The sequence below is a fragment of the Cynocephalus volans genome, chromosome X (assembly GCF_027409185.1).
Source record: "Cynocephalus volans isolate mCynVol1 chromosome X, mCynVol1.pri, whole genome shotgun sequence".
Classification (NCBI taxonomy): domain Eukaryota; kingdom Metazoa; phylum Chordata; class Mammalia; order Dermoptera; family Cynocephalidae; genus Cynocephalus; species Cynocephalus volans.
In genome coordinates this window covers 52,030,516-52,102,604 of record NC_084478.1, presented here as the reverse complement: position 1 = coordinate 52,102,604, position 72,089 = coordinate 52,030,516, and the positions used below count along the sequence as shown (strand labels likewise).

Here is a 72,089-nt window from a genome sequence, read left to right as displayed (position 1 = left end):
TCACTAACACCTGTCTAGGCCAGCCTAGGGTATTCTGTAGATCTACAAATAAAAGGAAGTCCGTGTTGAAACCAACTTTACCTTTTGTTTTCCATTTAGGTTGGCTTCAGTGTTGATGAAGTCCACAATATTGTCAAAGAGGTGAGTTATATGTTTTGTTCATCTTGAAGCTTGCTGCATTTGGTGGGAATTTTAAAAAGCTATGTTTTGACTTCTAATACAAGGTGAGAAATGTTAGTGTTAAAGCAACAGGATTTTAAATATCTATTCCCTGACTCTTTATAGGAGTGCTTCTGTGTTTTATTGTCAGGTATCAGGCATTCCGGGGCTTACTCTGAAAGAGATACTTAAGGACTTTCTTAGTCTAGAAAATTAGTTTGCTGTTTTTTAAAATTGATGCCCCATCTTTTGAGTAAAACAACTTTTATTCCAGTAAGCCAAACATTATATTAAATGTTAATGCTATGTATATATGTTTGTGTGTATTTATATGTGTATATATACTTTTTTTATAACGTACGATATATGTGTACTACAGCGTACTTCAAAAAGTTCATGGAAAGATTTGTATTAACTTTTATTCTATTTTTTCCACGTACCCTTGTATATATGTATGTTATAGCAAATAGGTAAAAAAGACCCTAGAAATGTCTGACTTTGGACACTGTATGCTTTTTGTAGCCCAATATAATTGTACGAATAATCACTTAACATCTTTTAGACATGGATACGATAATAAATCAAAATATTAAGAAAAATATTTGAAATGTGAAATCTGGTCATCCTGTTAGGCAAATAGAAAAATTGTTCTCTTTGTGAATCAATTCTGGCAAAAGAACTTTAGTTATTCTAGTGGTATCACATACAGACTACACTGTGGGCAAGGTGTTTATGAACACTTTAATAGTCCTGAATCATCTTTAACTCTGCCAAATCCTAGAAAAAAACCTGAGCTGGCTCAGAAGGCAGGCTTGCGTGGCTGTCGGGGGCCTTTGTCCTAGCAGGCCCTGACTGCATTATGCCTGGGCTGGATTGGCTCTGCCCTCTGGGCACTGTTTATTTCATCAGTTCATCTGGAGACAGTGCCTCACCTGCCTGAATGCTCTGAGCACCAGCTCACCCAGAGCTCACCCAGTGCTCATCCAGGTCCAGCATTGTATGACTAAGATTGACTCAAGGTTTGAGAAGTCTATACAGGCACCTGAAAATCCTGCCATATTTTATAGTTCAGAATCATGTATTAGAACTTTGTAGCCCAGGAATATTTAATTATTAAAAGCAGAATGCAAATGTTTTCAATACCTCGACAATGTAAAAGAACAAATGAGGGAAATTGGGAGATTGCGGAGGTAACGAGAAGGGCAGGAGTGGTAACAATCTCATTTTTCAAAACAGAAAGTCAAGGAAGACTGTCGTTGGTTGATAAAAACATGAAAGGATGTTGGGGTCTTTGGGGATCCATTTTAATAGTGCCTTTTTCCTTACCCGAGTTCTAAACCAAATGAGAACACAAAAGAGTCACTAGAAAGAGAACAAAATACCACCTTTATTACTGGTAAAAACTCGGTTGACTAGTATAGCTTATTTTGCTAATTCCTGCTTAGTTCAGATCTTGGAAGAGGCATCCAAGGGAAGGTTTAAGTCAGCAGAGAGAAACACTTACCCAGGCTGGTGACTTTCATTGGTGTGGGTGGAGAGGGAAGGAGAAACCAAGACATCTGGCAGATTGGCTTTGCCAAGTGAGAATGGTAGAACAATGGTTTGTCACCCACCAACCAGGTAGCTCACTCCACCTCCATGGGGAGGAATAACTGGGGGAACAAGAGGCCAGGAATGTTAAAGGAAAATCCTCTGTGTGGAAGGATATATCAGAAGTGGAAAAGAAACACATTCCTTACAGTGTAAATACGTTGAAGTAAAAATTGTGAATTTACCATCTTGAGAGAAGGGGGTGGGAGGGACATAGCAGGTGGTCTGAGGGAACTAAATTTTCATCTGTTATAGCAGGTGTTCTATGGATGTTGTTTGTAATTCATAAATCAAGAAATAGTGATAGAACCATTAATTGGAGATGTGTAAATAACCCTTAGAAGAAATAAAGACAAACAATTGTATACTGAAGGTGTTCTCTCTGGGGAATGGGACTGGGGATAGGAAAGAAAGGATGGAGAGGGGACTCTTGCTTTTCATTGTAAGCTCTTTTATTCCACTGGATTTAAAAAAACCATGTCTACTTGTATGTGATACTTTATGTTTTATTAAATTAAGAGCCATGCTTCTTAAACTGGAATATAAATACTTGGCAGTGGCTAGGTGGTGCTAGAAGCCACTGGATGCATTTTAGAGCATCGGTTTTACTTAAATATTTGCAAGAGGGGATTAAACAATACAAGTAATTTAACTGAAAACTTTTTAAAAATAAAAATTTTGATACATTCTAGAGTCATAAGCAAGCTTCACTTGAATTTTTTATATGAAATATGAGACTTCAAAGAAGTCTCAGGTTTGCTACAGATTACTTTTCAGCTACATGTCTGTCATCTTCCCTTCTCTCCTCCCATGAGACAACTCTCTTCTGCTATTGGAACATTTCCTTTGAGGCATTGGAAAGGCTGGAAAGTGAGCACTGTTTTAAAACATTCCAGCACTTCTAGATGATTACATAATTTCAGCAGTTATTTCTGTTCCCCTTATCTCTTTGCTGATCTTATTTTCTTTCCTTTGATTCCTAGCTCTGAGCCCCTATGCTAATATATTTTTCCTGCTGAACTCTTAGAGCCACTCTTTTATCAGTAATATGCATACATTTTATTTATTGTTAGTAATGGAATTTGTCCCCCCAAAAAATCCTCATACAAAAAAGTTACTTACAAATGAGATTAACTTGAAGCTTACTGTAAAGTATATTTGCTTTAGGATTCCCAGAGAGTATTTCAAAGCCAATATTGTTTCAACAACAAATATTTACTGAGTACCTGCTATGTGCTCAGGTCCTGAGTTAGGCCCTGGGAATATAGAGCTGTTTAAGGATCTCATTCTCTAGTGGGCCTCCTGGTTAATGGTAATTAATTAGGCTACATGTTAATTAACAGTAATTAGTAGGGCTATTTACAGTGGCACCCACACCCCATGGTGTTTTCTGTCGTTTAGAGCAGAACTTGGAGTGGTGCTATTAGCTAACCTGGAAGAAAAATGAGTGCTCTTTCTTTCCTATTAAGAAAAAGCAATCTCAAGGGAGGAAGAGGTTTGCCCGAAGGTCATCAGCTTGGTAATTTTATCAGCACCACACTCTCCCGAGTGAGCCATGGGCTGGCCCTTGGTAATTTTAAAGCCAGAATTAAAACACTGCTCCCCTGACCCTCAGGCCACTGCCCCTCCTACTCCATCATGTTATTGAACTTTCATAATTATTTGAGCAAAATTACTTTTTTCAACCCTTCTAAACTATTTAATTTTTCTTTTTACATTTTATCATTAGTGAAGATTTTATACTATCCAGCTGATAATTTCATATTCGTGTCTTTATAACTCTTTACTATAGTCTAATTGTAGTAAATGAAAGCTGCATGTGTGTGTTTGTGTGTGTGTTATTAAGGTAAGTTCTAAACATCAGTTGAATAAGTGTTTTATTATCCAGGCTCTATCACTTGAATATGAAAAACAGTAGCAATAACGATAATGATAATAATCATTAACATTATTTTTGTGCTTACTCTGCTAGTCACTGTTTGAGTGTTTAGCATTCATTATCTCACTTCATCCTCACAACAACCTGATAAGGCGATGCTGTTATCCCTACTTTAAGGATTGAGAAAATAGGGGTTTGAAGAAGTTAAAAGTTACCCAGCGAGTAGGTGGCAGAGCTGGCCTTAAAACCTAGGATTGTGATACTAAAGCCAGTTCTCTCAATCAGGTATAAGGAGTGGATGCAAGTAAGCACTATGGGAAATTATTTAACTTTCTCTTTCTAGAGTATCTTTATTTACTTTTAGTGGCAGGTGTGCTAATTGTTTTATAGCTAAGCCGTTACAAACTATGAATGAGAATATAATTATTATACAAGAGAATTCTGTTTTTAAATTAGTCCCATCCTATGTTTCTAGCATATGAGCCCTAGTTCAAATCCCAGCTGTTTCAAAGCCACTCTAACCAATTGATATCACTTTCTTTTATTCCCCCCACCCAGCATAATCTTTTTATGACATAACTTATCACCTAGAGTTAGTCTTCCTTGTGTTGTAGATATTGGAGTTCTTTTATTAGCTTCTCTGCCAAACTGTTCTTTACAACAGAAGCCATGGCATATTTATCTTTATATGTCCCATAGTATCTCATAGAGTGAGATAATGCATGCAGAACCTCTTTGGAAACTCTTAGGCAATTAACGACAGTACATAATAAATATTTACCAAATGTATATTTTCTAAGATGCCATATTGAGTTTTAAATGTGTTTTATGTTTTGAATAAATTTTTGCTGCAATTTATGTAAAATCTGTTCCTTTTTAGCTAATTTAACTGTCTTCTGTCTTTTTAGTGTGTGGATGGGGTCTTAGGTGGTGAAGATTATAATCATAACAAAATCAACCAATGGACTGCAAGCATCGTGGAGCAATCCTTAACACATTTGGTTAAGTTGGGGAAAGCTTACAAATACATTGGTAAGTATCAGTGTCCTTTCACCCTAGTTCACTCACCTTTGTCCTTGTGATTTTCTCTGAATTTTGAGAATGTATATATATGAATGGTAGACATTTAAGTTGGAAACTAATAGGGTATGAAGGACCTCTGACTTATTCATCCAAAGATAATAAATAACACCTAAAAGATGGAGATCTTTCACTACTCTAAAGCAGGTTGAGCTACTTGTCATTGGTAGGTAGTATCACTTTTTGCATTTGCCTCAGTTCTCTTTTTCCACTGAGACCCCCTCAGCCTGATTTGTCTTCCTTTCAGGACTCCCATGCCTCTATATAGGGCTGTGAAGTTCCTCACAGTCACTGTTTGTAAAGTGGAATATCTCCTGCATTTCTGTGTCTGAATTCTGTCCATAGCACAAAGCACACAATTTGATCCAGAACTTTCCTGCCATACAGTCACCAATGCTTATGGCCGTGGTCAATAAATCAACTGCGTCCAGTGGGGTCAAAATTGTGATGGTAGATATCAAGATAAGAGACTTTTATTTTTTTTCAATCCATTTGCTGAATATTTTGTTTTCCGTTATTTTTGCAGCTTTTAGAGCTCTAAACACTTTGATCTTGGCTCTCTTTCCCTTTATCTGTAAGGGTCCTCACTCTGTGACTTTATTTGTAGTGACCTGTGCGGTGGTCCAGAGGAGTGCATATGGCTTTCACACAGCCAGCTCATGTTTTTGGGACACCACATCTGATGGTAAGAGACTTTACGCTGATTCACACAAAATCCAGCTTCTAGCAAAGTCGGACAGTACACTTTCATCAAACGCTTATTGGGCTCTAATTAAATTCTGAAAAGACTTTATCAGCAGAATTGCTTTGTACCTAGTAACAAGTATACCTTCAGACCAATATGAAATGTGAAGATTTAACAGGTTGAAGGAAGTAAGATATTAAAACCAATGAAAAGTGTGTGTGTGTGTGTGTGTGTGTGTGTGTGTGTGTGTGTGTGTGTGTGTGTGTGTGTGTGTGTGTGTGGGTGTATGTATTTTTTTCCTGGTAATTTTGATTTTTTGCTAGTATTTCAAACTCTTTTTTTGTGTGTGTTTTCAGGAACCTGTACTGTAAGATGGGAGAACCGAACCATGAACTGTATTGTCAACGTTTTTGCAGTTGCCATTGTCTTATAACTGACTAAAATGTTGTGCTAAAGCCATTAACTTAAGAATTTGTCAGTGTATCCTTCCCCAAAAGAGTAATAGTTACTTATTAATGTGCTAGCTGATAAGTGTGCAATATGCTTCAATGTTATCAACAAAAACTGAATATTATAAGCAAGCAATCTTGTAGTAAGTTGGCAGATTATCTCATATTCTATACAGCATCACTTAAATGGAAAAAAATGAATGTTAGCAAAAACATAAATGCAGAAATATGGCATAAAATGAAAAAGCAATCTTATATTTACACCAGCTTTTCATGAGCATTATGTGCCTAAGGAGATGGGGAAATCCATTCAGATAATAAAACTCTTTCAGCTAGAGAATCTAGCAGGGATAAATATATGAACAAAATAGCTGCAAGGATAAATATGGAGAAAATGATAAGAATTAGCTAATACCTTTTAGTTCTTTTTAATCTCTTCCCCTCACTTAGCTGCCATAATATTTTAGTGGAAAGTAATTCTGTTCTTTTTTTTTTTCTATTAACTAATATTACAGTAGCAACTATGATGAACTTGTTTACTTTTTCTGATAATTAGTAAATCAATTTTTTAAAAATTATTTCAAATACTTGGATTTACACTTGAGAGTGAATTAAATTTGGTAACCTGAATTTCCTACTTAAGGAAAATTAGTCACAGTGTATGATGAACAGTATATGACTCAAACAACTGCCTTACAATTCACTCTTTCCATGTGGAACAAACATTTATTGAATGCCTATTATGAGTGTATTTCTCTGCTGAGCATTACAGTTATCAATGTGCTATTCAAATGCTAAGTTCTTGGTAACTGTTCAGTTGGGAAACTAACATTTATGTTTGGAGAAGGAAAAAAAGAGTTAGAGAAAGTGAATCTGGTTATCCATGTAGAAGTAAGCAAAATGAAAAGCACTTATTGCTGACAGAATTATAGATGTAATTTTAAGAGTTGCTCCTAGCAAGTTAAAAATGCATAAAATATGCAACTCAGTTAAAGGCCTTATTACCAGTCTTAACTATACAAGTAGTAAATTTTACCATTGCTTTAGTTAAAACCATCTGTAAATAGTTTAAATACTTATTATGTGGGGTTCAAATTGAGTGGAGGAAAGTATTAACTAAAAGTACACAATCATTAGCAAGTTATCTAATATCTCAGGGCTTATGAAATGTAATTAAATTTATTAAGAAAACAAAAGATGAAAAATTAGGGTACACAGCTGACCACCAAATGCAAAATCAATCTGCTATTTAACCTTGAAAACAAAATCAATTTTGCATATTACCATTAACACTAATACACATAGGGAATGGAATTGTGATTCATTGAATTTTGGGGGAAAAAAAGCTTGGTATTTGTACTGACAATATTAAGGTAGTATTCTTGTAGGAATACTATGTGCATGTTTGATATTTTGCTGAGTAATGGTAATCGTTCCATGTTTAAGAAGATATTAAGAAAATAAAGGATAAAGTTTAATGCAATGATCTATGTTTTTGGCACATCACAAATTCTCAGTCATTACCTTTATGTTACTTTATGCTGCTGGCTTTTGTGCACTTGAAGATTATAACAGTGACCAAAATATCTGTGCAGTAAAGGCTTGTTTTTGATTATTGTTGTTGAAGCCTGATTTTTAAAAATGGTAATCAAATTATACCTCGTGAACTTGCTATCTGCTCTGTTTTCAGTTAAAATACAATAAAGATCATCTTCCTGTGCTGCACTTTTGCTTCTGGATGATCATTCAGTAGTTAAAGAAATTATATTCTGCTTACTCTTAAACATTCTAAATAGGAAGAATGAGGAAGAGAAAAAATATGGGACCACATAGATATATTTTGCAGAATAAAAGCCATAAAAATAGCAACCCAAATCCACTGTTCACTTTTACATCATAATTAATAGCTTCTATTTTATGCCTTTTGTTTTGTGATTTTAACATGAAATTTTATCTTAAGTTAGTGTAAAAATATATTCTGTAACTATTTATTAGCTTTTAATGATTATTTTTGGAAAGAATTTTGTCTTGTCAACTTGCAATTAAGTTGTTGCTGGGTTTTTTTAAGTATATACAATTACAGTATTCACATGTAAGTAATAACTTGGATTTTTGTAAAGCTGTCATTTGATATTTGCAAAATGCCAGTATACTGCCTAAATGATGGCAACATCTCATTGCGATTTCTGTAGTAAAAAGTACTTTTCTGCTCTTCTTTCCATGTTGGGTGTTACCTTATTATGAGTCACTGAATGTATTTTCACCACCTACATTCATCATCACATTTTTAAAGCAATCTTAGGATGTTTAGGATTATATTTTCAAAGTTTAAGTAAAAATAGCCTATTCTTGATAACAGTTTTTAAAAAGTGGAAGAAAAATCTGTGACTTTTTATGGTGAAGGAATTAGGTCTTTCTTATGGCAGATACCAAAGCAAAGTTTGAGAGATGAATCGAAAATTTCACCCCATGTACTGGAATCTACACAGGGGAATTTGTTTCATAATCCAGAAGGTGGAGCTATGTTAGTGACTGAAGAAGATTATAAGCTCAATGTCAAGTAATTCTGTAAAGTTGGCCTTTGCACGTTTATTAAATTCTTTATAAAAGGATCTTAAACATAATTATCCCTTACAATATTTAGATGGCCATCATTTTCAGGAGATTCTAGCCTACCTTGCGCAGTTGCAAGCCCTGTAATTCTCACTGTGGTCCTACTTAATGTCACTCCATGTCATCTTTGGATATATATGATGTATTGACAATTCAGGTTTAGCTGGAAATAGCCCCAACTACTTCATGAAGAATATATCTTCCCAAAATTGTTTCTAAGGATCTCAGGATAATGCTGGGTCTTTATACAAACATTTGGCAGGGCCACTGGTATGGTATGTCTCTTCCCTATAGGAGACAAAAGGTGAGCAACCTCCCCCATTCCAGAATCCTTAAAAGATGAAGAGCATATGAGAAAGTTCCTTTGCAGCTTCCCTTAACCAGGTCAGAGAATTTAATGCCTGGGTTTATCCAGTAATAGATATTCAACGTTCTTCATGTTAAAATGTATATCTTTTTTATTTTATTGAACACTTCATCTTTTTAGATACATTTTTATGTATGCCATTGTCTTAGTCCGTTTGGGCTACTGGAACAAAATAACATAAACTGGATGGCTTATAAACAATAGAAATTTATTTCTCCCAGTTCTGGAGGCTAGGAAGTCCAAGATCAAGGCACTGGCAGATTTGGTGTCTGGTGAGGGCCTGCTTCCTGGTTAATAGATGGTGTCTTCTAGTCGTGTCCTCACATGGTGGAAGGGGCAAACAAGCTCTCTTGGGTCCCTTTTAAATGAACACTAATCCCATTTATGAGGTCTCTATCCTCATGATCTAATCATCTCCCAAAGGCCCCACTTCCCAGTACCATCACATTGAAGATTAGGTTTCCACACAAACATTCTTACCACAGCAGTCAGCTTCTAACCTGAGATATTTCAATTTAGGTTTCTCAGGGCAGAGTTTTACATGATACATTATTATTACTTAAAGAAAGTTCTGTCAATTCATTTTCATCCCTTAGGATGCCTTAGGGAGAAAATCTCCATGAAAATGGTTAGATTGTGGTGTGTACTGACCTTTCTATAATCTTTAATTTTGTAGGCTAGGAATTTGGTATGAGTTAAGTTTCATGAGCTAACATGTTTTCACAGTTAATGCTCTTACAGAGTACCAGTAAAAATTGTCAGGATTGGAGTAACAGGCTTTTCATAATTAAAGCAAACTTTTTTCATAAAGGGCCAGGTAGTAAATATTTGAAGCTTTGCAGGCCTTTGCAACTATTCAAGTATGCCGCTCTGGTGTGAAATTAGCCATTGACAAGTTAGTGGATGGACATGACTGTGTTCCAATAAAACTTTATTTACAAAACCAGATGGCAGGCTGGGCAGTTTACCAACCCCTACATTAGAGTAAAAAAATGTTTCCTAGCCATTTAAAAAATTAAACCTTGGGGCTGGCTGGTTAGCTCAGTTGGTTAGAGTGCAGTTTTGTAATACCAAGGTCAAGGGTTTGGATCCCCATATTGGCTGGTTGCTGAAAAACAAACAAATAAAAATTATACATTAATGGTCTGAGACCTTTTCTTACTCATATAAACAATTGAACATTGTATTAGTCAGTTTTGTGTTGCTATAACAGAATTACCTAAGACTGGGTAATTTATAAAGAAGAGAGGTTTATTTGGCTTAAGATTCTGGGACAGCTGCATCTGGCACAGGCCTCAGGAAGCTTCTACTCATGGTGGAAAAGTGGCAAGCGGCTGGCAGGTACAAGCAGATCATATGGCGAGAGAGGAAGCAAGAGAGAGAGAGAGGAGGTGCCCGGGTCCTTTAAACAATCAGCTCTCGTGGAAACTAGTAGAGGGAGAACTCACTCATTACTCCCCCCCCACCTCAGGGAGAGCATTAATCCATTCATAAGTGATCCACCCCCATGACTCAATCAGTTTCCAATACTGCCACATTGGGGATCAAATTTCCACATCCAAACTCCATCATTCCACCCCTGGCTCCCCAAAACTCATGTTCCTCTCACATACAAAATACAATCATTCATTCTATCCCAACAGTCCCAAAAGTCTTAGCTTGTTCCAGCACCAACTTAAAAGTCCAAAGTCCAAAGTCTCCTCTGAGACTAAAAGCAAAAGTCCTTCCAGGTGTGAACCTGTAAAAGTCAAAACCAAATTTACCTACTGCCAAGATACAATGGTGGAACAGGCATTGGGTATACATTCCCATTCCAAAAGGGAGGAATAGGCCAGAAGAAAGGAAAAACAGGCCCCAAACAAGTCCAAAACCCAGCAGGACACACATTATGTCTTAAAGCTCCAAAATAATGTTCTTTGACTCCAAGTCCTGCATCCTGGGCACAACTGGGCATCTGGGCCCCCAAAGCCTTGGGCAACCTCACTTCCACAGTTCTGCCAGGCACAGCCCAGTGGGCAGCATTGGTGCCTACAGCTTTTGCAGGCTGGTGTTGCATGTTACCTGTGGCCCTGCAGCTCTGGGGTCCTGGAAGAAGCCCTGCTGTCTTGGATCTACTAGACATTTCCCTGGTGGGGGCTCTCTGTGGGGGATCCGACCCCACATTCCTGCTCGGCATTGCTCTAGTAGATGGCCTCTGTGGTGGCTCCACCCATGTGGCAGGTCTCTGCCTTGGTCCCCAAGCTTTTCCACACATCCCCTGGAAACTGGGTGGAGGCTACCACACCTCCACTGCTATCACGTCCTGCCAGCCTGCAGACTTAACACAACGTGGACACCACCGAGGTTTCGGGCCTCTACTCTCCAGGGCTGCTGCCGAACCACACTTGGGGCTGCTCCAGCTGGAGCAGCTGGGATGCAGGCAGCAGGATCCCAAGAGCAGCTGTGCCCCAGGTCTGTCCACCAGCATAACCCAGTCCTTCTAGGCCTCAGGGCTTGTGATGGGTGGGGCAGCCTTCCAGACTTCTCAAATGCCTTTAGGGCATTTTTTCCATTGTCCTGGTTTTTTGCATCTGGCTGCCTCACCACCAAGACTATGTCTTTAAGCAACCAGTTTATCTGCTTCACCCTTGTGTTTTTCTCCTGCTCTCTGCTTCTCTACCTCATGGCCAGGCTGCAAATTTTCCAAATCTTTATACTCTGCTTCCATTTTAATTTCTGGCTTTACATCATGATTTTGTTGCCATAACTCAGAGTAGGCTCTTAAAAGCAATCATGCACCTTCCTCAATGCTTTGCTGCTTAGTAATTTCTTTGGCCAAATGCTCTGGTTCACAACTCTTAAGTTCAAACTTCCACAAAGTCCAAGGGCATGGACACAATGCAGTCAAGTTCCTTGCTATGGTGTAGCAAGTGTGATCTTTTGTCCAATTCCCAATAAGTTCCTCATTTCTGTCAGCATTCTGCTCGCTACCACATAAGTCTCTAAGACATTCCAAACTTTCCCTCGTCTTTTTCTCTTCTTCTAAGTCCTCCAAACTCCTCCATCCTTTGCCCATTACCCAGTACCAAAGCTGCATCCACATTTTCAGGTATCTGTTTAGCAACACCCGACTCCTCAGTACCAATTTTCTGTTTTAGTCCATTTGTGTTGCTAGAACAGAAATACCTGAGACTGGGTAATTTATAAAGAACAGAGGTTTATTTGGCTTATGATTCTGGGAAAGCTGCATCTGGAATGGGCCTCAGGCTGCTTTTACTCATGGTGGAAAGTGGCAGCCAGCCAGCGGGTACAAGAAGATCACATGGCGAAAGGAAGCAAGAGAAGAGAGAGAGGTGGTGCCAGGTTCCTTTAAACAATCAGCTCTCACGGGAACTAGTAGAGTGAGAACTCACTCATTACTCCCCCCCCCCAGGGAGAGCATTAATCCATTCATGAGGTATCCACCCCCATGAATCAATCAGTTTCCAATACTGCCACATTGGGGATCAAATTTCCACATGAGTTTTGAAAGGGACAACACATCCAAACTCCATCAACACAAAGCACATTTATATATTATGATTTTATCATCCTGGACTTGAAGGGACCTTATCAGTAAACCAAACCTGTGCTCTCTTTATTTTAAAAAAGAAAGGTTACAAATCAGCTATTCCAACTAGATTATTCTTTTCTGATATGCATCACCTAATTTTTCATTTGTTGACAGATAATTTTATATCTTCTTGATTTTTAGTTCATTTTATGACCATAGTTTTTTAACATTCTTTTAATAAGTTCAATGTTTTGTGTTTTATTGAATTTTCCTTACTTTTGTGGCTAAGATTGACATCTAGTTTACCTACAGAATTTTCCATGCATACTGGGCATGGCACTCATGGCCCACTCTTGGCTTCCTTTTGGCAGAAATTGCAGAGCCCACAGGTAAAATAACCCTGCTCCACAATTTGGGGAAGTAGATGCTGTTTACTCAGGAATGTCTACATATTGCACCTGACCCAATGATGGCTTGTCCATAGACTGATTTTAAACCCATAAGGTGGCTGGTACATTAACTAAGTCAAGTGAACTAGTTCTGAATTTGGATCAGAAAACAAAGAGAGCATTAGTCAGTTAGCAAGATTCTAGAGAAAGGAGAAGATGAAGAGAAAAGCAGAAACACCTGAATCTGGATAGAGATTGGCCCAAATTTTCCTAATGTTAGAACTGTCACCACAGCTGCCCTCTCATGTCTTTATCACCCTCTAATCCAGGGAGGACTATCCAAACTCCAATACCAGTAACGCCAGCAGCAGTGTTGATAATGGTGTCAGCAGCAATTGTGGCAGAGAGCGTGGTGTACTAGGTGGAGAGCAGGTTGTTGGGAATGGTCTACTCTGGTAGATCGCTTAGAATTGCCATGGTGATAATGAAAAACAGGCCAGCAACCTGTACACAAATGTTCACAGCAGCATTGTTAGTAATAGCAAAAAAACTAGAAACCACTCAGATGTTCTTCAGTGGGTGAATAGCTTAATAAACTGTAGTACCTACAGACAATACTACTCAAAAGAAAAAAAAAAAAAAAAGGAAGCTATTGGTACATGCAACAACTTGCATGGCTCTCCAAAGAATTATGCTGAATAAAAAAGCCAATCCCAAATGAATACATAGCACATGATTCCAACTTTCTAACATTTTTTAATGACATTAAACTTTTTTAATAACATTTTTTAAATGGAGAACAGATTAGTGGGTGCCAGAGGTTAGATATGGTGGGGGGGGGAGGGAGAGGGGGCAGGGCAAAATTAGGTGTGGTTATAAAAGGGCAACAGGAGAAATATTTATGGTGTTGGAACTGTTCAGTTTCTTGGCTGTGGTGGTGTATGCACAAAGCTTACCTGCAATAAAATTGCGTAGAACTACACACAAATGAGTACAAGTAAAATTGGAAAAATCTGAATAAGATTGGTGCATTTTATTACTGTCAATATTCCGGTTGTGATATTGTACTCTAATTTTTCAAAATGTTACCATTGGGGGAACTGGGAAGAGGTATAGAGGATCTCTCTATTATTTCCTACAACTGCATGAATCTACAATTATATCCACAAAAATTTCAATTAAAAATGAAGATGAAATAGACAATTTCATACCCAAAAAACACTTTAAAAATCAAATCAAAGTTGTTTGGTTTTGTTATTGTCTTTAAATTTTCTACAGACAATGCACCTCCTTATTACTTGCACCCAGAGAGGACCACTTCCACTACTCCCCTTGATACAACACTGGGTAGAGACATAATAAAAGAGAAAAAGTGAGATGCCAGAGCAATCAAGCTATATTGCAGGGGTAAAAAATGTGCCCAAAGGGAACATGCAGGTAATGTATGTGGTGTCAGAAAAATCAGCTATCAGAAATAGAATTAAACTTTATTTTTTCTAAGCTCTGATGTCAGCATGTAATAATCTACTATATATATATAATATTGGAAATTATGCTTTCAATTTGAAGTTTAAAAACCAATAGAAAATGTAAATATTTAAAATTTTGCCTTTTGTAATATTTTACTCCTTTCATGTGAGCTAAACATTTCTCTTCAGCCGCAAGATGTCAATGTCAACGTCTTTTATTTGTGATGTGTAGTAAAAAATTTAGACTAGATTTCTTTAATTGGGAGCATTATATAGTTCAATTCAGTTTTCAATTTTGTCTCAAAGAAACAGCCATTGATAAATGTAAGTACTTCCATACATGCGTAAAAATTTTGCAAAATGGCTCAGGGTAACTCCTCCAGATGTATTTGTAGCATTCTGGTTGTTCAATGTCATATTTAATTGTCAGCACTGTATTTCATAAATCTCATTTGTTGCTCCTCATTCATTCTGTCATTGGTGATAGAGTATGATGGATCTAAAATAGTTGGAAAATATGTTTCATAATTCAATTTTCAACTACCCATCATTTGGGGAATGTATATCAATTCATCACTCTCAATCCTAGAAGCAATTTCGGTGTAAGAAGGTAAGCCATATTACTCATGATATGTTTCGTTTTCTTTTTTTTTTACTCTCCAGTCAGTTTTATGAAATCTTAACATTTTGCTGTATTTATTTCTGATTATTTTTTCTTTCTTAAAAATAGTAAAACAGAAGAGATACAGATGAAGACCTCTGAATGCCCCAATTTCCATTTCTAGCTGCTATTTTCCAGAGGTGATTACTGCCATGAATTTGGTGTTTAACATTCCTTTGTATATTTTTATGTTGTTACAATATTGTATGCAATAGAAAAATGTATTGTTTTGCATGTTGTCATACTAGATAATAATCCTTTGTCTGTAAATGTATGTTATAATTATCTTTTGCCATTTAAATTTTTTTTGTCCTTCATTGTAGAGATGTTTTAATTTTTGACATAATAGCTTTTTAGTCAGCTGTGCTCTTAGGTCATAAAGATTCTCCTATGTTCTCTTGTATAATTTTTAAGCTTTTGATTTTTATATTGAGATCTTTAATTCATTTTTAGTTTGTTTTGATATGTAGTTTGAGGTATATGGATCTATTATTTTTCCAGTTGAAAAGCCCAATGAGTGGCTTATGCTTTCCCTCACTTTTTTTTTCTGTTTTTTTTTTTTTCTTTTCTTTTCTTTGGTCTATATAGAAAACAAACAAACAAAAAAACCCAGTAACCAAAAACATAAAGTGATAATAATAAAATTCTCTTCTGGGACCTCCCTCTGTCCCCCCACACTCATGTGCAGGAGGTGGTGGTGAGAGTCTGAAACAGGAAGGGAAAGAGAAAGCCCCTCACCACACACCAGAGACGTCATCCAAGAGCACTTCTGGGGGCCAGCTAGAGCAGTTATGTGGATGGGACAGGGGTACAAGGGACCTGTCCCTTGACCTCCCCAAGGAGAGGCCAAACCAATTTAGCACCCTGGAGAGAGAAGCAGCAGTATCCTGGAGCGGGAGACTCACTTTCCGTGTCTCTGCCCCATCTTTTCTGGGCAATCCCTGAACTTTAAGAGAAGCTTTGGATTTGGGGGATCTGGGCCTTGAATCCAGGTGGAGTTCAGTGAGAAAATCAGACGCAAGGAAGAAACCAAAGAGTCGGATTCCTGACCAGGCCAATGGTTGCCTTGACCAGTGGCCACTGGTTGGGCTGATTGAGAAACTTGACAATGGCCGGGAGGCCATAGTTGAGGTGCACAGAGCTCTAGGTCATCTCGGCCTCAGGGTGGCAGTTAATGAGGTGGCACAGGGTGTAGATGGTGGGCTCCGTGATGTCATCCTTCTTTCCAGCATGCAAGATGACATGTATAAGAGCCTCCACACTGCTGTTCTGCACCACCAGTGTCTTGTTCTTGCTATTGTTGCACCTCAGGTTGGAAAGAGTGCCTGTGGTATAGGTGAGGACATTGACATTATCTACACTTAACTGGTTCACCAGAATCTTCTCCAGGCCCTCCTGCTTGGTGGCCACATCCAAGAGGTTCTGTGAGGTCCACAGGCAGTTCTGCATGAAGCAGGGGCTATTGCTCATCAGGTACTTGCCCAGGGACTGCATCCCACCTGCCTCCACAATGGTAGGCTTATAGCTGGGACACACAGACAGCACCTTGAACATGTGGCTGGCAGTCCAGAGCAGCTTCTCATAACCATAGTTACACATGTTCTACACGAGGGACTGGGGGGGCCTCCATTGGCCATGATGATCAGCTTGCTCTCCTGGTTGCCATAGGCCAGGGGCTGCAGGCAGTCAGTGGTGATGGCTAGGAACTTGAGGTTGTTCTTGTTGAGCAGGGGCACTGTCTGACATGTGAATGCCATCTTGGCACCCTCCTGCTTGAGCAGCAGTTTGTGCAGTGTGGTGATGGCATAGAACAGGACCGACTCCACTGGGGAGCTGAGCGTATGGACCAGGGCAGTTTTGCCACCTGACTTTCAGATGGTGAGCAGCCCCTTGTGGTGGTGGGAGAGGTTGTGCTAGGTAATGGTGGTGTAGCAGGCTGTGTCCAAGTCACTAGCATTTTGCGTGGTGTGTGCCACGGTTGCCACCAGCTGGGGCAAGCCCATCAGGGTGTGCCACAGCGTCTCCTTCTTTGACAGCTGGTTCACAATCATGGCCGCCTTGGTCACCACCACTGGGTCCTCGTCGTGAGCTTGGGCAGGGCCCAGGTGGCCAGCTCAGTGGCATCCTGGTAATTGATGAGATGCACAACGGTTGACTTGAGCAGCTGGGATGGCTCAGCCAGTTGCTACAGGTTGATGGCCTGCCCCTCCACCTGGGTGAACAGCAGCAGCAAACTGTCCTCGCCAGACATGCCAATGCACATGACCTCCTGCATGCACTTCGCTCTGGCTGTCATGGACATCTGGTACCCCAGATCACCTTGGCTCTGGAGCACCCCTTGGGTATAGGTGGTGATCTTCCTGAGTGTGTGCTGGTGCCTACAGGCCTCATCCATGATGCCCTTGCTGCTGACTGAAGGCACGCAGATGTTGGCTCCTGAGTGGATGTCCAAGCTGTAGGTGTACATCTGCTTACCACTCATTCACCTTAATGGCCTATTCAGTCAGCTTCGCCAACTCCATCGCGGCTGTGCAGGCACACATCTGTGCAGACCAGCTCAGGCACATCCATCCCTTACTTATTCTGGATGTCATTTATGTCACATGTCAACTTCACATATATGCCTGAGTCTGGGTATGTTTTTGAGCTCTCTATTCTATTCCATTTTTCTACACATCAGTGCCACACTGTCTTAATTATTATAGTTTTATAATAAGTTGTGATGCTTGCAAAGCATGGTCTGCCTCCTTTTTCTGTTTTTTCCTTTTTTTTCAGAATTTTCTAGGCTGTTCTTCAATGTTTATTATGCTTTATGAATTTTAGAATGAGTTTGTCTAGCTCTATAATTCTATAGATTTTTAAAAGTCTAATAGATTCTGATTCCATTAAATTTATTTATTAATTTGGAGAGAATGAACAACTTTGATATTGACTGTTCCTATAAATAAACATAGTATTATTCTTCATTTATTTAAGTCTTTTGAAATATTCTGTATTATCTTGTAAGTTTCTTTGTAAAGATATCACATCTTTGTCCCTAGATGTCTTACAGCTTTTGTTACTATTTTGAATGGAATTCTTGCTGTTATATTTTCCAATTGGTTATTGCTGGTGTATTGATTATGGTATATTGTTTAATCTAGAAACCCTTCTAAATTTATGCATTATTCTAATAAGTTTTCTTCTGATTCTCTTTGATTTTCTATGTAATCAACTGTATTGTCTGCAAATAATTTGCCTTCTTTTTTAGTTATTGTTCCATGTATTTCTTGCAGCACTGGATAGGACTTCCCATACTATGTTAAATAGTAGTGGTAATAGTGAGCATATTTATTTTTGAAAATGCTTTTCAGTGGTCACCTTTGTGTGATATTTGCAGTAAGATTTTGCTAGATAATCTTTAACAACTTTCCTTCTACTACTCATCTAAGTTTTTTAAATAATTTTTTTTCATAAATGCATTAAACTTTTCAAGATCTTCTCAACATATAAAAATAAGTTATTTTCCTAACGTTTTGCTCGCCGTTTGCACTATATCCAAACATGCTTAGGTCATATTAAAATTCTTATCAGTGTCTCTAACTGGATAATTTTGTTTTAATTGTGTGAGTGTGTGTGTGTGCACTTGCATCAGCTACAATAAAAAATGTCATAAGTTACTTGATTCTATCATGCTGCTTATGTGTCAGTTTCAAGCCAAATCTTCAACATGCTAAACAACAGTATGAGATTGCCAGATAGACTTACATTTTGCAAATACTTATATTTGGGGCACCTAATTTCTTCCGGATCCAAAACAGGCTTTTTTATATGCTGTCTTTAGAAGGTTTTGCTGCCCAAACTTTTTTGTTGTTGTTTTTACTTTATTCATAATTGCACCTCCTAATAGCATCACTAATTTGCTTTCCAAAGCAAAGGCTGTTGAGATTTCAGCTCTTTTTCAGTTTATTATACTTATTAGTAGATATAATAGTTCTGATTATGGTTTGTTTCAAAATGGCATTTTAAGCTATATTCTGTCAACAGACATATTTTGCATGTTAAATAGGCAGTAATGGAATTCGCTTGCTGTATAATTAGGATGGGTTTAATTAACTTATTTAGAAGTTCAGGGTTTACTTAATCTTGTGGTCTAGTTCTGTTTCTCTGTGATTGCTTCATCTGTGTGTAGCTGACTTTATCATTAGCCCAGCTTTCATCATTGTGCAAAAATAGCTAAAGCAGTTTTTGGCTTCACATTTGTATACTATGTTCAATACGAAAAGAAAGAGAATCTCTTTGATTTAAGAGTGAGAAAACTTCTTTCCCATAAGCCTCCTAGTATTCATGCCCTCCTGTAGTCACTATCTTCATTGACACTAAGCTTGGACATGGGACTTACTTGTAATACATGGGACTAAGCTTGGCCATGGGACTTGCTTGTAAATAAAATTTAGTTTGCATCATGCTTGCTAATGGCCAACAGGATACATATTGCAGCTTGTCTCTTGGAATGCTTCTTCTTGGAAGCCATCCACAATACTGCAAAGAACCTCAGTTAGAAAACTGAATGAAGAGAAGTCATGCGAAGATAGATCCTGAAAGATAAGAGGCCATTTTCGGAGGTTCCACCTCCTGCCAAACTCCTAGTTGAATGTAGCCACATGAGTAATTCTGTTATGCCATGTAGAACAAAAGAAACTTCCAACTGAGTCTTTTCAATCCATTAAGTTTTGGGGTAGTTTGTAATACAGAAATAGAAAACAATTTTCTAGACTTTTACTGGTCTCAATTAGATTACATGCCCAGTGATGAGCCAGTCTCTTAATCTGGAAAGTTATATGCATTGACTCTTAAATTTCGGCTTCTGAATGACTTATTAGAGCAAGGATAGAATTGTACTTAGACCAGGGAAGGGTTTGCTATCCCCACAGTAGGAAATGGGAAAGAGTTGAATATTTTAACAAAAACCAGGATACTTTTTTTAAAAGGTGAGGTGAGTATTAGATGCTGGATAAACAATTAACAATATCCACTATCCTTCCACAAAGAAATGCTTTCTCCCTTTATTATTTAAATATATAGCCATCTTGATCTAGTTTTTATTTTGCCTTTTGTAATAGAAAAAGATAGTGGTATAAGAAATGTTTGACTTTCTCTTTAACTTTTTTAAGCCACTTAAATTTGGTGGTTTAAAACACCACAAGTTTATTCACTTACAGTTTTGGAGGACAGAGGTCCAAAATAGTCTTACTGGGCTAAAATCAAGGTGTAGGCAAGGCTGCATTTCTTTTGGAGGATTGAAGAGAGAATCTGGTTTTTTTCCTTTTCTGGTTTCTAGAGGGTACTTGCATTCCTTGGCTAGTGATTCCTTACTGCATCTTCAAAGCCAGCAGCATAGCATCTTCAAATCTCTCTCCTCTCTGACCTCTGCTTCCATCATCTCCTTCTCTGACCCTGAGCCTCCTGCCTCCATCTTTCCCTTATTAGGAAACTTTTGATTACATTTGGCCCACCCAGAATATTATCCATATCCCAAGATCTTTGACTTAATCACATCTGCAGAATCAATTCTGCCATGAAGTTTTCCACAAGTTCTGAGAATTAGGATATGCACATCTTTGGACTGGAGCATCATTCTTTCTACTACAACTCTATCATCGCACAATGTTGAATGTTGAGAGACTCCTAATCTAAGTATCAGAAAAGCAATAGGGAATAGTGAGAACGGTGATGAGGTGGCTAGCACATGCCTCTTCTAAGAGGGGAGCTATATCTCAGCTTCAGCCGTTGTCACCGTTTAGAAACAAGGTCTAAGGGTTGCCTAAACTTCCAGTTTTTCAACAAATTCAGAAATATCTATTATGATTTGAGATCTCTCAATTTCAAAATCTCGGTGTTTTGAAAAATTAGTGTTTGGGCTTAAGGAGGTCCAATAAATAATATACCTCTTTACTACTTCAGTTCTGAATCAATTAGGAGACAAGGAGAAAGAGAGATTAAAATCAAAATATTACTTTTTTGTTTCAAAATGGGACTTAAGTGAGGGTATCTGGTCTTCCTAATATTAAATTCCAGAATTAAAATGGTAATTCCAGTTAAAGCAGAAATATGGAAGAAGAAGCCACTCCACCTCCTAGGGAAGGAGAGAGTGAAAGAGTAAAGAAATATCAAGAATGTTTTACAAATTGATGATTCTGTACGCAGAGAGCTACGTTAAAGAAAACATCACAAGTGGAGATTAAGCACTGCTCCCTTAACATTTGGTACTGATTCAGATTTATTTATTTAGTTTTTAGAAATATATTTATTATTACTTTTTTTTTTTTTTACATTCTAAGATGTTGTTGTGGAACAGTTGGGAGGGAGGGGGAGAATGGAAGTGGAGAAGGTGGGAGGAGGAGGAGGGAGGGAGGGGGCATGGTTAAGGCCCGTGGCACACCCCTCATTCCAGCAGACGTTGTGGGGTGTGGCTGACGACCTCCGCCTACCCCCTGCCCCAGCTGGAGGGCCCGGGCACTTACAGTAGCAGCCTGGTGGTCATTGCTGGGCTGGATGCTGATGTCTGGGGGTCGTGGCTGAGCCCTCCCCCAACTCCGGCTTGGGAGCCTGGGGGGCTTCCGGCTCTTCTAGGTTCTATAGGTATTCTTTGGTGGTGTTAGACCTTTATAGTTAATATCCGAATTTTGTCTCTGGTCTGTGGGTATTTTGTTTTTTCTTTCAGTTCTGTGTTGGATTATTCACTATTCCCACCACTTAAACTCCGCACTGGAACTACTTTGTTGTCCTTTGCTTACTTCTAAAATGGGAGAACTTCCCATGGGGACCAGCACGTGAGCCCTGTGGTTGAGCTAAATTGCTGCTTTGCTGCTGATTCCCTGGAGAAGGCATTCTGTGCAGCTTAGGGTTTAATTGTTGACCTTGTGAGCATTTCCAGGTCTGGTGAGATCTGGCACACCTGGATTATGTGGAAACTCTGGTCTGGGCCTGAGTCTTTTCAACAGACTGCATCCCCTGCAGTTCTGTGTTCCTGACCAGTCTCTACTGAGTGGGCCTGTGCTGACTGGAGGGCAGATCAGCTGTCCATGCTGTACCCCAGTGTCCCCCCAGTGGGCCCATCCTGATTATTTTAAACAGTGTGTAGCCCAACATTATACGTGCCAAAGAAAACATGTCCGAAAGTCACATATAGCCCATGGGTGATTTGTTTGTCTTTGTGTCATAGTTTCTGCAGATCTAGGCTTCTACCAGCCCCTCCCACCCCATCCCAGACCCCTCCATTGACTGGGTACTCTGGTCAGACATTGCACTTATTCCACTAATGGTCAAGAGGCAAAGGGAAGGAAATAAATCAGCTATCATATGTGAGAGCTAAGAGAGAAAGGAAGGCAGGAGAGAAAGACCACAGTAGTGCTGTGATTTAACAGAGGGAGGAAAAATTTCTAGGGCTACAAATTGGAGTTGAGGGAAGAGGGGGAAGGGGAAGGAGTTTGCGGGATAATTGGGAGGGGACAAAGGGTACAAAAGTAATTTCTGGTAATGGGTATGTCCCCAGTATGAATCTGGCCCTCACATCATGGGCAGAAGTGGGGACAATTAGCTTTGTACCTCATGAATATTCGAAATAAATAAATAAATAAACAGATAAATAAATAAATAAAGTCAGCTATCATCTGGACTTGAGGCGAAGTCAATATGTGTGGGTGCAGCTGCTATTGTTGCAACCTTGATAATATAAATTAGGGACTTACCACAGGACTAATGTTCTATGAATCATTAGAATGCTCCTTTTGGAGGGCAATTTGGCAGCATCTGTCAATTTTTAAAGTGCATATATCCCATGACCACAGTTCTTGGGATCTATGCTACAGAAATAATAATATGAGTGAAAAAGCAAACAAGAATTTTCTTTTCAGTATTGCTTATAACAACAAATAAAATAAATGAAAACTGAAATGTCTCCCAAAACGGGAAGGGATAAATAAATTATGAAGAAGAAAAGGGAAGTATCACTTTTTACTTTATGTATTATGTGGTTTGAAATAGTTAATTATATGTTAATTCCTAAAACTTAATTTAAATTACATAATACGAGTACACTTGTTCATGTAAAGCATTATGATATAGCATAAGCCTAACAAGCCCTCCATCTTGTCTCTTCACATTCCCCTACCTCCCCATCTATTCCCAAGAGGTAAAAAATTGCTGTCATTTTGTCATTTTGATGTATATTATTCCAAGCTTCTATTCACATTTATATAAATATATAAATGTATTATTTTCTTAAATTATATATAATGCATATGATTCTGCAGATTGTCCTTTTATGCAACAGTATGCCTTGGGGATCTTTTTCATGTCAGTATATAATGTGTCACCTTGTTGAGTTCACCTGCTATATCCTGTGATATGGATAGGCCACAGTTTATTCATTTTTCTGTTGATGAACAAATAGGTAGTCTCCCATGTCCCTCTCTTGCAAACAATTCTGTCATGAGTACCTTTGCCGAAAGCTCCTTGTCTTCATGTACAAATACTTCTCTATAACACTTCAGAAGTAGGCTTATTGGTTTATAGCATGTGCACATTTTACATCTTAATTGATTGTATTTATTCTGTACTTTAAAAATAGTAATTCGTTTTGATGAGAGAGAAAATAATTAAAACTCTTAAAAATAGCAAGCTGCCATCCCAGAGTACAAAAATATAATATAGACATACAGCTGAAGAAATCCAGTGCCAGTCCTTAGGATTATTCTAAAATGGAATTCACTATGAATCTCAACATACTACCCAAAAAGCATAAAAATCATACATACTACTGGGCCTGGTTTTCTTGCACTCTCACAATATCATATCTGCCCTGTTCTTCATATTCTGTATAATTATGTGTGCTTGTGTGTGCATGTCGCCACGCGGCTGCTGCATAGAACTTGCAGCAGGGTTTCTTCTGGATGACTGTCCTGAACCACAGCCAATGCTGTGGCAGTAGAAAGGAAATATATCAATGTAAGATCTATCATGGAGTTGGAATCCCCTGGAGCTCATGACTAGTAGATCTAGATAGCCAGGGAGAGAACAAAACTAAAGATGTCACAGGGTTTGGCTTCTCATTTGCTGAGGTGAATAAGATTTAGGGAAGTATCTAAAACTCACAGGGAGCATTGTTCACTGGGATCAGCTTCGCTGATGCTCATAGCTGTGCCTCTCTGCTACCAGCAGTAGCACTTGGTGGGGTATGAGGCAGTGTGCATTCTAGTCCTGGCCCTACCACCAATTGGCTATGTGATCTTGAAGTAATCATTTCACCTTTCTAAGTTGTACTTAATTCATCTATAAAATGAAGGGGACAGATTTTTAACTTTAATATTACGGAGTAAAACATCCAAACCAGGAGCTTACCAGATATTTAGATATCTGTTACACATATCTAAATCTGTACTTCTTACATCTAACACATATTCAGTATTAAATTAACCCTTTGCATCTGTCTAAGAACTTTTCTGGTACTTTCTCCCTCATTATATATATTATAGGGCTTTACAGAACTAAAATGGGACAAATAGAAAACCCAGTGCTTAAGACTGGTGCCAGGCAAGGAAGCAGGATCAAGCACGAAGCTTGGCTGAAGCTGGCCATGGTCTTGAAGCAAGAGAGACAGAACAAGAGTCAGCAGCAGCTTAGGCCAGAAGCCTTTGCAACGTTGGGTCATATTCTTCTCTACATCAGCATATAGAACTTAAGTTATGAGCAAGCCAAATTCGACATATGACATTGGCAAATTTTATGACTCTTTGCTTTTGAGGGTTTAGGGCAGTGTCAGAAGAGGAACTTCAGAATCCTCTTCTGTTGTGCTACCACTTTGGTCAGTGAGTCCCAAGTGTAGTCTGAATAACACTTATAGTGGGAAGTCCTGAAGTATGAGTTAATATAAAAATGCCTAGGCTCCATTCCTGATGTGCTAAATCAGATTCAGAGGGTGAGTGGGCAAGAATGGAAATTCTCTATTTCTGACATTCTCCTCTGGTGATCTGTATGCATATTAGATTTAGAAAACCATTTACTTAAGGAGTCAACTGTGATCAGGACATATCCGAGGGGTAAGGTTCCCAGTCACACAAACTCAGGAATAAAATATGTGTTGTTAGGCAGAAGTAAGAAGCACACAGTGAAGAATCTAAGGAGGATGTGGTGCCTCCAGCAAGTGAAAGTCTGAAGTGGGAAAGTTAGGGATGCCCAGGCTCATAGACTGGAAGGAAGTGGAACGAGAAAGGTTATCATAAAGAACTAGATCCTAGAGTTGTAGGGGACTTTGAGGTTGCCTATGCCAACTTCCCAGCCACAACAGAAATCCTTTCTACAAACACACTTGGCAGCTGGTAATGAGGGGAGGTTGTCTGGGGCCTGGAATAGGGGGTGTGTTTTACAGCTAAACATACTTGTCAGGGTGGTGTCTTCCATTCCACTGGTCCCCTTTGATGCTGAACTCAGACGAGGAAGAAAGCATGGTCAGTTTCCACGGAGGAAAAGCTTTGAGAGATCTTTATCCCAAGGAAAGACACACGTACAGTTTACACACACTAATGTTTGGTACAGGCTTTGAAAGATAATACCTTAAATTTTTTTTGTCTTCTCACCTTCAAAAAATTTATCTTCTCATGCAATTTCTCTATGACACCACCAGGGGACAGAAGGATGCCATTGATTGTGTACTGGAGTATTAACTTTGAAGTTTCTGCTCTCACTGAGATTCAAAACAATGACTCTCTGCTCACTTTGACCCCTATCCAAGATGTATAATTATAGATCTTCAGCTTTCCCTATAAAACATATTTCTTTATTAACATGGTTAAAATATGTCAAACTTTAAACTCATTGCACTGGAACCACATTTCCCAGGCTCCTGAGTTTAGGTAGGAAAAACAGCAGCAGTCTCTGGTTTGTAGCAACTCTTCCTCAGAGAAATCACCAGAATTCCAATTCCTCCTGTTTCTTTCCAGGTCTCTCAGCTGTGTCTCATTTGTGTTCCTTAGTGGCCCCCTCCAAGGCCTCTTCTGCCCAACTTCCCAAGACCTACTCTCCTTTCCTGACTTCTTTCCACACACAACACAGGGTTACGCCAGTAATTCATGCTGTAAATATTTACTTCATGCTCACTATGTACCAGCCACTATTCCTGGATCTGGGGAAACAAATGAACAAAACTTTTCCCCTATAGAGCTTGCATTCTAGTGGACAGGCAGACAACAAACAAATATGTTCAGATGGTAATAAGTGCTATAGAGAAGCAATAAGAAATAAGAAATAATGCAGAGAAGGAGGATAGGGAGTGATTCAAGGAGAGGATGGTGGCAGGGCCACTACTTTAGATAGGTTTGTCAGAGCAGACCTCTCTGATAAAGGTGATATTTCGGCTACAACCTCAAGGAAGTGAGGGAGGAAGTCATACAGATATGTGGGAGAAGGGCATTCCAGGCTGGGAAACCATAATGCAAAGATCTTAAGGTGGGACCAATCTCAACATGTTGGAGAGAAAGCAAGTTGGCCAGTGTGGCTGGAGCTCAGTGATAAAGGAAGAGAGTGATGGGAAATAAGACTGAATAGGTAACAAGGGGCCCGATCATATAGGATCATCTCTGTGTGAGATGATGCAGCACTGATGGTTTTGAGCAGGAGAGTGACATGGTGGATGTGGCTGCTGTGAGCAGTGGTCAGATTCTGGAAATGGTTTGAAGGTAGGGTTGACAGAATTTGGTAATGAATTGCATATGGTATGTGAGAGAAAGAACTCAGGGATAGGCTAAGGTTTTGGCCTAAGCAAATGGAGTTTCCACTTACTGGAATGGGAAAGACTGCAGGACAGGCAGTGAAATAAGAAAACTAGAAGAGTGGGGGGGGGGGGGGATGGGTGTGTCTGGGTGTAGGTGTCCTGAAAGCCAGGTGATGAAAGTTTTGCAAGGAGGAAGGAATGATTAACTGTGTCATACACTAATGAGGTGGATGACATCCCCTCTGGATGTAGCTGTAGCTACAGGTGCTACCTGCCTCACAGTCTCACTGACATTGGTGGGCTTTTCTGCTGTGTCAGACACTTGCTGGGCTGGGAAAGGGTCCTCCTCTCCCAAGTGTTAGAGACAGTTCTACATGACATTAAAACACAATGGTCTTCTATGTGCTGTTCTCAGTTTTCAGTTTCTTGGAGCTCCACTAGATGACAGATAACTGAAGTCTCATCCTGCATCAGGAGACAAAGGGACACACAACTCAGTGCTACATTGAAAAGCTCCACTCCATCACACCCTGTTTAGTTCCTGGAGTCAGCCTGTGAGAAGAATTTGGCTTTCTCCATTTAGAGTGGTCCTTTTGCACCTAGAATGCTGCTTGGGTTTGAGCATCTACCTCAGCTCTCTCACATAGCTCCTAGGGCTTTGATGGGGTTTGGATGTGTTGTCCCCTCCAAAACTCATGTGGAAATATGATCTTAAATGTGGTAGTGTTGGAAACTGATTGAGTCATGGCGGTGGATCCCTCATGAATGGATTAGTGCTCTCCTGAGGTAGGGGGATTAATGAGTGAGATTTTGCTCTATTAGTTCCCATGAGAGCTGGTTGTTAAAAAGACCCTGGAACCTCCCTCCTCTCTCTCTTGTTTCTTCTCGCCATGTGATCTGCTTGTACCTGCCAGCTGTCTGCCGCTTTCCACCATGAGCAGAAGCAGCCTGAGGCCCGTGCCAGATGCAGCTGTCCCAGAATCGTGAGCCAAATAAACCTCTGTTCTTTATAAATTACCCAGTCTCAGGTATTTCTGTTATAGCAACACAAACACACTAATACAGGCTTCAAGCAACACTGCCACCCTTCATAGCCATTAAACCCTTGCATCCAATTTATGCAGATTATCCCAGGAACTCCAATTTGCATAGTGGCCCTAGATCTGGAAGCCACATTGCACTGTATCTAAGTATTATGCTTTAAGCATTTTATTGAGGAAATGGAATTACTAAAATAGACAAATGTTATTCTCACCCAATTTTGTACTGTTTACTTAATGCCATAACCTAATTTTGCTTTTACATGTTGTCACTAATTAAAATTCTAGGTTTGAAATTAGCATTCTCTTCCAAGGTCAGCTTTTGAGATAAACTCCTACATCCCCTCTATCCTAGTGAATTTTAGCATCCCCATTCACTTATCTTCATCCTTCATCATTATTCTGTGAAGGTATAGGGTAAGTTTGGGGAGAAACGCACCATCCAGATTCAATCCTTACTGCTTTGTTTCCTAGATGCATGACACTGGGAAAATTGCTTAACATATCTATGCCTCAATTTCCTCCTCTGAAAAGCAGAGATATTAATTGTGAAGATTAAATGAGATGAAGCATGAAGTTCTTAGCACATTGTACTTATAGAAGCAAGGAGATGAAGCCCACCTTAGTCTGGGTCTATAAGATAGGAAAATGTTGAGCAGAGCCTTCTGCCCCCAGCCAACATGTAATGATCATTTAATATAGCAGTAAGTAAACCCTCATTGCTTCAAATCATTGAGATTTGGGTGTTGTTTGTTACAGCAGCATAACCTGATCTTGACTGACTAAAACAGAAATTGATAATGGAAGTAGGGTGTACTTTAAAAAAAAAAAAACTGAAATGAGTGACTTTGACATAGTGGTTGATTGGTGGGGGTAAAGAAACAGGAATTAGGAAAGAAAGACTGGAAAGATGAATATTCCTGTTATGCAGAGGCAATGCATTTGTTATAAATGCTACCTGTAATCACTTGGGGAAAAAAATCTGTGCCTATTAAATGTGTAGATCCAGGAGAGAAAATATGGAAAACATTACGCTAGTACTGTGTTGTTTGCTGTTAACTGAGAATGGACTGGCTTGCAAATAGAAACAATAGGGACTCCTGGGTATCAACTTATGTTCCTGGACTTTGAGCTTACTGCTTTGACAGAATGGGAGAACTGTGGCATTGTCAGCCTTCAGCAAGGACTGAGAGTATTTTCCTTACAAAAAAGAATCATGAACTAGTGTTGTTCCCCCAAAATGTGCAGGTATCCTTCTAGGCACATGTTAGGATGACTCTTTCCAACTCTCTTGATATTAGGTATAACATCAAGAAGTGAAAAGTAAAGCCAGATAAGTAAACACAGGTGAAATCGTGAAGTCCCTCCTAAGTCATGATAAGAAGTTAAGGCTCTGTCTTGAAGCAGCAGGAATCCTTGGAAGATTTTTTGACAGAGGGATGAAATAAGATGGGCTGACCAGAAATGCATTCCCCACCAAAACTTAGAAGAGGTTAATATTTTGTAAACAATATGCACAAATCAGACCATGTGTAATCCGATTAGAATATTCAGAAACAATGTAAAATATCATAATACAGAGTAAAAGTGAGAATTGCCTTTCACCTAACCCCAAATTCCTCTTCTTTCCCCAGATTATCACATCAATTAATTGGTGTGTATCTTTCCAGACCTTTGCTATACACCGAAATGCACACACAGACCCACACTCACACACACACACTGTTTTAAAAATGTGGATAGAGTCACATGTATAGATCTAACTACATGACTGTATTATACATATCCCAGTGTGTGGAGGCATAGTTTCTAATTGATGAACAATTAAGATGTGTCCAATGTTGTAATAAATATCCTTGCATACATCTAATGTAGTTGTAAAGTCTGTCTCCAAACTGAGGTGTGCATGAGATATGATTTTATTTTTGTTTAGCAAAATCTCATTTCTCTTTTACGTGCTTTCTATCATGAATAGGGAAAACTAATCACAGTCTTTAGGATTATGGCCATACTGCCACCCATGGAAATTGGGTCACAGTTCTAGAATCTTATACAAGCCAAGAGGGATGAGGCATTTGGACAGTGTCATCTGTCCCTTTTCCCCATTAAGATCTGTTGTCTTTCAGCAACTTTTGTGACACATTCAGGCATGTGAAATTATTTCTATGAAACTTCCCAGTGTCATGTCTACCTATACAAATGGCATATTCTTTTTCTCCTTCAGGTCTTGTCAATACTCTACCTCTTCTATTGTGCTTTTAATTTTATATTGTGAAGGTTAATAATTTTACATTTTCTATTTTAAACTTAGCTAAGTGTTCTGTGGTTTGTCTATTAATTAATTCTAAAATTAAAACCAATAATCATTTACATTATAATGACATAAATATTTTCATTTCAAGCTGAGTCGTGTGCTAGGATTATTTTTCCATCTCTATAGCTCTAATGTCATGACTATGCCACTTAAAGGGAATATTCCTAGAGTGGTTTGAATGAATTCTTTAACTCCCACCAAGTGCTTTTACTATATACTCAAGTTTTTCCAAATTCTCTGTCACTTTACTTATTCCATCAAGTTTCATTATTTCCTGGAGATCTTTTTGGAGTTCTTCCTTTCTGCTTCTATCTGCAGTAGCTGCTCTCAAAGCTGACTGCACAACCTAATCCTGGGACTTTCTTTCTCTGCCCTCCCGGGTTATAGCCATTGCTTTCTGGATCTTATTTCCTCAATTGTTTTATTTTCTCATTTTTCACAAATGTAGCCTCAAGTGACTTCTCAAGAAGGAGTTATGGGTGGTTAATTTTAGTGTACCTGAAAGTCTGAAAATGTCTGAGAATTCTAATTGTTTCATGTTCTCACCAATACCAAAACTTTTATTTTTAAATTTATTTTAATTTATCAGTATACAATGTAGTTGATTTTCGTGTCCCTTTACCAGTTTCTCTTTCTCCTCTCCCTCTCTCCCTTTCCCCCATCAACATCATATCTGTTCACTTGTCTTAACAAGTTCAAGGAATTGTGATTGTTGTGTCTTCTCCCTGCCACCCCCACCGCCACTGTTTATTTGTTTATGTATTTACCTACGTTGGTAGATGTGAGATGGTATTGCCTTGTGATCTTAATTTGTATTTTGCTGATGGCTGATGATTTTGAGCATTTTTCATATTTATTAGCTATTTTAATGTATTTTATTGTAGAGTTACTGTCAAAGTGTTTTGTCTATTTATAAATTTTGGGGGGGTTCTCATTGATTTGTTAAAATTCTTTATATATTCTGAATGTGGGACCTTTATGGATATATGTATTGTAAATACTTGTATCTTCTCCCAGCCTGTGATTAGTCTTTTCACTTTCTTAATAATACCTTTTGATGAATAAGAAGTTTTTAATTTTATAAAGTCTAATTTAAGTTATTTTTCTCTTATGATTTGTGCTCTTTGTATACTGTTTAAGAAATCTTTGCCTATCCCAAGATCATAAATATAGCCTCCTATATTTCCTTTTAGAAGTTTTCTTTTTTACCTTTTCCATTTAGATCTATGCTTATCTCTAATTTGGGGGTGTGGTGTTAGGTAAGGATTGAGGTTTATAGTATTCCATATGGGTATACAATTGCTCCAGCACCATTTGTAGAAAATACCATCCTTTCCCCCCACTTAATTATAGTAGCACATTTGATGTAAATCAAGTTAATATATATTAATTAATTAATATGTATTTATTTAATTATGTACATACTAACTTAAATACATATCTACATATAGATATATATGTATTTATGCTTCTTTTTCTAAGCTTGCCTTGATACCACACTATCTCAGTTACTATACCTTCATAGTATTGCTAGGGAGATTATAAATTAAGACAATTTTGGAAAAGTTTGGCAATGTCTATTAAAGCTAAACATACACTTACCCTATGACCTAGGAATCTGGCTTTTACATATATGCCCAATTGAAATGGCTGTATATGTAGCCACAAGACGTACAAGACTGTTTGTAGCAGTATTATTCATAACAACCAAAAACTGGAAGTAGTCTAAATATTTATTAATGGAAGAATAGATAAATAAATTTCAGTGGAGTCATACAATTAAAAATTATACCAAATAAATAAAGAACAAACTCCTGCTGCACACAACATGGATGAATCTCAAGATTTTTGAGCAAAAGACACAAAAGTTCATTTATTACAGGATTCTATTTATATGAAATTCAAGAGCTGGCAAAACAAATCTATGATATTAGAAGTCAGGATAGTGGTTACCTTTGGGGAATAGGGATATTGGCTGTGAAGGGTCATGAGGGAAATTGGGTTCTGGAAATGTTCTATATCTTGATCTGGGTGGTAGTTACATGGGTGCATACACATGTAAAAATATATCAAGCTGTACATTTAAGATTAGTGTTCATTATAAACTTTGTTTTACACGTGGTATACATAAATAAGTAGGTTAAAGAAAAAAAGAAGAATGGAAGTTTGGAAACATCTTTATTTTGCTTCATGATTGAGTGTTTAGCTAGGTTATAAGCACAAACTGTGCGGTTCCTGCCAGATTCTCTCAAATGTCTCCTATCTTTCCTTTTTGGGCAGAGCCCTATTCGTGTGTGGTTGCACCTCTTCTTCCAGACTCAGATGAAATATCCCAATGCAGAGTGTGGGGTCTAGTTCCAGACCTATCACTGAGGCTAGATGATGTAACCCAGAAATGTGTGTGTATGAAGGTGGTGTTAATATTCCTAATGGAGGGAATCACAACCAACGCAAAACAGACAAGAGAAGTACACTGAGAAAATACATTCCCACCCCTTTCTCTTTCTCTGGACTACTTGGAGGTGCAGTTCCTTTTGAAGTCTTTCCAGAAAAGACCTGTGCACTGAGCACACGCACTGCCAAGTGCGGCTCCTTGGGGCTCTTTGTGAACTGGTGTCCAGTGCAGTGATGCTTCACGTTTCATGCTTCGTATCTTCCCTTGCCTCTCTTTCCCACTTTCTCATACTCACCACTCTGGGCTTACACCTCCCAAGCAAAGTATCAGCACTTTAATCCTTGCCTCAAACTCTGCTTTCTAGAGGACCTAGGTGAAGCTAGCCAACTATGGAATTCTAGGGTGAATATAATCTCCAGCAAAAATTTGAGGACCTTGGTCCATGGTCTTCAAGTTTCCAGTATTGCTGGAACCAGTATGATTCTTGCTACTTTATGGGTTAACTGTGTTTTATTTTATTTTGCTTTAATTTTTCCTTTCTGGAGGCTATTGCAAATTTGCTTTAACGTTGATGTTCTGAAATTTTATAATAATATATCTGACATGGGAATTTATTTTCAACGTGCTGGTTACTCAGTGGACCCTCTCAGTATGACAGTTTGTATTATTTAGCTCAGATAATTTCTGATACTTTTCTTCCACCTGGTATATATTCTATTTCTGGAACTCCCATTGAATGGATGATGGACTTTACCCTTTTCAGTCTCATGTATAGCTATTCCCCTCCTTTGTGTCTGGTATATTTCCATGGCCCTAATCTCTCTGGAATTCTTCAGAGTAGGTAGACATCTTCCCGAGCTTGATTCTCCTCCTCACATACTTCTGGTTTTGATTTCCTTCATTACAGTTCATGAATTACTACCACTCTATCAATTGTACAGCTTCTAAGAATATGTTAAAATTTTTATGCTTTGATGGTCCTCTTCTATTCTCTTCACATGGGTAATACCATTATTATTTTTAAAATACCCTTTAAGGGCCTTTGGAGAGAGAGAGAAAGAAAATTGCTTAGGATCAATTCACCATCTTGAACCAGAATTGTCTGAATTTTTATTATGCAGTTGAATCTGTCTTTTCCATGTGACTTGTGGTTTTCATAACTGCTTAACTGGGTACATTTTTTTTCTAAATATTGATCATGTTTTGGATTCATCCAGACAGTTTATCTTTACTTAGAAAAGAGTTTATCTCTGCTGTCTCAAAGCAATAAACACTACCTGCAGCAGACCTTCATCTAGCAGTTCAAAACGTCCTCATTTCTGAAAATAGCTAATTGGGTTTTTTAATAACATTAAGAAAGCAGAAAGTAAACAGCTGTTTGTGAGTATATTCTGTATTTTTTTATTTTCAACAGAATATTTAAGGAATTATTTTTAGAAGAATAAAACTTCATTTTTCTATTTTTAGAGCCTCAAATGTGATGTAATTTTAATTTCTTTTCCACCCTTCTCTTAAAGCAACCTGTTTTTTATTCTTATCTTTGAATTAATTTGTAAACAAATTTTACTTTTTCAGGCACAGTCTACCCAAGTTCTTTTTTCCTCTCCCCCAAGATGTAGAGGTTCCTGCCACCTGAGAATACTATGGAATGAGTCATTTTCAATGGCTGAATTTTCCAGACACCTGAAGATTTACCCTTCAAACTTAGGCAAAAATGTTAACCATTTTTCAGGAATATTTTAGCAGACTTAACACGATTTAACCCTGTTGTGAAGGTACTGTAAAGAACATTATTGCCATTACATATGTTATTGTGCCAGATTGTAAGCTCTAATCAATATGCACCCTCTTGGTGTTCTAGCCAGTACACCAACCAGAGAAAAAGCTCAGTATATACAGCATTTGCTGAGTAAACGTGCGAATGTATGAATGAAGAAATGCAGTACAATGATGGTTTTAGGTTCTATTGTGGCATATGGAGTTCTTTTTCCCTTACACTAAATGGTCCCAGACGGCTATGCTTTTAAATTTTCAAGTCTGCCTTGCAGTGTTTTTTTCTTTGCCCTTTCTTTGGTTCTCAGATGTTGCTGCTACTGTTGTGTATGTATCTAGCTCTAGCAGTCCTTCTCTCTTCACTTGCCATTTGGGACCAAGATGACTCAGCTGGCTATGGCAAATATACAAAAGCCCCGAGTGAATTTCTGACCAGCTTTGTCACATTTTAGGGAACTGTTTGTGAATGTGAATTCTATTTTAGTTTCTCAGACACTTTCTCCCACCCTTACTTGCATCTACTACTTCTGTTTCAGATAGTGAGATTGCCAGATAGCTTATTTCTTCATAGAGGGAACAACATGCTACTTATTGGAATAGAATTTGAATAAATTACCTGTACTTCTAGATGGAAACACCTTTGATCTGAGGCCAGGGACTTTTATACATTCATAACACTTATGACTCCATGTAAGTCATGACAATTCAGAGGGTATAGTGTTTTCTTCATAGTGAAGCTAATATGTTCTTTATGGCAATCCCCAGAAAAGTGTGCCATGCAGTGCAAGCATGAATATAATCACCTACAGCTCTCACCCTGGAACCCTCCATTACTTTCATCAATTTTTGATATCATTTATATCAGTAGCTTTGTTGTGTAACAAACAACCCTAAAGTTAGTGGCTTAAAACAGCAACCATTTAATATTTCTCATGCATCTACAGGTCATCTGGGTGGCTCTTTTGATGTGAGCTGGGCTCACTCATGCATCTGCAGTTAGCTAAGGGTGGGCTAGGCAGTTTTGTTAATCTTGGGCTCTCTCTCATATGTCTGGGGTCTTGGCTGGGACTACTAGGCTGCCTCTGCTCTACCTCACATGTCTCTCCCTCAAGCAGGATAGACTGAGAATACTGTCATGTAGAAGGTAGAGGAGCAAAATAGAGAACAGAAGCATGCCAGATTTCTTGAGGCCTAGGCTCTGAAATACACATGTCACTTCTGCTGCATTCTGCTGGTCAGCGCAAGTTACAAGAATAGTCCTGATTCAAGGGGTGAACAAATACACTTCTCCTGATGATGAAAGGAACCACAAAGTCACATTACAGAGAACGTGGATACAGACAGAAGGAAAATTTGGGCCAATTTGTGATCAATTTAAACATTATTTACATCTTTAAAAAGCAAGGAAAAATAATCACTGTATTCATTTTAATATTCCCTACCTTGTTTTTTTCCCCTGTATTAATTTTGATATCATCTATTTGTTTCACGTTTTTCCCCTGTTCCCATCTCCTCCACCCTTGGATATACCATATCTTAAAGAGGAAACAGATTTTTCAAAATACATTTTTACATATACTAAATGCAAACTGAAGTTTGCTGATTGTTTTCTACAAAGGAAAAAAAGTACAAAAACTCATATTCTTAAAGGTTGTTTTAGAACCTACTTTCTTTGTGAGTTGGACATGATCAAGCTTGCTGTTGTCTTTGATCCCAGTAAAGCCACAGGCACATTTGCCCCAGCTGAATGAAACACCTGGTAATGAATGCAGAAGGAAGCAGAAAACACAGAGGTCTGAGTATAATGTTTCAGCCATGAATGATACAGAGCTCAGCTCGCAACTGGAAAAAGGATGATCAGGTAGCTCTGCTGACCTTCAGTAGCTGGGTCTGGAATAACTACCATGTAAATAGTGCACCCTGGTGGTTTTCAGCACATTAGCTCTTCCTAGGAGATGTTTAGGTAGCATGTTTTTGTTTGTTTGTTTGTTTGTTTCTTATCAACCAACACAAGTATCTCTGAGATTGGCTCTGAAATCTCTTGGAAACAACAAAGGTGATTCATTTCAAATGCCCTGACTTGCCCCCATCTGATCTGAAAAAAATGTTATGTAGCCTTTTCCGCGAATATGGGTGGGTTAGTGATTTTATTTTTGCCTAACTGAGAGTCGCATGACTGAAAAGAGGAAGTAATGTTTAGCAATAGCAATCATGTTATCCAACATAATGGCAAACAGTGGTTACTTAATATTCTAATGTAAATTTAAGATTTATGAAGACCTTTTGATCTTATTTTTTTATATAAATCAAGTTTGCAGTCTTTGTGGCAGTCTTCTCTGAAGGATGAATATAACACAGGCTGTTTCCAAAAGTCAGACAGGCACAGTCTCCATATTGTTATTTCTCAGAATAAGATCCAGAAAATAAACTCATAGTGGCCTGTGCTCATGTACAACCTTTCTTAGTACTCCCTTTTTTCTACAAAACAGTGTATTTCAGGATACAGTTTCTTCTTATAGTTTACAGTATTCCAATTCCTCAAAAATTGCTAATCTAATAGCAATAATTATTAACTGGAATGTCAAATTCCTTAGACTACCTCATTCCCTGATCACTACAACAAGATTATAAAGACTACAGTTTTAAAAGAAACTCGGGCCATCTGGTTGATTGTTTTTCCACATTTTAGAAATCTCTAATGGTCAGATTTCCTAGCCTTTGTCAGCAATTTGGTTTTTGCCCAACAGCATTTATGATTGAGAAATTCTGTCTTCTTATAATTTAGCTTCTTCCTCATACAATTTTATTTCACACACAAACATACAGACACATGATAAGGGCAATAATGAGCCATTCCCTTATAGACAGAAATAGTTTACAAATAAAATAAATATAAATAAAAAAGTAGATTTAATAAATATTATTGAGTCACCCTAGAGCCTTCTTTTCTCTGAGCAAAATAATTCTGTTTCTTGATAGGTTCTATTTTACTTAATTTAAAAGTGAAAAGTAGCACGAATCAGGTAAACCAGTGTTTCTAAACCAAGATACCAAGATACTTAGATGGCGTAAACTAGAGATTTATGTCACCACTTTACCCATTTATTCTTAGTGTATAATATGTATCTAGCACAACAGCTTTGAAGATATTCTTGATTACTTATACCTTGTCTAATCTGCTAGTGTAGTATAAAGAACACAAACTTTGTTACCAGAAAAATGTGGAGTTAATGTTAACATAATCACCCACTAGTTGTGGAACCTTTGCTTATTATTAATTTTTTCTCAGACTAAGTTTTCTCATCAACAAAATTGGGATTAAATGGCTACCTTATGGTGCTGCTGAGGGATTAAGTGAAGTGTATGTAAAATGTTTGGCATAGCGGGAGGTGTTTACTAAATATTAGCTATTTCTATTATTGCCATTTGTTTAGATAATGTCCTTTCCTTCTATGGGAGCACCTGCTGACTCCCACAGGAACATATCACATCCACACCCCTACGCATATCCTAGATAGTGGGGATTATAACTGGTTGATTCATTTAGAAAAATGGCCAAAATAGAACCATGAGCGTGTATGTCCACAATCTGACCTGATGACACCCAATTGTGAAGTTAAAACATGAAAGACCAGTGGAAATGGAAAAAGAGGTTATATGGGGGCTTCTGTGTCTTTGAAATTCTGTCTACAACATGAAGTGACACTCCCTTGTCCTTTATATTGGTATTGATCACCAGGACATTAGCACAGAACTTAGTCCTCAGTTTTCTCTTCCCAACCACAAACTTTGTAGTGTTTGGCATGCATATACAGAAATACAGGGAATCTCAACCCTACCGGGCAGGGCAAATCTTTGTTAGCTGAATTTACCCTTTAATACCAACATCAATAACACAGACACAGAGAGAACTCATTAATTTTAATAGTTGAGCACAGTTATAATAGGTGTTTTTTTAGGAATTATCTCCCAGGTTCCCCCCAAAGCTTTTCATATGCAATGTTCACAAGTATTCAAATTTCATAAACACAATATTGCAAAAGCAGAACTAAGAAAAACCTTTATAGCCTTGAGATTTAAAAAAAATGCTTCATCATTCTCTCAGTACCTATTCCTAAATGCTAAATATAAAAGCTGTGCTGGCAGCTGGCAGCTGTTGGCTAGTAATTTGCAGCTGGCAGTTGTGGGCTTGGGAAAAGAATAAAGAAGGAAATTCCCATAATAAGCCCTTTCATACTCATTTTTAAACTCATAACCAAAATAATACAGAGCAGAACTCTCTAGTTTGGCAACTATGTTGGTGACAGTGGTAGAAAACCCTGGAGAAACATCCTCAGAGCAACAAAATGGAGCTGGTTTTACTCACGCCACATAGGTTAGAAAGGACCAGCATTCTCAAATTTTTATAATTCAGGTTCCCCCTCCTGCTCACACTTTGGTGTAAAGAAACTATGAACACAAAGCCTGAGTCATAGTAATAGCACAATACATAAATATTTGTTGAATGAATGAACTAATACCCGGGTGCAGTGTGAACAGGCTGGACCTGAGTTTCTCTGAGCAGATACCTTCCTGGTACATTTCAGGGAGGTGACATTCACACAGCAGCCTTATTTGTCAGAACCAACCCGTCCCTGCCCTGAGGATCCTGGGAGACTTAAAGAACAATAGTACTGTAAAGAATAACTGAGTTCTTATTTAGTTTATTCCAGATTACCAAATATACTCACCGCGCATCAAAATTTGTGAATAGAATTTAAAAAATTCAATATGATATGTAATCAAAATAAGATGAATATGTGTATGCCTCCTTCAATTACATTCACAACATGCAAAACGTTAAGAAATCTGTAGTAGAAAGTGAGCAGTGTGAGACGCCCATCCTGCACCTTTCCCTTTTGTCTTTTTTGCTTTCTCTTACTCTCCTTCTGTTCTCTTTCCCCCTCTTCCTTCCCTTTCCTCCTAACCCAGGCTTTGGCCCTTCTCCGTGCTCTCTTCACTTTCTTCCTCATTACCAAACTGGACGATTTCTAAAAATCTGTGGTCACAGGGGGTGGGGCAAATAAAGCCATGTTTAGTTCCTAGAAATGAGAACAAAGTTATAAGAAAACAAAAACAAAAAGCAAACTGTTTCTGGCCATACTAACAGTGATTTAGAGACTCTCTCTTGAACTCATGGATATCCAGAACATTTTAGTAGATGTGAATTTAATACAGTAAAGTGAGGATTTTATTTTCCAGAATGTTAATTTCATGATTATGATGGTGATAGTGATGACAGAATAAAAATAAATGATTAGCCACACACACCTAAAATCTATTTTGTATGTGTATCTAAGTAAAGCAAGGGGTAGATGCTATTTACAGCTGATGAGCATATCAGATACATATTTGTCACCATTTTTAAGTTCAATATTGACAAGGGCTGGCTGGAGGAGACTGTTTCATGCTGTGAGTCTGCATTGCTTTCATAGCACAGGGAGCAGGACTAGAGGAGATATCCAGGGTCATGGCCAGAGGTCAGTAATTCTCTGCCTCTACACCCTTCTCTCCATGCTTCAAATAAGAATGTGAGGGACCCTCTGGGCCATCCTATTGGTGACTATCCTTAGCCTGTTCTCTACCCTCAGGAGAATCACGTTCCTTTGGTCTATAAGAGTAACAGAATCTATTTCCTTAGATAATTCTTTTTAAGGCTTTAATTCTACCATGGCATTGTATGGTTCTTGATGCTTTTTAAAATTTTTGATTGACAAGTCATAATTGTGCACATTTATGGGTACAATATAATGTTTTGATGTATGTATACAATATGGCATAATCATGTCTTTTCATTCATTCATTCAACAAACTTTCCTTAAGTATCCACTTTCTGCCAAGCACCATGGTAAATGCTGCGTATTACACTAACTCCAATCAGTTTAATATTCTTTTGTAGGAAGAATCTCTGACCCAGTTAAGCTTCTATAATGATAAACTGGAGTACGCTCAGATGTAAATACTGTCACTAGTTAAGTGTTGAATCACTCTCAGCATATATTATCTTATAACTATTTCAAAAATTTCCTTTAATATAACAACAACAATAACAAAAATGATACAAAATGGAAAATGAATTGCTATTCGTTGGGGTTGCTTCTTCTTTTGAGGTGTATAAAAACCTATTTCAAGGCAGACTGGTATTGTAAAAAGACTACCAAACTTGGAGTCAGATTGCCTAGATATGATCGTAGCTTCATAATTTTAGGGAAGTCACTCAACCTTTTTGAGTTCCCAATTTTTATCCTAAAAATGAGTCCAGGAGTCCTTGCCCTACCTTCCTCTGGTATTACTGAGAGTAAAAAATGAAATAATATTTGTAAAAGTGCTCTGAAAACCATAGAACATCATACTTATCACTATCAAACATAACTTATCACTATCAAACAATCTCTGATATTCCTTTCAGGGAAAACTATTACATTATAGTTTCTTTTTCTCCCTTTTTTTTAGACAGGGAAACATATTATCAACCATCATTATTTGGGCATTTGCCAGCATACGCCAAACTTATTTTCTCATGGAAAAAACAAGTTAGAAGTTTTCCTTGTTGAAAATGAAATGTACTCCTCGAGGGCCAGACTCGGAGTTGGAGATACTCTGTTTACTGAGGGTTTCAGCCAGGGCTTCAGGTCCACAGAGGAAAACTCCTATTCTGGTACTATTTTTGGGGGGAAAAATAAAAGGCAGTTTCAGTCTTTGGGATGAGATAGACTACAAAGCAGGTGGGGGGATTTCCTAATGAGTTCAGGCTCCAAGGCAGAGTCCCCTTTACTCACTGGTCTTTTCCACAAATTAATTAATCAGATTAATCAGCAGGAGGGTGTCTCATCCCGTTTTGTGGGGATAGCTGAATAATTCAAAAAGCAATTGACTTTCCTGGAAAATGTAATCTAGGCAGGGTTTTTGGAAACTTCTACCACAGAGAAAATGGTGGTGAATTTGTTGAATCTGTGGGCTACTTCCCTACAGGGCTCTGTACCCACAAACCCTCTCTGGCATCTTGAAATCAGGAATGAGCTCACTTTATGTACACCAACTCTGCTAACACTTTGGTGTGTCTTCATCTCTCTAAATTTTAATCTGAAGCCTTGATCTTTAAGGTGTGTTTCAGACCAGTAGCCTTGGCATCAGCTTTTTAAGACTGCAGATTCCTGGGCCCCACCCTAGACCTACTAAATCAGTATCTGCATTACAAAAAGATCCCCAGGTGCTTTGTATGCTCATTAAAATACATGAAGTAATGGTCTAAAGGGTGTATTTATGGTATCTCTTGAGTTTCTCATGTGTTCTAGCAAGACAGGGAATCCCCTCAAAGTTTCATGATGGCTAAAGATGTACTGAGAACAAAAAAACTTTGGGACATCTACCCACTTATGATTTTAGACCCAAAAGTTATAACTGAAAGTGGGGACAGTGTTTTTATAATAATAAGTATAAATTATACTGAATATTTTAAAAAGTAGACATACTAGTAAGATTTAGGAGATTAAAGAAAAGAAGTAAGCTGTGGCTCAAATTGGGATGAGCATGTTGAGAAAGTCTGTGATGGGAAAATTGGAATCTTTGCTTTAAATGACTCACCAGGTGATTTTGGTATGATTTAAAGATTGCCTATTAACATCAGAAATATCTGGAACTTTCTATCGGGCAAAAATTCACCCCCTTATTTTATAGTAATAATGGTATTTTAGTTTCTAGAATATATGAATCTAGACATGCTTGGGAACTGCTGCTTTAGGCAGACCGAGAGTCTCAAGAACACCTTGGTGGGGGACTCCTTACTTAGGGTGTTGACTTGCAATTGTCTTGAACTCATTATCCCAGTTGGGCCGTCCGTACAAAGTCTTTTGTTTCAGGCCTGTGATCACGTCTTTCTCCTCATCATGGTGCACAGCAAAGTGATTGGCCTGCAGGAAAGGGCATGAATTCAGAAAAAAGAAACATGTTGTAAAAACACATACAGATATATTTACATAATTCACAAACCAAGCTCTGTCAACAGTTTTAGCTGATACATATATGTATATGTGTATGTGTGTGTGTGTGTGTATAGATAACCCATTCTAACCTATATATATATATATATACACATATTTGTAGTAAGGCACCGTGCTGGAGGTTAGAAGGTAAATAATTAAGCAATTTACAATCTCAAAGGGGAGACCTTGAAGTATTTATGTAAATAATCCTATTTGTAAAATACAGTGTGGTAAGTGCCATGGAAGAGACACAAACATTCTGAGAACAAAGAAGGAAGGTGGAGTGGGAGGACAGGGGAAAGTTTAGGGCCTTAGCATCTGAGTCAGCATTGAAGTGTGGGTAGTGTCTCACTGTCTTTTCTCTTTGCTCTACCTTTGACTTTCTCTCATCACCATGATATATTCCCACTACTTTGGGAGAATCACTAAGAACTGAAACAATTATAGACTAAAATGCACTCATGTTTTGGTAACATAATGAGACATCAAATCAAGCCTAAAGCTAATCCATGTGAGTGTTTGCGTGTGTGCGTATGCACATAAAGTCACATGTTGTTTTTCTGCTACTATTCTAGGGGTCCTCAATTTGAACAACAGGTATTCTTTATAAAAGGGTTTAAATTTATTTTTAAAAAATAAGTCAGATTTTAACTTTAGTAGATGGATGATGGAAATAAATGAGGTCAAAAAGGTGGTCATTCTGGTTTAACAATCCTCTAGGAACCAGTTTTGCAAAGCAAAATATCCATTTTTTTCAATGTAAATAAATTACCCATTTAGCCAACTGTGTCTGGCTTTTTAAAATAAGAAACAGTAAAGCAATTTATATATTATATTATATTTTTATTTCTGGTGTTTCATTGTTATCACAGGGGCTTTGTTGTTTTGTTTTTAAATTGCAGAAGTCGCATCTTGTAACCACGTTTTCTGGAGCAGTAATTCTTATGGTCATGTGTCTTTGGATCTACATTTGTTATAAGACTCTTCTAAGACTTGAAGAATCTATGATAAACAATATGCCAAAACTCAAATGAAAAGTCAGTCTTCACAGCAACAGAGTGCATATGAAAGATGCCCAGTTTTGAGGAGCCAATGGCTGGGTACAGCTAGCTGCTATGGTTTGAATGTGTTCTCTTCAAAATTCAGGTGTTGACAATGTGATAGTATTAAGAGATGGGGCTTTTAAGAGGTGATTAGACCATGAGGGCTCCTTCTTGTAAATGGGATTAAGGTTTTTATAAAAGAGGCTTCATTCAGCATTTTGAGCTTTCCCTCCTGCCTCTTGCCCTGTGAGGACATGGCATTCCTACCCTCCAGATCATGCAGCCCTCACCAGACAACTGAACCTGCTGGTACCTTTGTCTTGGACTTCCCAGTCTCCAGAACTGTGTAAAATATATATTATTTTTTATAAATTACCCAGTCTGTGATACTGTGATATTCTGTTATAGCAGCATGAACTTACTAAGACACCAGCTGAGACACTTGACAGAAACAGGAAAACACTTTGGCCTTAGCTCCTCACTCAGGTTAATAGCTTATGTTGCTTCCAGGCCAAGTCATTAATGTTTGCTTATTAACAAAGACATTACCCCTCTAGGAATCATTAACTCATTTCAGGGTTTTTCAATCTTGGCAATTTTGATATTTGGGGATGGATAATACTTTGTGGTGGGAGGCTGTCTTATCAATTGTTAATGTTTGCATTGCTAAATGTCCCTGGTGGGGGCAGAATGAGGGGGCAAAATCACCCCCAGTTGTGAACCACTGGCTTATTTTATTATAGTGTTCTCCAAACATTTTTGAAAGCACATTCTCATTTGATATACATTTATGCACATATGCACACATACACACACATACATAAATACACACATATATACACTACACGCATGTATATCACCATCATTAGATATATATTAATTTATTTACAAATGATAATCATGAACTACTGTGAGTTGCTAAGAGTACAGGCTCTAGAGCATCCTGATTTTGCCACTTACTTATTGGGTGCCCTTAGGCAAATGACCTAACCTGTCCTGGGCCTTGATTTCTTTATCTATAAAATGTGGATAATAACAATAGCTACTTCACAGGGTTGTTGAGAGAATAAAATTAGACAAACTATGTAAACACTAAGAATAGTACCTGGCACATAGTATATGCTTAATAACTATAAATTTATTGAGTATATTACAAAACATGCATAAACATATCAATATAAAATCCTTTAATAGATATGTTTATGCATTATATGTGTGTGTATATATATATAAACATATATATAAATCCATATATATGGAGAGAGAGAGAGCGTGCAAAAAGAGTGCACACGAGCAAAATTTTTTTCTGTAACCTGGTGGATCATCTTGTTTACCTGGTTTGAGACCCCCCTGGTGGAAGCATTGATCTAATAATGTAAAAGTCGTGGCTTTTATTTCTTCATAGGTTCCTTAGATTTGAACCTAGTCTGAACAGTCTAAACATCAAGTGGAGATACTGAGTGAGAGTGGATGGACTGGATCACCCAAATCCATTAACTGTACTTAGAAAAAAACAGTACACAAGACACACCAATAACCAAGGGGAAGTCAGTAAGCCCTGGCCACCATGGGGAGGATCTGAGATTGGAATCTTGTCCTCACCTGAGACTCATCCCAGCCAGTGAGATAGATGTTGTAGCTGAGGAAGCCAGCGTTGTTTCTCTCCTGCATCTGGGTCTCCAGCAGCTGCAGTAGGTCTGCAAACCACTCAAACGCATGTGTGTCCCGGCACAGCCAGTAGAAGTAGATCTGAAAGAGGAACATATCACAAAGCAGATGATATTTGGATAGGCTGTATCAGTTATTATCATATGGATTTCTACTGTCCCCCCAACTTTTTTTTCATGCTCAAAATGCCTAGAAACATAAGTTTTCAGAATGCTCTGGGCATTTTACAGGCTAGTTCACATGAACCTGCTAGTTCACATGAACCTGCTCTGAACTTCACACTAGCAGGACAGTAAATAAAGAGGTTGGCCTCATAAATACACAGCTTAGCAAAAACCATCAGCCTACCAACTTTCCCTCTGAGTTTGCTCTTGCTCTCCCAGAATCTCTGGCTTTCTTTGTACCTCCTCTCAGAATCTAGACTAGCAGTGGCTGCCACAGGACTGTTTCCCTGCTTGCTACTGACAGACATTCATGAGTTCCTAATAAAAAAAATAGTTCTACCCATACCTTTACTCCATAGAAAAGAAGTAAAAGGGGAGAATGAAAAGTCAAGGTAGGCTCAACATCCCTATTAGAATTTATCTTTACAGCTATTAGAATGATTCAAGGTTCATTAAAGATGTCCTTTATCAGGCAATAAAACTAAATTTACATCTAACAAAAACTCCCCTGGGAATTGATACTGAGGAGATATCCATAATAAAGTAAAAGTTTCATGTCTCCTGCCCTCCCCCTGCAAAAAAAGTATTGGCGAACTGGAAATTGAATCAATCTCAATATCTAAAACAGGATGATAGAAAAATTATTCTATATCCTCTCAATAGAACATGAAAGAATCATTAAAAATCATCATTATGAATTCTGTGATAACACCGAATCCCACTTTCTATACTATGTTTAAAAAAGCAGGATGTGAAATTATGCATGCTCAATATTTACAACTTTCTAAAAATATGTAAACATGTAGAAAAATATTAGAAGAACTTATACAAAAAAGATAGCTATTAGGTTGAGGTTGTGAATACTTTCTCTCTTTCCTAATTTTCTTTCTTCTGAATTTCCAGTAACACTATAGAAATATATATTACTTTCACTAATTGGTCTGCTTATACAGAAGCACATTGAATTTATCAACTAGTCCTTTGAAGAGAAGTCTGCCTCTCTGGAACCGCCCAAAGCTTTCTTCACTTCCCGTAGTCTCTTCCAGCCTCAGCCCTGAAGGCCCTTCTCAGGGCTCACTTGGCAGAGTGTGATGACCACTCCAGGCCCTCCAAAAAAAATTAAGGAACTTACCTTTTTGAGCCTCAAATTGGTGGCGTTATTGCAATATTTATACCAGACTGACTTGAGAATGGATGCGAAGGGCGTGACCCCAATTCCAGCTCCCACTAACATCACTACCTCGTAGCTGAACACATCTTCGCTGGCTGTGCCGAAAGGCCCATCAACTGCTATCCTGAAGGGAGTGGGAGGAGATAATTACAGAGATAGCTTGCTCTTCAGAATGAGATGGGACACCCATTGTCATTGGGGATGTGCAATATGTCAATTTGAATTGGAGCATTGTTATCTATGGGGCACTTTCTTCAATCAAATAGCTTTCAAGTAAACAACTTAGTGCCAACATTGGGGTTGGAAGTAAGAAGACGGATTTTTAGATAACTGAAAACGTTCGGAACTCTCAGCATGGGTAATTTTTCATCTCACCCCCCTTCACACAACACACACATACACACACCTGTATCTTTTGATAGGGCATTACATTTTTGAAATTTCTGCTTATATTTCACATTGAAGTGAGAATATTTTACCCATAACATCTTTTAGATTTAATATCTACACTTTTCATTTGTCTGTTCATTGAGCTATTCAGGAGACTTTTCTTCAGCTTCTACTAAGTGCCTGATACCTTGTTAGGCAGGTGGAGAAAAGGAGGTGAAATGAATAATATATGCCATTTACTCTCAAATAAATTATGCCAATTAAAATTTAAGAACACCTTTGATACACTACAATTGTGTTTGTGAAAGTTGATATAACTTGGCCTTGACCCTTACATATTTAAAGGAATTTGGGAGTATTCATTACTAATATTTATTTCAAATGTTTTATATTTCACAAAAAATTTATGAAAATATGTATAAACACACCACACACATGAAACAGGGAACAGCGAGATAGCTACCTATATTTTTAGAAACTGTGTGTTTTGTCAGAGACTCAGAGGCTAGTAAAGTGAGATACGAAGGAAGAGGAGCTATTTAGTGCCATTTTTCCTGAACTCATACACCTGTGTGATATGTACTCACTTAGGTAGTTTCCAGGCATCTTGAAACTCCTGCTTATCACAGCCACAAGCATTGAACAGCCCCTCTGTCCAGTCCCCAACAATTCGAATATGGATGCTAAAGAAGTCTTCCTCAGGGGCGGAGGTCAGTGTGAAAGGATGCCACTCCAGCTTGGACACCTTTGGGCACTTGACAAAAATGTATTGTCCCACCTCCATCTTGAATCCCTTCTTCTTCATCTGTAGCTCAATGGTTTTGAAAGGGTGAGTGACCACCTACAGAATAAAACATGTCTCTGGAAATGACACTTTTCCCAAAAAGTTGCCTTTTCAGTGTCCACGCGGATAAAAGGCTGAGCTACGATGCCCTACCCAGTTTCCTTCTTTAGGGCCAACATAGCAGTTCCTCCAGCAGATGTGTCTGTCACTGGGCATTGATCTTGGCTGTAGCCCATGACCAATGATGGGCTGATGAAGATGCCTTTCCTCAATTTGGGACAACTCCAAGGGGCCATCTCAACTTTAGCACTCCCTATAGGATCAGCTGAGGCCCCAGTTGCAACCACTTGCAGGTTAGCTTTTCCCTTTCCCCAATCCTGCCCTTCTTATTTCCTTTACAGGTTCTTCTCCTGAGAACCTGCCCCTATAAACCTTTTGCATGCAGTGCTCTGTCTCGGAGTCTTTACCAAGGAGCCCAATCCAAGATACTGGCTTTATTTTATTTTCCCTCTCAGAAGACAACAAAAGTTGCTAAAATTTTAGAAAAGTGATGATTTGCTGCTCAGCCTTCCTATCTTCTCTGGGGATGAGAAAGGACCTTAGCAGCTAAACAGAAAAAGGATATTCCATTAACTAGTTATACAGCAATATCCCCATACTAAGCCTAACTTAACTATGCCGGTCTATCTTTGTCCTGAATCACGTCTTGAACCTGCATGATTCCATGCATTATTTCTACATTTCTATCTACCTGGGGAGTACACCACCCATCTCTCCCCGAGCCAGGCCCTACCCACCCACCGCCATCCTCATTCTTCATGTACACAAAAGTTCATAGCAGCTTTATTTGTAATAGCAAAAAAATAAATAAATTAAAAATTAAAGAATAAATAAAAAATGGAATGTCCATCAACTAGTGAGTGGATAAATATATCTTTTTAAAACAGAATACATTAAAGAGCAATACAGAAAGTAATATACTGTTTCTTTGATGATTCCTAAGACTACTAGAAGAATTTTACATGTATAACTAAATTTCATATGTATAATTAATTTTATATGTATAACTAAAGACAAACCAATGGGCATCAAAAGAAAGAAAAATCAATAGAATAGCAGCTTCCTAATATTGACTGATATTGCTGGGCTTTTCTTTTCACGAGTGGGGAGCTATGGAAAACTGGGACTTTTTAAAAAACTTGTCAAACATTTCCAAATCTTGTGATTTAAGTGCATCTTATGTAATAAATCTCTAACCAACTTCCTTTCTTCCCTAAAATAAGAAGTTGTAAAGCTTAATTTTGAAAACAGAAAATGAAAATTATGTTGAAAATTGCCGTGTTGCAATTTTGTATGGTGAAAATAATTTTTACCATATTGCAAATTTGCTACCACAGGCACAAATGGGATTTAACTAAATAAGAAGTACTAGTGGACAGCATTCTCACTGGAATACTTTTGGATAACATCTTGTTTCTTATATTTGTTTATGGGAGAAGAAAACAAAATTGCCTTAGAGGTATTTTTAAGGGAAGGAAAAGAGGTTATCTCTAGTCTAGTAAGGGAAATTTTGTGGCAGCTCATTTTGCTGATCTGTGGTATTTTTCTTATAATATGATATAAATATCACGAAAGGAGAAATGTTGTGGCTTCTTATATTTCAAGGCTTCCAATGCCAGCTGAACTAACTTTACTATGATCCTCCATAGATGCCAAATGAGAAACGCTAGGGCAGAGAACAGGAAAAAATTGAGTGTTTTGCAAAAAATAACCCATAGAGGCTTTTGGTAAATATTTTGTGAACTGAATTGAATTGATTTAAATTTTACTTGATAAAAATAGTCTTGCCTTGTGTTTCCTAAAATGATAACAAGGAGTCTCCATTTATATTTATTTAACTTCCTTGAGACATAGGGATTATAGAATATAGGGATTATAGAATATCAATTGTGATATTCTATAATTATACATAAAGCACAGAAAAGGAAGTACAGGTGGCCTGGGAAACCATGTCAACCTCAGTGAGACTTACCCCTGATTCCCTGGTCTTTTGGCATCTGAATATTTTAAGACTAAATTTATGCCCTTGTGAACTCACCTCTTTTCCTTCTCCATTCTTAACTAATCTCATGGTGCCTCTATGCCCTTCCCCTCTACACACACATAGGGGTGGGGGGACATTTATTCACACAAAGCACTCGGTTTCATTTTAACATAGACTATGGTAACTTCTAGCTTCCCCAGTTAAAGGCCCAACTATTTCATTATTGAGCTAAGTACATACATTGAAATAATGTACATGTGAGGTCTCCTCTCTGCCCTAAGTTTAATCAAAAGTAACTTGATAAAAGACAGCTCTGACCAATGATATAGAGAACTTGGGTAGATTTATCCATGATATAGTTAGACATTGACAACTAATAATTCCTAAACCAACCAGTACCTTGGTGATGACCACCTTCTGTTGAGATCGCCAAAACCGGACCAACCTCTCACAGAGATAAAGGAACATGGGACCCACTATCCATTTCCAAGTCTGTAACCAGAGCAAAAATGAAAATGAGGTGTGTTAAAGGGTGATAGCTAATAAAAGATTCAGAGGGAGAAAAAATTAGAACTTAAGTTAGTCTTGGTAGGCTTGTTTAAATATTTGACATTCAATAAGTAAATTCCTTCTACAACAGAATGTATGAAAATATCTGAAGTTAAAGTAAATTTTTGAACCAGTACAAGCTAACATTCTCCTTAGCCACATTGGGGAACTGTATCTACAGTATGAAACTCCCAAGAGGAACTGCCCACAAGAATGGGATTTCCTTTCAGTGTTGCAACTGCAGTTGCAATAACCCTACAACAGAGCAAGTTTGGTTTCAGAATAAACATTTCTCTAAAAGATAGCATTTCAGCAACGTGATCTTTTTAATGCAACATTGCAATTGCTTTCTCTTAGCCATGTAGTTAGAGTTTACTCTTTTGCAAGGTAACATATTTTGTGCAAAAGTTTAGCTGTTTCTTCAGTGTCCTGGTAAATTCTGGGAACTGTGCAATGTGCTTGCTGAATGGAGACAAACCCAAAGATTTTCAGATTTCTTTAGATACCCCTATGATCAGAATATGCTGTGATTCAGAACACTGGAATTACTCTGTAGCACTGTTGGCTATAAAAAAAATGTTTGGCTAGACATATCCATCCTGGGACTCAGCCAGTTGGGCTCCTATTTTAATACTTGAAGTGGCAAATAATTTTAGAAGGCAATAGCATCTAAAAGATGACTTTCCAGAATGAATTTAAAGGAGAAAAAAAATCAGAGAATGATCCTCATAGTCTCAAATCTTTCTATTAAATCATTTTTTAGAAAACTGGTTTTCAGAAGTTGAGAACACCTGAATGTGCCCATCTGCAACCAAAGTTAAAGAATACCTGCCCCAGAGATCAAGAATGTTCTGCTGCTGGCCTTCATTTTCATGGGACAGGTATTTAAAACAGTCTCATATCATCTGTCTGTTTCCTGGGTACCACCATGGGGCCCCATTGAATGGAGTCATATTTAGACATTGCCTCTAATATGCTCAGAAACCCAGAAGCTCCTTCGAGGTAGATGCCTTTTAAGGTAGCAGTGCTCCGATTCCAGCTGTCATCAAGGAAATGTGTCTTCCCCAGCCTATAAGAGGACCTGCAATACAGTTCCCTTTACATCCTTTCTACTGATGTCTGAATGTAGTGGGGGCAGTTCAATGATGTGTCTTTGGTCTTCCATTAATGAGCAAGGATGCTTAAAGATGTTAAGTGCTCAGATGACATGCTGTGTCTAGAGAAAGAGCACTCCCATGCTAAGAGAGCAGAAAAAAAGAAAGGAGAAAATGGGATGGAAAATTTGCATTTATGTTATACTGTGCTTAAAGAAAAAAATAATCCTGTTCAGAAGCCCTGTGCAAATGTTGATTTTTGTCTAGTTTTATGCCAATGGCTAGCACAATAACCAATAAAGTATATTGTCTGCCAGTGAGAGAAAGGATACGAAGATTACAGGGCCCACTTCCCATTCTATGGAGCAGAGATATTGAGAATACACAAAATGGAGCCCTTCAGAGCTCTCTATAGAAGAAGGAAAATATTTCACCATATTTTCTCTCGGACACTCTTGCCACATTCCTTCCCTACCACACGGTACCATTAGATGTTGATGTGAGCTTAGCTGTTCAGCCTCCTTCGTGCCTCACAGACAGGACCTCCCAATGGCTAGAGGCAGCCATATGCATCACCTCATCAATTTCCTTCCCAGCTCTGAAAGCTGTATAGAAAGTCTTACTTGATAGCACCAAGGTGCTCCCGGTACCGATCAGCCACACAAAATAAATAAATAAATAAGTAAAATAAAGAGCCCCCTATCTCTTTATAAGTGATTTACTTGAGTTATCCAACTCAGCTGAGGATGGATTTCCTAAGTGTCCCTCTAAAAATCATTAACTGGTGGCCCTCACATCCAGAAGAAAACAGATGGAATCTTTTGAACTCAAGCAGCACTTTTAAAAACACTGCTTTTCCAAGTTTCATATCAGAATGTTGATAACAAACCAACGCAAAGCTTATTTTTCAAGAAACAATTCTAGCCAATAAGTATAGCAGAGAAAAGTGGACACAACATATTAGCTATTCTAGGACATTTGTAATGGACAACTCTATGATATTTGTGCATGTTTCTTAGGCACAGTTTGAAGATTGTGAATAATGGAACAGTAATAGCAACAATGAGTTGTACATACCATAGGAGGGTTCCCAGAGAACTTCGGGACTGGGCAGTCTTTTATTTTTCCCCAATCTGAGATATTTTGCCAACATAACTCTGGTTTGTGCTCCTTCAAACTGTCGTTGGTCTGCCCACGTACAATTCGTCTGGGAGAAAAATGTAAGTCCAGATCATTTCGTAGCAAGAAATTAAGGGGTTTGTTTGTTTGTTTTTAAGAATTTGGGCATATTTTAAGTACTCTAACATGGGTCCTGTACTTTTTACTTAAAAGTAATATCTTATTGTCCTCCCTGAATATATTAGAGGAAGAGAAAGAAAAATATGTGATCTTCAGCAATAGAAAAAAATATGTACAATGGCACAAAGAATATTTAGATGGTAAGTCTTGGGTCATCAATATGTGTTTCCTTAAAGAGAGAATTTGTGCTTCCATCTCGAGGACCATTTTCACTTATAAAGAAAGAAAAACAGAAAAACGCAAATCTAACACGGTAACTGCTAGTTGATACAGTGCCTTTGTGCAAATTAGAAAAAGGCACCCTTTCTGTAAGGAGAGACTTACAGGCAAAGAGCTTGGCCAGCAGAGTGTGGGCTAACTTTACCCTCCTTGGCCAAGCATCCTTGTATAGTGGACAACCTACACAGTCATACACAGCAGCCTTGAGGCTTAGCAGAAGGCCAGACAGCCTGGGTTCAAATCTGTTACTAGTTTGGAGGCCTCTGGCAAATTATTTAACTTCTTTGGAGTCTCAGTTTCTTAAACTGTAAAATAGGTATAATAGTACCTCAGTAAAGGTTTATTTTAGTAATCAATTGGCATGATGTATAAAAAAATGTCAATCATAAAGTAAAGGTCCAAAAAATGATAACTATTAAATTTTTAATGCTCAATTCACACAGGAAGAAAAGGATAGAATATGAATTCTGATTTTCTCCTTGTCTTCTCAACGTTAGAATCAGGAATCCAAAAATCTGGGTTTTAATCCCAGTTCAACGGCTACCTAGCCATGAGATTGTGAACTATCACCTAACCAGCATAAATAGCAGCTTCTCCTCAAATGGAGAACAGAGCAAATATATCTCCTTTCCTGTTCCAAAGGAAGATGAATATCTGTGAAAGTATACAAACTAGAGAGTGGAGGAAATTCCTTCTCTTCTCTAGGATTCTCTGAGACAGCCGGATTATGACTAAATCCCATTTAAAGATACTCAGTTGCTTTAGGAGAATCAAAGGACTCTTTGTCTACGCTAACTTCTCAGTGCTTAGAAAGAGTTCATCAGGGGTCAGAGTCAGCATGTAGATAAGAATGCACACAGTGGTTGCCCAGTGCGGCTTCTCACCCCGGCCTTCCTCTTTTCACACTCACGTCTTGACCACTTCTAGGCCAACTTGGCTCTGAGCAGAGTGAGCCTTGAGCTCCTACTTCCTCCACCCCTAGTTTCCTGGGGCCCTATCCCCACCAAGGAACTTCCCCAGGCCTGCCTTTGTGTGCAGGTGTGAAACAGCAGAAAAAGGAAACCTAGTACAGTCGGCCCTTTATAGCTGCGGTTCTGCATCCGTGGTTTCAACCAACCACGGATGGAAAATATTCTAAAAAACCCACAAAACAATTTTTAAAAATACCACAATAAAAAAGTAATACAAATAAAAAACCAGTATAACATCTATTTACATGCATTTATACTATATTAGGTAGTATAAGTAAACTAGAGAGTACGTAAAGTATACAGCAGGATGTGCGTAGGCTATATGCAAATACTACAGCATTTTATATCAGAGACTTTAGCCTATTTTGCTATCTACCAAGGTCCTGGAACCAATCCCTCACAGATACTGAGGGGTGACTGTATTAAAGAGTATTCTCAATAAAACAAACTCTCCCAACCACACACCTAGGCACTGTGTGTCTCTGTGAGAGCATTTATCACACCTGCTTTAGACCAACTGGGCTCTAATCCCAGCTAGGCTGCTTACCAGCTGGGTGGCTTGGGCTATACATTTTAAAGTTTGTAGCTTCATGTTCCTTGTCTAAAATTAGTATATCCAGGAAATGGGGATAGTTAGAGCATCTATACATTTTGGGAAATAAAAGAAACATTTCATGTCAAACCCTTAGCACAGACTCTGATGTAGAACACATACTCAATAGAAGTCAGCTGTTACTTTTATTACATTAGAATGCTTGAAAGCAATATCCCTGCATTTTTCCTGCTATTATTCTCCACAATGCCTGAGAAGTTCCTCATATACAGTAGGCAACCAATAAATGATTGTTGACTTAAATCAAAACTTCTTGAACTACAGCCGATCCCTTCAACTGATTAACCTTTAATTCCTCAGGTTTGCGGGTTCATCCAGTTTACTAGTGAGGAAGTCACATGAGACATCCTTGCAGATTCCCAGGACCATATTAGGGCTCTCAACATGTTTTATACACTTGCAAAGATACTCAGACTTTGGTGTATTTTTGAAGCTTCCTATGAATAACTTCACTGTGGATAGTAATTAGTTGGGGGCAAGAAACTAAGATGCTGCTCGGTGATTTCTATCAAATTAACCTCTGCTGTCTTCTCACATTCCCTCAGCAGACAGGCTGACCACACACAGGCAAAGAGGTCACTGTACCTCTAATAAAGCATTTCAGCTAGAAATTGGGGGACATAATGTCCTTGACTTTGGAGTTTAAACACTTACTCAGCTCCATGGATGGCAAGACCAATGAAGAAGATTACAAAGAGATGGTGCGTGTACCAAAACACTTCAAAGTAAGACCTCCGGATGGTTTTGGTGGAGGAGGTAATAATTAATATGAGGCACAGTGTGATGACAATTCCAGTGATGCCTGCCAACCGAGTCACAGCCACATACAAGCCTCCTTCAGGGTTCTGTAAAATATAAACACACACACACACACACACACACACACACACACACACACACAAACATATATACATTATTGTAGGTTCTCAAATGCAAGGCTACCATTTATAAAGTGTCCAGTGTATAGGGCAATAGATATTTCATTCCCCCTTTGGATAATTCTAATCATCTCTCAGAGAGAGATATAGGCTCAGGATAGATATTTCTAAATTTTTGAATGTCTTACATGGTTCAGGAGTCATAGGAAATATGAACAGATACACTTAAATTGTTTTAAGGAAGTATTAAATAAAGGAAATTGATCGACTATAAGATGTACTAAAAGTGTCTGAAGCTCTTTCTACCTTTGATTTGGAAAGGGCCACAGTGCTTAGTTTGCAAATATATTCTGGGAATGCCTAATATCTTAGGCTGAGTTCCCCAGAAGCAGATTCTGAGATGAGGATTCATGGTCAAGTGATCTAGAAAGGATTTGCTTCAAGAGAAACTGGTAAGGGAGTGGGGAAAAGAATAGGAAAGAGGAATATGGCAAGCAAGGGGGTGATCTCAGGCAAAGTCTCATAGGGGATAGCTTCAGCCTGATACTACTGGGGAGCTCTGGAGGGAAAGCCTCAGAGTTTATCCTGATTCAATGCAAGAAGTCTGGGCTTTCTTGACCTGCACCCATCAGCTACTGGCTAAGGGCTGCCCAGAGAGGTAACCATCCAGGGCCTTCCAGATCTCTGAGTCTGTGGGCAAAGGAGCTCTAGTAGCCCCAGGGCAGTCCTCTGAGGAGGAAACACAGGTACAGGTCATTGAAAAGGAATGCAGTCAGAAGTGGAGCGGAGCACAGAAGCAGTAAAAGTGATCCAAGGAGATCTGGGCAGAGCATGGCAATTTTGACTCCCCTAGTATGTTCACACTGCCACCCTTAAATATCACTGGGCAAACAATGAACAATGTAAAAGAAAAAATTTCCAAGATATTGTAGAAGAAGAATTTCTTTGTTTGATGTTTAATTCTTTCCTAAAGTAGATTCGACATGTTTCTCTCATGTCAGTCTGAGGATAATAATTTTTACAAAGTCAAGGGTCTTCTCTTGTAATATTTTCTAAATACAAGGAAACATGTTTGGAATTCAGTGTACAGTAATGTAATTTAGCCATCATCCCAAGCCACTGGGCACATGAAGATGACATGGAGCTTCTCTCTCTCTGACTGTAGGAAGCTTCAACAACTGCTAGGAGGAAAGAAGTCTTTGCTTCTGGATACTTTCATAGTTGCCCCTGAAGAACTGCTGAGTTACTCCCAGTGCACCCTGATTCTCAAGGAATGACAATTAGCAGACATGGGCCATCCTTCCAAGGTTGTAGGAAAGAAAGAACAAAAGTGTCACTGACAGCTGTCAGCTAGTGACTGGCCTGACACTAACATTTAAGCTAGGGTGTTCCCTACTTCATGGAAATAATTTCACAGAACACCAACATCAGAAGAAGTCACTCTGTGACTGTGATAACAAGAGATTAAAAACAAGACCACTTTGAAATAAAGTCCGAGCCCAGACAAAAACATGGGTGAGTACTGCTTCTAAACCTATTATAGATTTAATTTCAGTCTGTTCCTTCTGACTCCCAGAAGAAAAGTTAAGATATCTAAGTCTAGAACTACCCCCAATTCCTGACTGTAACTGATCTAGAGCAAATCCTTGCTTTCTTAAACTCTCCCCAAAACCATCTAACAGAAGCCTAAGTCCTATAACAAGTCTCTCTTAATACCCATTTGAGATGCCCCAGAATTCCTCGTGGTGTGAGTTCTATTTTGCTGTAGCAAGTGAGAAATCCAACTTTGTTTGACTAGATAAATGTCCCTGGTTTAGGCTTAGTCATGAGCGAGCCGGAGTCACTCCAAGCTCCATGAACATACATTCTCGCAGGTAAGCTTAAGGACCTGGAAAACATCTAGAGACCCTTCACCCATAGGATCAGGAGTGTAGGAGACATATTCCCTCTACTAACATTCTTATGACCTACAGACTTGTCCTTCTGATGGTTAGCCAACTTTTGTTGTTGTTCTGGCAAAGTAGAGTCCTTCACTCACTAAAATCTCTTCTTCAGTTTTAACAGCCTAGAGAACATCTGAATTAGGAATGAGAGGCTTACCTTGATTCTCTCTCGAGCAAAATTGAGATAACTCTCACCCTCTTTATCTCCAATTTCAGAGAGTGCTATTGAATAAGGATCAGAATTGTTGACTCGGGCATTCACACACCACTCCACATTAAACAGATGTGCAATGGTGTGAATCGCTAAATAGGGCAGAGAAGAGAAACAAAGAGAGTGAAGGGGATGCACAAATTTACTGTAAGCTGGGTTTCTGGCCACAGCCTCTGACTCTATGATAAGTCACAGGGAGACACAGGGATGACCCAGGACATTTATAAACAAGAACTGGGTCTCCGGAACCAGGGAGGCAAGGCAATTCTAGCAGGTAAGCTCCTCTCTAGTTGTGTGATTTTAGAAAAATCCCTTAACTTCTCTGGTCTTGGTTTTCTCATTTGTGAAATGAAGGTGTTGAGCTACATGCTCCTAATGACTGAACCAAGTACTAAGATTTTACAAAATAGCCTTGAACTCTAGGGGTGTATAGATGTGCTCTCATTATCTCTCTCCCCCTAATGTATTTGTGCTCAAACAAGAAAACTCTCATGTAATGCATGCCTAATGGCTGGTCCATTCACCTAACTCTGAAATTACCGTCAGAAAGAGATGACACATTCGATTGAATTGACACAAAGCAATGGACATAATTATGAGTTTCTTTAAAAAAATTAATTGCATTTTTTTATTTAACAAATACTTTCATAAGGCTTACTAGGTACCAAGCACTGTTGTAAGTGCTTTACAATCACTTAATCTTTACATTTACCCAATGATATAGGTACTATAATATCAGCTCATTATACATATGAGGAAACTGGGGCATAGACTGCATTAAAACCTTGTTCAAGGTCACCAGGGTAGGAAGTGGCAGAGTTAGGAATCAAAATCTGTGCTCTTAACCAGTATACTATGCTACTTTCTAACAAGATTTCATCAGACATTTCTTTTGAACTCTTGTTTGCTACAGTTCAAAAATCCTGCATGATCTACTAGTAAGAGAAGAGAAACCCAGTTGAACGTCTGTAATCTAACCTATTTTACTCAGATTAAGGATAGACTCCTTAAGGGCAAAGCAAAAGTCCGTTTTGCTCATCATTATGTATATCTACTGTCTGGCACACGAATTACTTATTAAATGAATTTGTAGAGATTTGATAAGGGTCCCAGATACATCTGTTCTTGCACTGACATCGCCATTCTAATAATTATAACAATAACATATATACATATGTATACCCATTATATGTATAGATATAATAATAACATAATAATAATAATAATGAAGATGTTTAGTTGATAAGAGTTGTCTTAAGGAATTCTCAATTTATGGCTGTAGTTACTGTGTAGGTTTACTGCAAAGAATCCACAAATCCACATGTGCAACCGACCATTTTTGTAGAATTAATAAACATTCTCGTATGTGAGCTTAAAAAATTTTTGGTACTAAAAAAGATGGAAAAGGGTGAGGACACTGGGGATTGAGTTTTTCCCATGGTGCATTTTCATTTTTAAGACCTAAAGGAATAAATCCTAATATTGGAATGACAAAAAAAAAAACAACAACCTAATATTGGGATGATGATAGAACTTATCAAAAAAATACAACATATCCAACCACCACCTAATCTACCTGTAAAGACTCTCTTACAAAAAGGTATCTAAGAATAGAGGAAACTTTCTAGTTCCAAATTTTCTTTGAGATCTTAAATATCGTAAGACACTTACCAGTGTGAAGTGCAATCATCCATGCCACCATTTTATGAAAGGTGAGATTCCTGTCCAGTTGTCTTCGAACTCTTGTTGAGCAGCACTTTGCATTAAGGGGAAAGAATGGAATAGTAATTGTTAACAAGAAGGCTTTCTACATATCATTTCATTTGATTCATTTGATGCATATCATCTTATTTGATGATACCATTTAATTTAGTTTGATACGTATCTCATTTAATTCTCATGACCACCCTACTAACCATATCATTCTATCTATTTGATAGATGAAGAAACTGAGGCTCAGAGAGATGTAGACATCTTTCTCAGGTCAAACAGCCAGTATGCGACATAGTTAGTTCAACCAGTATGTTTTCTGTTCTCATACCAGTAACGTGATGTCTCATCAGGAATACATTGCTTAATTGTATAAAAAATACAGATTTTTTAGAATTTTAGAAAGTAATAGAGAATAGGCCTGTTCTCACATACTCAACAGTCTAGTGGGGACACAGACCAGTGAACAGTTCTAGAACAAGTAAATAGTTCTCAAACAACACTATTCTAGGACATACACACTATGGGAGGAGAAAGAAGGATCCACTTGCCTAATGTAGGTCAAAGACATCACAAGGGAGATCACTGACCAAATAATAAGAGCAAAAATAACAATAGCTAAGATTTACCAAGAGCTTGTGCAAAGAGCTGCTCTAAGTGTTTTAAATACATTGACTCATTAACTTCTTACATCAATCCTATGAAGGAGGTACCATTATTAACTACATAACGGATGAGAAAACAAAGGTGTAGAGAAGTTACCTTGCTCTAGGTCACACAGCTAACAAGTGGCAGTGCTGGGACTTAAACCCAGACAATGTGATACCAGAGTTTATATCAATACTATGGTATTTCATACCTCACATGAGTACCTTGACATTAAAAATAGTATTTTGGCTCATAATTTAGTGTATTTATCCTACCTGCATATGTTAGAAGATGTGGGTTTGAATCTGGGTTCAGGCCAATGCTCAAAGCAGAAAAAAAAATGCTGGTTTATGGTTGAATTAGAGCTTTCTTCCTGAAAACTGGCTACTTTTTTGCTCTGGCTGCTTTGTTTCAGAGTGTGAATGCACTGCCACGGAGATTCAGAGAACTTTAAGAGGAGAACGAATTACCAAAAAAAATCTTAGGTATTTTAAATATATGGTTCTAAATGTTGGATACAATTTAAATATGAGAGTGTCTAATATTTGATTTACTTATTTTTATTCAAATGTTGTGATTTTGTAGGAAAATAAAACTGCATGGAAAATTATGCTTACTCCACTGTCTCTCACTTAGGGAGAACAGGTTGTATGGATCATGAGAGCAGATTCTTGGAATTGAAGAAATACTAGTAAAGAAGACACTGAGGATTCCAGAAAAAAGGAAAAAAAAAAAAATTAGGCTTTACTGAGTACCTTCTGTGAACCAGGTAGTTTACCCATAACTACTACCTCATTTAGTGAAACAAGGTAAATATTACTGTCCTCATTTTACAGATAAGATCTCTAAAACTAAAATCTCACATTGGCTGGGATCCAAGTCTATTTGTCTATAAAAGGCTCGTGCTTTTTTCCACCAAACCAAATGCAAGAATAGTCACTATTATTCTAAATGCCTAAAAACCTGAGACAAGAATTTAAGTGTAAGTACTCTATCTGGAAGGTGATTACAGAAAATGAGGGTAGGAGAAGTGAGGAAATAAACCAATAACGGGTGTATTATCTTATCACCCGCCACTATAATATCATATCAGTGGGTTCAGTCACACTGGGCAACTCTGAAAGACCGTGTAGAACTCATCCAAGTGGTTTTTTGTTTTTCACTTTCCCTGTTTTGTTTTGTTTATCTAAGGGGATAGGAAGCTTGCGTGTTCATCCACCAACTCTCATCCACCACTGGCTGAGGGCTGCTCCCAGGGAATCGACTCTCCGGCATTTCAGGCTTGCCCCAGGAGAGGGTTGAAGGAAACTCCCCAGGCAGAGGATGACTGGTGCTTGCAAAAGCCAGCTGCCCATATATTGGAACTGTCAGTGCTTAGGGAATATGGTGAAGCTCCAACAGCATCGGCTACAACTAAGTGCCCACCAGTGCAACTGAGCAGTGACTCAGGCTCTCAAAAAAAGAGTTTCCTGTTTGAAATAACTTATTTTACATTTCTGTTGGTGAAAAATTGACTGTCTTTGTTTTCCTATATAGCTTCATTGTCTTCTGTGTTTATTTCAAGTGTTGAAAGTTTGTTTTGGTGCCGAGCCCGTGGTGCACTCGGGAGAGTGCGGCGCTGGGAGCGCAGCAACGCTCCCGCCGTGGTTCGGATCCTATATAGGAATGGCCGATGCACTCACTGGCTGAGTGCCGGTCACGAAAAAGACAAAAAAAAAAGAAAAAGAAAAAAAAGAAAGTTTGTTTTGTTTTGGTTTTGTTTTGTTTTGTTTTGGTTACTGCTTTGTATTATTTAGTTTTAAGGGAATATCTGTTTTCCTGTTTCCCAATTGCAATGTTCCTCCACAGCCTCTAAAAGTCCTTGTGGTAGGCAGAATTCTAGGATGACCCCCAATGACCTTACAGAGTCTTCTCCTGTTGAATTTGGATGGAATCCATGAATATGACAAGATATCACTCCGTGGTTTTGTTATATTGTATGGCAAAAGGGATTTTGCCGAGGTAAAGTCCCAAGTTGACTTTAAGAGAGACACTCTCTGGGTGGGCCCGATCCAATCATATGAGCTCTTTAAGTCTAGAAGTCAGAGCTGGAGGAAGTCAGAGATTTGAAGCACAAGAAGAATTGAATGTGCTGTTGCTGGCTTGTAGATGGAGGGGGACACATGGTAGGAAACGCAAGGGCCTCTAGGATATGAGAGTGGCCTGGGGATGACTACCAGAAAGGAAACATGGACCTCAGTCCTGCAACTGCAACAAACTGAATTCTGCCAACAAGAATGAGCTTGGAAGATGATTTTTACCCACAATACCCAGATGAAAATTCAGCCCAGTAGACACCTTGATTTCAGTCTTGTGATACCTTGAGCAGAGAACCCAGCCACAGGGTGCTGGACTTCTGACATACAGAACCGTAAACTAACAAATGGACATTGTTTAAAGCCATCGAGTTTGCGGTAATTTGTTACATAGCAATAGATAATATAATCCTTACTGAAGTGGTAAAACTACACTGGAGTCCTAAGAAACATAAATGGGAATTGGTAGGGTTGGAAAGCAGTACTGAATTACATTTGAGAGCATGTTTTTGCCTTCAGATATGCCTGTTGGGTCCCAGCCCTACCACCCAGCTGTGTGACATTGAACAATGTATTCAGTCTCCAGTTTCCTCACCTATAAAAATGATCGTAGTTCTTCCCTCATAGGCCTGTTGCATAGATTCACTGATAGGTGTTTAATAAATATTTGATGTTATTTTGTGTCATTTCTTAACTTTTCAACTAGTATGGCTTGGCTCCCCAGCTAGAGGGTAAGCTTCTTGTATGAAGAGCAGTATGTCATATACTTTTTAAAATCCTTTAATAATTATTTGGTTGGATAAATGAATTACACTTTCACCGCTCTAGAACCTAAGGTGATTACTCTAAACTATAGAGATGTATTTACCCCCATATCTATGCGAGGGTACTTCAAAAAGTTTCTGGAATTAACAGAATTAAATGGTAATATGAACCTTTCTATGAACTTTTTGAAGACCCTTCATACTTGCCACATTGTTTTCTGCTTCTCAACAAATCATTTTTTCAATTTATTTTTTTAATCTTTTTTTTAAAAAAAGTTATCATTATATAACTTAATTGATTTTCATGGCCCTTTACCAATTCCTCCCTTTCCCCCCTTCCTCTCTCCCTTTCCCACCCCCAGCAGCCTCAGGTCTGTTCACTTCTCTTAACAAGTTCAAAGAATTATTGTGGTTGTTGTGTCTTTTTTTTTTTTTTTTTTTTCTTTGTCCTATTTATTCGACAAATCATTTTGAAACTACTTTGGGGGGAAAATTCACTGGCTCCTGCATGCTGAATTTGAAGAAAAAGGATATGGTTTTGTTGCAGTTCCTACATCATCTCCACAGTCCTATCCTTATCATTGTTATCAACACGGATCATCAGAAAATGTGAAACGATAGACGTTATGCCTCTTAACAGCTTTAGCAACAGAACTTTAATGAAAAATAAACCAAATGCCAGAACAATGAAGAGATGTGCTTGGGAAATACAGTGTGTCCATTCAGTAATATAGTACTCTGTTTTATCTTAATAGATAATTTTTAAAAAGCTAATTAATATAAAACACACACATTTTATTGAAAGGAAAAAGAGACTACTAATTACTAATGGACCAGTGGAATGGGTCCCACTAGGGCACCAATCCCTAATTTCTCCCAGCTACATTCTTTGCTGTGGTCAGGAATGGCAAACAAATCTAAAGAGAAGCCACAGTCAGGCTGATATTGGGCTTTCAAGAATATGATCTCCTCACCACTTCCTGGAAAGGGGGCAAGATGACCAGTTGGAGGGGTGGGAAGGAAGGGCTTTGCTGCCTGTGGCTGCCCAAGACATTTTTGTTCCTCCCCACCCTGCAGGTAATATTTATATGCTTTGAGCCACCTACCAATTGCCTAAGCCGCCGATATGCTCCATAGCTTCCTCACTGAACTACCTCTTTGCTTTCTGCCATTGACTTCTAAAGGGAAGTTTCTCTATGACTGTCAGCTAGGGCCTTGCTCAATTTCAATAAACTACCATTCTAATGCAAGGGAGATTATTGAGTCACCTTGGCAGATTTCTATGCTCTATTGAAACTGAGTGATAAAAAAATTCAAAAAAAGAGAAGTTGAACTAAAAAGAAGTGCATATTTAATGGGGTGTAATGTGAGTTTCTGTAATGAGTGTTACAGAAACTTAAAAGCCCTATTTTATGTACACTTTGTCTCACCACATATGCCATTAATGTATCTGAGTTAGATATTTATATGCAATTTTGGAGAAATTGCAAAAGGCAGCCTTGAATCTACAAAATTCAGGCAAAGAAGCTGATAGTAATGTCCACACCTGGTGGCAGTAGAATATATAATAAATATGAAGATCGCCACTGTATTTGCATAGCACTGTTTATTATTTGGAAATCACATATATTCTCTATCTCCTCCATGAAACTAAACTCCTAAGCTCATGGCCCATCCATATCTTACTCTTTACTTACCATGTGTTCCCAGTGCTTAACACAGAGACTGCACTCAATAAATATTAGCTGACTGACAACTCACTAAATGACACTTAATCAATTAATATACTTTTAGAATGGCATATTTGTTCTTACATTTGCATTATTTGACCTATTTTTCAGCTAAAAATACTATGAGACAGAAAGCCCGAGAGACTTGAGCTAGGCCACATCGTTAGAAATAGAGCCATGCTGAGGATAACAGATAAGACTGCACCCTCTGCCCTTCTTTCCTTTTTTTTTTTTTCCTGATCTGAAATTAGTTTCTGCATGGCAAGTTGGGGTTATTAAGGCTTCCCCAGGGATTTCTGTATGCTGAGCCCCACCTTATCCCAATCTCCCTCAACAAAGCAGGCTGAGAGCCATTACTACCTTTCCTGGTGAGGGTGGGGGTGGGGGGCACAGTTGGGGCTTCCTTTCTCCAGGTAACCCGGATTACAAAGCAAAGTCTGAATGATTAAGACCTCTAAAAACTAAACGGAAGTTTGTGGCTGTTTAGTTCTCATAACATATTACAAATGAGTCCTTGAAGGTACAACATCCTTGTCATGTCTAGCCTAGGTTTTTGGCATGCTCGAATGCTTATATATATGTGGAATTTTAAGACCATCATACTGCAACAGGACAGTTTCAAGGAGTTTAGGTGGCACGTAGAAAAGTGAATGGTCTCTGGGGCACAATGATCTGGATTTGAATCCCAACACTCTCATTTCTCTCATTTAGTTTGGTTTCCACCAAACTAAATCCCACTGGCTTGATTTGTAGATTTCATGAGGTGAGCTCTATGAAGCTTCGATGACTGCTAGCTATTATCATTTCTGACATTGGCCACAACACACTCACTCATTTTTTATCTCAATTGATAAAAAAAAGTTTAATTTGCGAAGTTCACATTTCAGGTTGGAAGGAAGGACATGCCCTGTCTGTAAAAGAATGTTGCTTGCTGCTAGTTTTTAAAAATATATTATTTCACATAAAGATCTGTCTGGTTACAGAGCTAAGCTTCTATACAATTTGAAAAGCAGCCTCATTTCATCGTTGTCTTTACAGACCCTCATGAGGATCTTCTCTCCCAGGCCACAGGAAGCCTAAAAGTTTCCATTACAACATGTGCTGCTCATGGGACATGACAGCTCAACGGCAGTGCAATTTGGGCTTGTGGGGCAACAAGGGTTTCTTAATGGGTCATCCTAGTAAAAATGTTGCCTGTTTCTCTGGCTTTACTTCCTCTAAATAGAAAGTATTCGAATGTGGGTAGGGAGAATTTAAAAAAAAACTGTGTCTCTTTAAAAACAAAAAGCTGTAGCATATGAGCTTCATTTAGCAAATGTTCATTGGGCACCTACTGTACATGAAACACAGTGCTTTACTGTAGGTGGCTCATCAATAAAACTTTTCATCGAGTGGAATTTTATCTCTGCGGCTTTCTAAACTGAGAAGATTATTTGGAAATCCTTGTAATCTATGCCTAATATCAAGTGCTGTTGTTACTTTTCGGTTTTGTTTAGCTGTCAGTTTGCAAGACTACATTGTTCAACATAGAGTCTATGGTTTAAGGAAAGGAGCCTTATCACTGCATTTTCCAGAGGAAAAAGTCATTACTCTTTCTGGTCATCTTAAAATGTTTGATAACATTCTTTTTTTTTGTTCTGATGAAGTGAAGGTGTTTCTGCCAACTTTTACGTTAAAATTAGACTTGTGAGAACAATTTTGGTAGTTGTTTGAAGATGAAATGGCATTTATTAAAGAGTTAAGTCATATAAAATAAAATCTTAATTGTAGCCTACTAATTCTGTATTAGGAAATCGAGTGTTGCATGTTTTTAAAGAAAGAATTCTTCTTTGGATCAATGTGAATTTAATATGACTAGGAAAAAAAAGACAGAGTTCAAGGCAAGTTATACTCGTTATTGACAGTTTAGATCACTTTCCTCTCCCCCCAAACATTCTGTGATTGCCAAATTAAATATTAATTCCTCGGCTATACATTTAAGGTTCTAGTTTAACAGCAAAATTTCAGCTCTCCTCTCCAGCCTTATCTCAAGCAACTGCCATATACTATACCTACAGTCCCATACAAGTAATATGCTTGCTGCTCTCCTCCATAAATGATCTCCACTTTTTAGGTAATTTTTTTTAAAAAAGCTTGTTAATATAAAACACCTACATTCTATTAAAAGGAAAAATGGAAGCTACTAGTCACTAATGACCAGTGGAATGGTTCCCATCGGGACACCTATTACTAATTTTTTCACGCTACACTCTTTGGTGTGGTCAGGGGTGGCAAAAAAAAAAAAAAAAAAAAATCCAAAAAGAAGCCAAAGTCATGCTGATAGCTGGCTTTCAAGAATACTATTTCCCCCACCATTTCTTGTGCTTTTGCTCGTGCCATTTTCTCTATGAAGAATGCCTTTCTTTCTCATTTAAATCTCTTGGATGCTTATTTATCCTTACATGCTCATCTCTAACGCCACCTTCTCTAAGAAGCCTTTCTTCATTCCCTGCCCCACTTAATAAAATTTATCTCTCCTTTTATTCCCAATAGCTCTTTATCTGTAATGTTTTGTGGAACCTGCCATATTTTGCTTTGTATCATATTTATTTGAGTATGTGTATAGATTGTAAGTTTCTTCTTTCTCACCTTTGTATAATAATACCGATAAGAAATTTGTGTATCATTTTATAGGTTACAAAGGATCTTCCTACTTAACCTTTTTTCCCCCCTCTAGCACAATACATTTAGAGGCTCACTAAATTGTTGAAGTGAGGGTGAAAAAGCCCTGGGCATTTAGAAAGCTCTGCATTCCCCAACTCCACGGAGCCAATACTTCTTAGTCAAATTTATTATAGTGTGACTCTTTGCCCATTGATTCCATCTTCTTGGGATGTTATCCACAAAATATATTTTCTCTTAATATTTTTGAATGATACTCAAAGATTAATTCCCAAATGTCACATGTCAGCCTCAAAAAGGCCTTTCGTCATTGCTATTGTTAGGGGGTAGGTTGGTTGGTTGTTCCTTTTTAGTTTTCTTTTTCCAGGTTAAACGGTTATCCCAGCAAGCTCCATCCACAAGTAGTATAGAAATAAACTAGAGGATAGGGCATGGTTTGGTTCATGAATATTCCACAGAAGCTGGAATCCTCACAAACCATTGGTTTGCTTTTCCTAAGAAAGGATATTTTTCTTGATGGCCTTTGAAAATTTGACGAATTCATTAAAATGTTTGCTCTTACCACACTGGAACCCCTGAGGAAGGAGAGCAGATTTCGACAGACTGGCAGCAGGATCAGCATGCAGTTGAAATTCAGGCAGGCTGCAGGAGCCCTGGCCAGTGCCAGCGCTGACTGGAAGAGGCAGGACAGGGAGCAGAGTGACTACTGGGAGATGGATATACTGAGCACCCCGATATGATCATTGCATATAGTATGAATGTACCCAAATACCATATTGCACTCCATAAATATACACAATTATCATGGGTCAGTTAAGAAAAATAGTGGTTATCGAGAGGCAGAGAAAGGGGTGGGACTGGGGAAATGTTGGTAGACTGGCACAAAGTTACAGTTAGATAGGAAGAATACGTTCTGGTGCTCTAGGGTGACAATAGCTAATACTATTGTATTGTATAGTTCAAGGTAGCCAGAAAAGAGGACCTTGAATGTTATAACCACAATAAAATGATACATGTTTAGGTGACAGATATGCTAACTATTCTAATTAGATCTTTATACATATATATGTACGAAAACAACAAACTGTACTCCATAGACATGTGCAAAGAAAAAAATAAATTAAAAAAAGAGTGACCCTGGGGGCACTGGAAGCCCCCCGCCCCCACTTCCCCCATGGTTCCCAGCATGAGGCCACACACCAGAGGCACCAAGTAATACTAGAGTTAGTATCAAAACTGGACCTTTTTAAGATCTTAAAGAAGGTTTTCTTAGCACTTAGATTGATTTTAACAGTAACCTAAAATGGTATAGTATAATGTTTTGACATTAAAATTATTATCTTTGTAATGTCCAAAGAATTTGCATATTTTGGAGGGGGAAAGCATCAATGTGGATAAGTTAACAACAATAATAATGTAGTATAATTATATATTATAATTATTTGCACGTGATTTATAATGCATATTATAGTTAATATTAAGTAATTATTTCCTTGTTTCAGCATAATATAACAGATGATGTTCTCTGCGGGCAGCTGCAGTTATAATTATTTTCATTTTTGATGAAGAAGAGGCCTGACAGTTCAAGGAAATAAAGACTAAAAGACCCAGGGAAACTAAATGGCCTTCACTCTGCTGGCCTAGTCAACCAATGTGGCCCTTGAGCAAGTTCCTCAAAGTCTCCATGTGTAAAGAGAAGCTGATTTCTGAAGATATTTCATAACATATCATCCGAAGCAGGGCTTTCCATGCACAAAAGTGGTAAGAATCAGAAGACTTAGAAAATACGGGAAGTCCCACTTGTCCCTCATGTGCCAACCCTGGATGCATCGCTTCAACCTGGCCTTCCATTCCAGAGTCAATATTAGATTTCTCCTTTAAGCTAAACAACGGCACATGGTTCTCAGGAGGGGAGGGACCCTCTGCCACACTTTTGTTTGTGCCTCACTGGAAGGCCTTAACAGACTCTTGCTCAGGAGGTTACAATGGAGAGAGTGAGTCTGATGGTGCTGATTGGATTGGTCAGACTATTTATTTAAAACATTAAGGGGAACAAGAACATCTGATTAGAAATGTGAGCCAGCTTAATATTGCATGAGGTGGAACTTCTTATACTTACCCCAAGAAGTTTTCGAGTGTAAAAGAACTTCTCTGGAATATCATAAACCCGGTAGTACCAGACAAAGAGGAAGACATTCATCCCCAGCCATACCAGCTGCAAAAACAGAAATAGATGGCGTGAAGTTTTCGCATTTCAACAGGTTGATTCTACACAAGATTGGAGTCAGATGAAGGTCAGGACTTCCCCAAGCCCAGCCTTCAACAAAGTTGGTTACAAAGCTAGGTGTAACCAGCCTAGAGCCAGCTCTTTCTTACAAGAGTGTCGCTATGCTTTTCTGAATTAATCTTTCCACTCTGAGTTATTCCCATGATTGTTTTACTACTTCACCGGTATGCCAAATTATTATCAATCTATCTCCCCCCTTTCTTTCTCCTCTTCCTCAGATAGGTAGATGACAGCAGGAGAATCTTCTTACAATAGGGAGGGAGGGGAATATGTTATTATTGCTGTCCCCCACCAATAGGAGATTATGGTCTGCTCTCACAGGTGCCGGTCACCTCCCTCCACCACACAGCATCCCACCCCAGCTAGTGGGAGGCTTATCAGATAAAATGCCAAGCCTTCCATTCTGCTTGGTAAATATTATTTAACTTTTGAAGGCAGAGACATTGACCATGACTGAGGGTGTGAGGGGCATTAGATTTAAAAATAAAGAGAGCTTTCCAGTGACTGCTCATTTCATCTCAAGCGCTGACTTTATCAAGTGGTGACACTGCCCAGTCCTCTACCTTCACCTTCATATTGTTCTTTTCTTAACTGGGCTTTGAAGCTACTAAATGTCCATAGAAGCTCGAGAACAATTTCTCTTTACAAAGAAGGTGCTAAAACAACTTCTCCATTTCCTGACCTTGTCATCTCTTCTTAATCTGGCTTTCTAAGCTGTGTTTTCACTTTCAAGTGTTTGAGTGTATAATTTAGAAGGAGGTCATTTCCTGGGGAAAATTGTAGTGGGAACTAAAAGTATAATTTGAACTTGTTTTCTACAGGAGTAATCTGCTCTTAGAAGGGTGATAAGAAATCAAGTTTACAGCTTCAAATTCTCAGAATTCTGTATTGCATTAGAATGTTGGTTTGACATAAAATATTTATTTTAATAACAAAATATTTGTTGTTTTTATTTTATTTGTGCCACTGATTTCTTTCTATTTTTAAAACTCAAAGACTCAATAAACTTCATAATATATTCTGACAAAAGTTCCATTTCTAAGTGTTCTTTTTAACATCTGTATAATGCTTCCATTGGCTATGTGGAAAGACTATTTAGAAATCACATTTTTATCTACTAGTTTGTCCATAATTGCTTTGCTAAGACCACCATCTTAAGAGAATAGTTGATCTTCTTTATGTTAGAAGTACAGAAATTAATTTGTCTATTTGAAAATTAGCCATATCTTTACTTGCAAAAATTGTTTCTCAAGAGAGATCATATTGATTTATATAATTATATATACCTGTAATAATATGTATATGCACTATATGTAAGTCTAGATAACTTATTTTAATACTCTTCTCTTGAATTTTTATAAACCTCATAAATAACTCAAGTTTAAACTTCAGAGAAAAGAAGGTACTTGTTTTTAAAAACGAATTTGAGTAATTTCAATTATTTTTGGTATAATTATTTAAATAAAGGGCAATTTCCCATACATGAGCCAGTCTTATACTCATTATTTGGAAAATGGTATAAGACTTCAAGTGGCCATTTTTTAAGTAGTAAAAACATACAAAAAGTAGAGAAATTTACCTCTTAAGCAAACATCAATAAACAACTCAGAATCAGGGATTATTAGCATGAAATATCTTCTACTCCCTCTGTGACACGCTGGCTAATTTAGTATTCCCAGGAACTCAGAAATAAACTAGGAGAAGTGAGCCCTTCCAGATATATTCTTTCCATTAAGCAATTTGGAAGAATGGGCTCAGTCTGCTTACAGATAGATGTATGTTCACACAGTAAATCAGTTTCAACACAATTTCTCAAACAAACAAAAAATTTTTGCTCTATTTTATTTCCAAAGAGAACTCAAATAAGTCAGAGAATTCATAATTTGTCTCTTGATAGTACTTACAATGACAAAGATGGAGAGCCCCTCATTCACAGCCCAGTTCCCCATGGTGGCAGAGGTTCAATGTGTTGTGTCAGCCTTTCTTCTGTACTATGCTTCTTCCAATGAGGAAATGAAAACAGCAGCCTTGGGGCAATTTGTTTCCTTTTTTATTGTCAGAAATTAGCTAATCATTGGTCAACTGAAAAGCTTGTTTCCATAACAAATTTAAATCTTTAAACCACAAAAACTGCAGAAAAAAGATCTGTAATGATCTAATCACAACTAAACATAGTGGAAAATAAAACTAACTTCTACAACTGGGAGACTAATAACAGCGCAATCCATGGAATGTATTTTACACAGTGAACTAAATTTTTGACTAACCAGTTATCTGCTAGCAATTTTTAAGTCATTAAACTAGCCAAAACTTGATGCTGAGTAAAACAAATCAAACACGTGTAATATCTTTTGACAGGCTGGAGCAGCATTAATAGCCTTGTTGAGAAAAGTAGTAACAATGGTGATGTTTGATGTTCATAGGATACTTACAACATACCAATTTTATATGCTGTATGTATGTCTATATGTGTGTATGTGTGTATATGTACACATCTATATGTATTTGAGTTAAAACATACATATATAAATATATGTGTATATTCACCCACAGACAAATATGCACTCACATACACACACGTCAATTCATTTGATTCTAACAACTCAATCCCTATAAAGTAGGTTCTATTATTATGATTACATTTACAGGTGAGGAAACTGAGGCCCAGAGCAGTTCATTTACTTGGCCACGGTCACACACTAGGATATAGTGAAGTTGGGATTTCAAACCCAAGCAATTTTGCTCCAAATCCTATACTTTTAATCATGACACCAGAAAAAAGTCTGACAGTGCCAACCCTACCCTAAATCACTCCACATACGACAGAAAATGAAAATATAACAAATAAAACAAAATGTTCGGATGACAATCATGTTCCCAGGCAGACATGACACCCTCTATGCTAAGTGTATAAACAGGATCAGAACAAAGGTATGTCAGTAGTAGCTAGATGTAGCATCCACCCCCCCCACCCCCCCACCCCCGGCTGCTACCTACTAACCTTCAAG

The 72,089-nt window shown here is 38.1% G+C and overlaps 2 protein-coding genes and 1 pseudogene across 2 annotated transcripts in view; 1 reads left to right on the top strand and 2 right to left on the bottom strand.

Annotated features, from left to right (window-relative positions):
- The window catches only part of DYNLT3 (dynein light chain Tctex-type 3), a 9,716-nt gene extending 2,157 nt beyond the window's left edge, over window positions 1-7,559 (top strand). The window contains exons 2-5 of the mRNA XM_063083938.1: window positions 100-141; window positions 4,537-4,660; window positions 5,316-5,393; window positions 5,750-7,559. Coding sequence (XP_062940008.1) covers window positions 100-141; window positions 4,537-4,660; window positions 5,316-5,393; window positions 5,750-5,826 — 321 coding nt within the window. The 3' untranslated portion in view covers window positions 5,827-7,559. The remainder of the gene's footprint in view (window positions 1-99; window positions 142-4,536; window positions 4,661-5,315; window positions 5,394-5,749) is intronic.
- An 8,325-nt stretch (window positions 7,560-15,884) lies between these two features.
- Window positions 15,885-17,395, bottom strand: LOC134367988 (junction plakoglobin-like; annotated as a pseudogene).
- Window positions 17,396-40,717: 23,322 nt separating this feature from the next.
- LOC134367286 (cytochrome b-245 heavy chain) lies at window positions 40,718-71,030 on the bottom strand. The gene is made up of 13 exons (XM_063084000.1): window positions 70,986-71,030; window positions 68,914-69,009; window positions 67,357-67,467; window positions 58,878-58,962; window positions 57,153-57,298; window positions 54,829-55,019; window positions 52,150-52,279; window positions 49,829-49,921; window positions 47,189-47,442; window positions 46,173-46,335; window positions 44,811-44,957; window positions 41,969-42,093; window positions 40,718-40,844 (listed from the first exon to the last, which is right to left on the bottom strand). Exons 1-13 carry the CDS (start codon window positions 71,028-71,030, stop codon window positions 40,718-40,720), a joined length of 1,713 nt encoding a protein of 570 aa, XP_062940070.1.
- Between the last annotated feature and the right edge of the window lie 1,059 nt (window positions 71,031-72,089).

Excerpts from the sequence above, each read along its gene's own strand:
- LOC134367286 (XM_063084000.1), bottom strand. The coding sequence starts at position 71,030 with ATGGGGAACTGGGCTGTGAATGAGGGGCTCTCCATCTTTGTCATT. Across the intron at positions 49,922-52,149 it reads TCTCTGGGAACCCTCCTATG|ACTTGGAAATGGATAGTGGG; the intron begins GTATGTACAACT and ends CTCTGGTTACAG. Across the intron at positions 44,958-46,172 it reads CCAATTTGAGGCTCAAAAAG|ATCTACTTCTACTGGCTGTG; the intron begins GTAAGTTCCTTA and ends TTCCTCTTTCAG.